Source organism: Sceloporus occidentalis, unplaced genomic scaffold (genome assembly GCF_023333645.1).
Source record: "Sceloporus occidentalis isolate IW3139 unplaced genomic scaffold, rSceOcc1.0.p SCAF_1, whole genome shotgun sequence".
Taxonomy (NCBI): Eukaryota; Metazoa; Chordata; class Lepidosauria; order Squamata; family Phrynosomatidae; genus Sceloporus; species Sceloporus occidentalis.
The window spans coordinates 5,071,684-5,143,772 of NW_028316981.1; the positions used below are offsets into that span (position 1 = coordinate 5,071,684).

The 72,089-nt window shown below is 42.4% G+C and overlaps 3 protein-coding genes across 6 annotated transcripts in view; all 3 read left to right on the forward strand.

The window, feature by feature from the left end:
• Nucleotides 1-2,696: 2,696 nt before the first annotated feature.
• LOC149320456 (major histocompatibility complex class I-related protein 1-like) lies at nucleotides 2,697-26,791 on the forward strand. Its single transcript, XM_089501985.1, has 7 exons — nucleotides 2,697-2,836; nucleotides 17,341-17,616; nucleotides 19,923-20,198; nucleotides 21,060-21,344; nucleotides 22,482-22,574; nucleotides 25,056-25,088; nucleotides 25,585-26,791. The coding sequence occupies exons 1-7, from the start codon at nucleotides 2,737-2,739 to the stop codon at nucleotides 25,602-25,604; spliced, it is 1,083 nt and encodes a 360-aa protein (XP_089358111.1). The 5' UTR covers nucleotides 2,697-2,736; the 3' UTR covers nucleotides 25,605-26,791.
• Nucleotides 25,101-49,365, forward strand: LOC149320457 (uncharacterized). Of its 3 annotated transcripts, XM_089500352.1 has the most exons (4): nucleotides 25,101-25,618; nucleotides 40,680-40,785; nucleotides 42,613-46,698; nucleotides 47,794-49,365. In XM_089500352.1, the coding sequence occupies exons 3-4, from the start codon at nucleotides 42,687-42,689 to the stop codon at nucleotides 48,051-48,053; spliced, it is 4,272 nt and encodes a 1,423-aa protein (XP_089356478.1). In that variant the 5' UTR covers nucleotides 25,101-25,618; nucleotides 40,680-40,785; nucleotides 42,613-42,686; the 3' UTR covers nucleotides 48,054-49,365. The 3 variants fall into 3 exon arrangements, with proteins under 3 accessions (XP_089356478.1, XP_089356474.1, XP_089356484.1); XM_089500348.1 differs by lacking the exon at nucleotides 40,680-40,785; XM_089500358.1 differs by lacking the exons at nucleotides 25,101-25,618; nucleotides 40,680-40,785 and adding an exon at nucleotides 29,753-29,965.
• Nucleotides 49,366-60,104: 10,739 nt separating this feature from the next.
• The window catches only part of LOC149320458 (H-2 class I histocompatibility antigen, Q10 alpha chain-like), a 20,976-nt gene continuing 8,991 nt past the window's right edge, over nucleotides 60,105-72,089 (forward strand). The window contains exons 1-5 of one of the 2 annotated variants that reach the window (XM_089501473.1): nucleotides 60,105-60,317; nucleotides 60,794-61,046; nucleotides 66,564-66,842; nucleotides 68,592-68,867; nucleotides 71,316-71,600. In XM_089501473.1, coding sequence (XP_089357599.1) covers nucleotides 60,258-60,317; nucleotides 60,794-61,046; nucleotides 66,564-66,842; nucleotides 68,592-68,867; nucleotides 71,316-71,600 — 1,153 coding nt within the window. In that variant the 5' untranslated portion in view covers nucleotides 60,105-60,257. The remainder of the gene's footprint in view (nucleotides 60,318-60,793; nucleotides 61,047-66,563; nucleotides 66,843-68,591; nucleotides 68,868-71,315; nucleotides 71,601-72,089) is intronic. The other variant, XM_089501472.1, reaches the window with a different exon arrangement.

Genomic DNA, 72,089 nt, shown 5'->3' on the forward strand with positions numbered 1-72,089 from the left:
TGGAGAAGAAAAAAAAGAGAAAGGAAGTAATTCAACTAACTTTTAAAATGGTTTAATTTTGTTTTGTTTTTAATTTTATGTTTATACATTTCAAAGCTCTACTGTTTTTAATTTTTATTGTTTTAAATCTGCTGTTTGCCATCTTGAGTCCCTGTAATGGGAGAAAGGTGGGATATAATAATAATGTTAAAGTGGTCTCAAACTGGATTATTTCTGCAGTTTATTTTGGTTTTATAATTTTTAAATATTTCATTAAACATAAAAAGACATACAGAATCAAACACATCAACATCAATGTGCACTCATATATAATTAGGCCTTCCATAAAAATATGAAAAAAGAAAGTAAATTACATAAACAATCTGTAGTCAACATATATCTAAAACATATATTTGCTATACTAATATTTACTACATTACTATACATGTATTGATCTTTGGATAGAAAGGAACAGATTAGAGTTATTTTAACGGGTGGGGGGGGGGGGTTAGAAATGAAGGAACCAATCCTTCAAGAGTAATTTAGTTTGCAGTGTGTTTTAGACCTAGGGTTCGAATCCCCACATGGCCATGTAAACCCATTGGGCAGGGACGTAGCCCGGGGGGGGGGGGGTTCTTGGGGTCCGGACCCTCCCTTCCGTTAGAAAAATGAATGGTGCGTGCTGCTGTGCCGCCGCACCCAAGCCCCAATATAATGGTGGCACTTAGTCTGGCCCCCCCCTTCCTAAAATCCTGGCTACGTCCCTGCATTGGGTGACCTTGAGCAGAGTCACACTCTCTCAGCCTCAGAGGAGAGTGATGGCAAACCTCCTCTGAAGCAATTGTGCCATGAAAACCCCATGATAAGTTCACCTTGGGGTCACCATAAGTTGGAAATGAAGGTACACAACTCTGGGTCAGAGGAAGAAAATCCACACACTGTTTCTATGGGACTGGAAGGAAGGGAAAGAAAGAAAGGGGCATCTGTCAAATCCTGACACCCCCCCCTCCCATTGCAGTCGTAATTATTAATTATAATTGTTGGAAGAAACTTATACAATCTCTTTCCCCTCATTATATAGATAGGGTTTCCTTTAGGTCCCTCTTTCTTTAAGACTGTCTCTATCTCAAGATTCTGAACTGTTAATCTTACTATTAGAGAGTGCCTCTAGCCTGACTGCTGCTAGTCACACACACACACACACACACACACATCTTCCTGATTTGTTGAAGCCATTGTTATCGCTTTTAAACTACAAACTGTAGGTCTGGTGTCTTTCTGAGTCAGTCTTCATTCCTTAAGAGAGCAAGTTTAAAAACAGTTATGAGTTAAAATTGATAGTTATGAGACAGACCTTAAAATTTAAATAGCACAACATTCCCAGGCCTTATCGATTTAATTTAATTTAGTTATTTTAATTTGTTGCCTGCTTTATTTTATTGAATGTTAACCTGTACTAAGGTGTATTATATTTAATTATTTTTGCAGGATGTATGCCATAGGGCAGCTTTATTTTATCTATTTTGATTGATTGTATGTACAGTGCTATGTAAATTTACAGTGCTATATAAATAAAGCTTAATGATAATGTGAAGTCGAAGGCTTTCATGGCCAGCATCCATAGTTTTTTGTGGGTTTTTCGGAGGACTATGTGGCCATATTCTGGAAGAGTTTATTCCTGACGTTTCACCAGCATCTGTGGCTGGCATCTTCAGAGCCAGAAAAACCCACAAAATACTTAATAATAATAATAATAATAATAATAATAATAATAATTTTAGATTATAAAAATATTCAGGGCTGTTTTGCTAATGGAAGAAAAAAAGGGATTAAGAAGGAAGAGTAGCTATTAGAGCAAAGGTTGTAGTATTTTGGAAGAGTAGGAAGAAGAATGAGGAAGTATGTAGTATATTGTGAAGGTGAGAGTAAGTGATGGAGATTGGAAGAAGGGCTGGATGGAACTGGAATATTATTATTATTATTATTATTATTATTATTATTTTCTTATATCCAGCCTTTCTCCCAATATAGGGATTCAAGGTGGTGATAATAGAAAGATTATAGAAAGATCAAAATGAGAAAACAGATAGAAGGTTTTTAGATGGGATGGAGAAGATGGTTTTAGGCAAAATATAAGAAAGTATAAGGAGGAAAGGTAAGGAAGGAGAGATAGGAAGAGAAATAACAGGTAAGGGCTGTAATGGTTTGAATGGGGAAGAAGATGTGAGGTCATGTTTTTATGTGAGATATTTTTGTATGTATATGTATTAAATAATGTCTACTAATGTGTTTAGTATGTGCTATATAATAATTGTAAGCCGCTCTGAGAGCCTTTGTGGCTGAAGAGCTGGGTATAAATACTCTAAATAAATAAATAAAAATGTGTACCCTTTTTAAAGTTTTGATTTGTGGTTTTGAAATTAATAAAGCTTATTTATAAAATTTTAAAAAAGGCTTAAACCCCTGGGGAATTTAAATTACATCCCACACATCATCATGTGCCATTATTGCTTAACACTGGCTGTTGCCTGAGGAGGAGGCCCAACCTTCCCTCCTCCTGACTGAGGCCTTTTCCCTGAAATGACTGGCTCTGAGGAGGCGGGGCGGCGTCTGCCTAGTAACCAGTGACGCCATGGCAAACCCTGCTCTCCTATTGGCCATCCACTCTCTGGGGAGGATTAATTCCTAGCAGAGCCCAGTGTGGCTTTGAAGCTGAGAGGGAAGGAGGCTGGAGGAGTTTGGGGGCACAGGGGCTCCATGGGAAGGGTCTTGTGCCTCCTTGGGGTGGTCGCCCTCTTGCTCCTCGGGGCTTCTGGAGAGGCCCTTCCCCCTAGTCCCTCTCCTCAGGCTGCAAACGGTGAGTGGTGGTCTATTCCTTTCCCTGCTTTCCTTGCTTTCCCTGCTCTTGGGGTTTGTGGGGTCTTTCTGCTTTATGGGGCTTACTAAGACCCCTTACCTAGGGTCGACCCTGGGGAGGGGATGATGAAGGGGAGGCTCTGTTTGGAGTGTCATAGAACCATAGGATCCTAGAGTTGGAAGAGACGGCAAGGGCCATCCAGTCCAACTCCATTCTGCCATGCAGGAACTCTCCGTCAAAGCAACAGATGGTCATCCAGACTTCCAACTCTACGATTCTATGATTCTAAGACGCCATCACTTTCCGAGGGAGTGTGTTCCTCTGTCGAAGAGCCCTTACTGTCAGGAAGTTCCCCCCAATGTTGAGGTGGAATCTCTTTTCCTGCAGCTTGCATCCATTGTTCTGGGTCCTGGTCTCTTCTGGAGCATCAGAAAACAAGCTTGCTCCCTCCTCAATATGACATCCCTTCAAGTATTTAAACAAGGCTATCATATCACCTCTTAACCTTCTCTTCTCCAGGCCAGTTCAATTCTAGGCTGCATCAATTGAAGTATAGTGTCTAGATCAAAGGAAGGCAGCTGCAAGAACCTGGTTCTCCTACTTGTATGTATCATACTCCTGCAACTGCCTACCTCCCATGCATGGGAACTGACCTCTTCCCAGATGCTTCCCTTGTGCTCCTCATCCAGGACAGTCTATTCTGCTCTGTCCAAAAAACCCTCTTGCTCCCTAAGGTGCTGAAGTGTACATAACTAGGACTCTAGCTTCTGGACCTTCTCTTCCAACAGGGCCACCAACTTGCACTCGGTGCAAGTGTAGCTGCCCACATCCTCCGGCAGGAAGAGAAACATACCACCGCAGTTGCAGTTGACTGCACCAGCTCCCTCACTAGTCATGTTCAGCAGTCTTAAGGAAGCACTGAAGAGAACTCTAGGCCTCCCCCACCAAACACTCACGCAAAACACACGCATTCACCAAGCTCTGTCACCAAGCTCCAGGCACTGAGTGTGTGCCAAGCACTGTTTCGAAATACAAACATTAAGTACACCCCAAAGTGCCCCTCCCTTGTAGAGCAAGCTTCTTTTCACATTCCGGATGGAAGTATTCAGGAAATGATTGAACAACTTGAGTTTGCAAGTCTTGCAGGAGTTTGCAAGACTTGAAGACAGGGTGACTTGGAGATCTCTCTTTCAAAGGATCATCATAAGTTGAAGTCTTTATGTTGAAGAACAGCAACTCGTCCAAGAAGTCCCCCTCAAGGCTAATTGATGCCAGAGCTGCACAGAAGACCCCCTCCCCAAACAAGCCAAGAGAGTCTCTGGGTGCATCTGCACTGTAGAGGAGCTCCAGCCTATGGACTTCATTCTAATCAGTACTTGATGAAGGGAAATCTAACTATTTTGGTGTCCTCGCTATTTTTGTATTGCTAATGGAATTCTAATTTTATCTCATGGACTCTAGATACCCTTTCCCCCCAGTACTAAATGGCCAGCAGGATGAGGTACTGTTTTGCAAAGATATACACTGGTACCCCGGGTTACGAAATTAATTCGTTCCGCTATTCCTTTCGTAAGCCGAAAATTTCGTAACCCGAAACGCTTTTCCCATTGAAAATAACTAATGCGTTCCATGACCTCAGACTGAACCTGCAAGTCAAAACAAAGTCACAATAGAGGCCTATTAAGCTAAGTACCCTACAATACAATGTAATACAAAGTTGCCTGAGGCACTAAAGAGCTTAACAATGACTGGCAGGTCCATTCTAAACTTTCTAATGATCTTAACAATGACTGGCAGGTCCATTCTAAACTTTCTAATGATCTTAACAATGACTGACAGGTCCATTCTAAACTTTCTAAAGGATAAAGAAAAAAAGTTTTTTTCTCTCTTTGATGGTTCTGGCATCTCAGAGTCAGGCAGGAGGAGGAGGATGAGCTCTCAAATCATCACACCCATGACCAAAGCACCCCAAATCTAAAAAAGCAACCCCATGGTCACACTCTCTGGCCCAAACTTGCAAAAGTCCCACCCCACACTCTCAAATCATCACAGCCATGGCCAAAGCACACAAGAACTCAAGCCCATAGGCCAGAAACCCAAAATCTGAAAATGCCACCCCAAAGTCACACTGTCTGGCCCACATCAAAGCAAGGCCAAACTTGCAAAAATCGATGCCCACACTTTGAAAACATCACAGCCATGACCAAACCACCCCAGAACCCAAACTCAAAGGCCAGAAACCCCAAATCTGAACATGCCACCCCATGGTCACACTCTCTGGCCCACATCAAATCAAGGCCAAACTTGCAAAAATCGATGCCCACACTTTGAAAACATCACAGCCATGACCATGCCACCCCAGAACCCAAACTCAAAGGCCAGAAACCCCAAATCTGAACATGCCACCCCATGGTCACACTCTCTGGCCCACATCAAATCAAGGCCAAACTTGCAAAAATCGATGCCCACACTTTGAAAACATCACACCCATGACCATGCCACCCCAGAACCCAAACTCAAAGGCCAGAAACCCCAAATCTGAACATGCCACCCCATGGTCACACTCTCTGGCCCACATCAAATCAAGGCCAAACATGCAAACCTCACATCTCACACTTTGAAAACATCACACCCATGACCATGCCACCCCAGAACCCAAACTCAAAGGCCAGAAACCCCAAATCTGAACATGCCACCCCATGGTCACACTCTCTGGCCCACATCAAATCAAGGCCAAACATGCAAACCTCACATCTCACACTTTGAAAACATCACACCCATGACCATGCCACCCCAGAACCCAAACTCAAAGGCCAGAAACCCCAAATCTGAACATGCCACCCCATGGTCACACTCTCTGGCCCACATCAAATCAAGGCCAAACTTGCAAAAATCGATGCCCACACTTTGAAAACATCACACCCATGACCATGCCACCCCAGAACCCAAACTCAAAGGCCAGAAACCCCAAATCTGAACATGCCACCCCATGGTCACACTCTCTGGCCCACATCAAATCAAGGCCAAACATGCAAACCTCACATCTCACACTTTGAAAACATCACACCCATGACCATGCCACCCCAGAACCCAAACTCAAAGGCCAGAAACCCCAAATCTGAACATGCCACCCCATGGTCACACTCTCTGGCCCACATCAAATCAAGGCCAAACATGCAAACCTCACATCTCACACTTTGAAAACATCACACCCATGACCATGCCACCCCAGAACCCAAACTCAAAGGCCAGAAACCCCAAATCTGAACATGCCACCCCATGGTCACACTCTCTGGCCCACATCAAATCAAGGCCAAACTTGCAAAAATCGATGCCCACACTTTGAAAACATCACACCCATGACCATGCCACCCCAGAACCCAAACTCAAAGGCCAGAAACCCCAAATCTGAACATGCCACCCCATGGTCACACTCTCTGGCCCACATCAAATCAAGGCCAAACATGCAAACCTCACATCTCACACTTTGAAATCATCACACCCATGACCATGCCACCCCAGAACCCAAACTCAAAGGCCAGAAACCCCAAATCTGAACATGCCACCCCATGGTCACACTCTCTGGCCCACATCAAATCAAGGCCAAACATGCAAACCTCACATCTCACACTTTGAAATCATCACACCCATGACCATGCCACCCCAGAACCCAAACTCAAAGGCCAGAAACCCCAAATCTGAACATGCCACCCCATGGTCAGGCCCATTCTAAAGGATAAAGAAAAAAAGTGTTTTTCTTATCTTTGCTGGTCTTGGCATCAGAGTGAGGCAGGAGAAGGAGGAGGAGGAGCTCTCAAATCATCATAGCCATGACCAAAGCAACCCCAAATCTAAAAAAGCAACCCCATGGTCACACTCTCTGGCCCACATCAAATCAAGGCCAAACACATCTCACACTTTGAAATCATCACACCCATGACCATACAGTACAAAAGTGTTTTTCTTATCTTTGCTGGTCTTGGCATCTGGTCCTGGCATCTCGGAGTGAGGCAGGAGGAGGAGGAGGAGGAGAGGGGCAGCCCAAAAAGCCAAATTTAAACCAATTCAAGCAATTTAACCACTTCAGCCAATTCAAGCAATTTAACCACTTCAGCCAATTTATCCAATTCAAGCAATTTAACCACTTCAGCCAATTTAGCCAATTCAAGCAATTTAACCAATTCAGCCAATTTAGCCAATGCCACCAATTTAACAAAGTTAACCATTTTTTTAAAAAGAATTTGGTGTTTTTTTTTAGGGTCACCTTTTTTTTAAGGGTCACCTTTTGCCTTCTTGGATGACGGTTCTCCCGCTCTAGGGAAGAACTGGTCCAAGGATGTCTGCTTTTGCCGGCCCTTAAGCAGGTTCTTAAAATGGCTAAGGCAGACATTATCAAAATGGGCAATGGCATGGCTGGTGAGCACCTGCTCAGGGTGGTGCTTCTCCACAAAGGAAGCCACATTGTGGAATTGCCGCAAAATGTCTTTAATTTCTGCCGTTGGCAGAGATGCCCCCGCAGCCTCCTCCTCCTGGCCCCTGTCGAAATGGAGCACGTCTTCATCCACGGCCGAGTGTTGCATCGCCGCCAAGGCCTTCAGGTCCTCTGTTGTCAGGTCCTCGTTGTGCTCCTCGATGAGTTCCTCCACGTCCTCGTTGTCCACGTCGAGTCCCAGGGACCTTGCGATGGAGACGATCTCGTGCACCTCTTCCTCTTCACCTGGCTCAGCACCCTCGGACTGTGACCCTTCCAAGGAAGAAGCATCAGGCCACAGCTTCCTCCACGCAGCAATCAGGTTGCGCCTGGTGATCGCCTGCCAGGCCAAGTCCACCATCTTTAAGCACACCACGATGTCAAAATGCTGCTTCCAGAACTCACGAAGGGTCAGCTGTGTGCTCTCGGTCACATCGAAGCAACGCTTGAAGAGGTGCTTGGTGTACAGCTTCTTGAAGTTGGCGATCACCTGCTGGTCCATGGGTTGCAAGAGGGAGGTCGTGTTGGGTGGCAGAAACTGGACCTTGATGAAGGAGAACTCCGCGAGGATGTCCTTCTCCAGGCCATGCGGGTGCGCAGGAGCATTGTCCAAGAGGAGGAGGCACTTCAGGGGCAAATCTTCTTCCTCCAGGTACCGCTTCACTGTCGGGGCGAAGACACTGTTGATCCACTCGACGAAAAGGAGGCGTGTCACCCATGCGCGGCCATTGGAGCGCCACATCACTGGCAACCTGTCCTTCTGGATGTTGTGTGCCTTGAACGCCCTGGGATTCTCGGAGTGGTACACCAACAGGGGCTTGACCTTACAGTCCCCGCTGGCATTGGCACACAACGCAAGTGTGAAGCGGTCCTTCATTGGCTTGTGGCCTGGCTGTCTCCTCTCCTCCTGGGTGATGTAGGTGCGGCGAGGCATCTTCTTCCAGAAGAGGCCCGTCTCGTCGCAGTTGAAGACTTGCTGCGGGACGTAGCCTTCCTCCTCCACCATGGCCTTGAACGCGACGACGAATGCTTCAGCGGCCTGGTGGTCTGCGCTGGACGCCTCGCCGTGACAGACGACAGAGTGGATCCCGGTCCTCCTCTTGAACCTGTCGAACCAGCCACGTGATGCTTTGAAGTCCGGGGTGGCTGGCTCCTCCTGCGAAGAAGTTCCTTCGCCTGCCTCCTTGCTGGCCAGGTCTTCGTAGATGGCGGTGGCCTTCTCGCAGATGACCGAGGTGGTCACAGTGTCCCCGACTCGCTCCTTTTCCTTGATCCAGAGGAGAAGCAGGCGCTCCATCTCCTCATGCTTCGGTGTCCTCTGCTTGGCGATGGTCGTCACGCCTTTCGCTGGAGCCACAACAGCTCTGATGGCCTCCTTCTGCTTGAGGACAGTGCCAATCGTCGATGGGTTGCGTCCATACTCCTTGGCAATGTCCACCAAGCGCACACCCCTCTCGTGCTTGGCGATGATGTCCTTCTTGTCCTCCAAGGACAAGGGAGCCCTCTTCTTCTTCTCACCGCTTGGCTTGGGAGCCATACTGTACAGTAGCTCAAGCCTAAAAAGGACAAAAGGCACAGGCACTGAGCAAAAGCCACAATTGGAAACCACCCCCACCCCCATGGTCACACTCTCTGGCCCAAACTTGCAAAAGTCCCACCCCACACTCTCAAATCATCACAGCCATGGCCAAAGCACACAAGAACACAAGCCCATAAGGCCAAAAACCCCAAATAAGAAAATGCCACCCTATGGTGAGAGTCTCTGGCCACATGTGACCATAGCCAAAGTGTTAAAAGTCTCACACCACACTTTGAAAACAGCACAGCCATGAAGAAATCAAAGCAGCAAATGAAGCCCATCATCCCCAATTCAGAGCATGCCACACTAACAGCAAAAAACCCCAAAAAAAGCAACCCAGCAGCTCTAGGCCATCATCCACACATCAGAGCATGTTACCCAAACAGCAAAAAACCCCAAAAAAAGCAACCCAGCAGCTCTAACCCATCATCCACACATCAGAGCATGTTACCCAAACAGCAAAAAACCCCAAAAAAAGCAACCCAGCAGCTCTAGGCCATCATCCACACATCAGAGCATGTTACCCAAACAGCAAAAAACCCCCAAAAAGCAACCCAGCAGCTCTAACCCATCATCCACACATCAGAGCATGTTACCCAAACAGCAAAAAACCCCAAAAAAAGCAACCCAGCAGCTCTAACCCATCATCCACACATCAGAGCATGTTACCCAAACAGCAAAAAACCCCAAAAAAAGCAACCCAGCAGCTCTAACCCATCATCCACACCTCAGAGCATGTTACCCAAACAGCAAAAAACCCCAAAAAAAGCAACCCAGCAGCTCTAACCCATCATCCACACCTCAGAGCATGTTACCCAAACAGCAAAAAACCCCAAAAAAAGCAACCCAGCAGCTCTAACCCATCATCCACACCTCAGAGCATGTTACCCAAACAGCAAAAAACCCCAAAAAAAGCAACCCAGCAGCTCTAACCCATCATCCACACATCAGAGCATGTTACCCAAACAGCAAAAAACCCCAAAAAAAGCAACCCAGCAGCTCTAACCCATCATCCACACCTCAGAGCATGTTACCCAAACAGCAAAAAACCCCAAAAAAAGCAACCCAGCAGCTCTAACCCATCATCCACACATCAGAGCATGTTACCCAAACAGCAAAAAACCCCAAAAAAAGCAACCCAGCAGCTCTAACCCATCATCCACACATCAGAGCATGTTACCCAAACAGCAAAAAACCCCAAAAAAAGCAACCCAGCAGCTCTAGGCCATCATCCACACATCAGAGCATGTTACCCAAACAGCAAAAAACCCCAAAAAAAGCAACCCAGCAGCTCTAACCCATCATCCACACCTCAGAGCATGTTATCCAAACAGCAAAAAACCCCAAAAAAAGCAACCCAGCAGCTCTAACCCATCATCCACACCTCAGAGCATGTTACCCAAACAGCAAAAAACCCCAAAAAAAGCAACCCAGCAGCTCTAACCCATCATCCACACCTCAGAGCATGTTACCCAAACAGCAAAAAAACCCAAAAAAGCAACCCAGCAGCTCTAACCCATCATCCACACCTCAGAGCATGTTACCCAAACAGCAAAAAACCCCAAAAAAAGCAACCCAGCAGCTCTAACCCATCATCCACACCTCAGAGCATGTTACCCAAACAGCAAAAAACCCCAAAAAAAGCAACCCAGCAGCTCTAACCCATCATCCACACCTCAGAGCATGTTACCCAAACAGCAAAAAACCCCAAAAAAAGCAACCCAGCAGCTCTAACCCATCATCCACACCTCAGAGCATGTTACCCAAACAGCAAAAAACCCCAAAAAAAGCAACCCAGCAGCTCTAACCCATCATCCACACATCAGAGCATGTTACCCAAACAGCAAAAAACCCCAAAAAAAGCAACCCAGCAGCTCTAGGCCATCATCCACACCTCAGAGCATGTTACCCAAACAGCAAAAAACCCCAAAAAAAGCAACCCAGCAGCTCTAACCCATCATCCACACCTCAGAGCATGTTACCCAAACAGCAAAAAACCCCAAAAAAAGCAACCCAGCAGCTCTAACCCATCATCCACACATCAGAGCATGTTACCCAAACAGCAAAAAACCCCAAAAAAAGCAACCCAGCAGCTCTAACCCATCATCCACACCTCAGAGCATGTTACCCAAACAGCAAAAAACCCCAAAAAAAGCAACCCAGCAGCTCTAACCCATCATCCACACATCAGAGCATGTTACCCAAACAGCAAAAAACCCCAAAAAAAGCAACCCAGCAGCTCTAGGCCATCATCCACACATCAGAGCATGTTACCCAAACAGCAAAAAACCCCAAAAAAAGCAACCCAGCAGCTCTAACCCATCATCCACACCTCAGAGCATGTTACCCAAACAGCAAAAAACCCCAAAAAAAGCAACCCAGCAGCTCTAACCCATCATCCACACCTCAGAGCATGTTACCCAAACAGCAAAAAACCCCAAAAAAAGCAACCCAGCAGCTCTAACCCATCATCCACACCTCAGAGCATGTTACCCAAACAGCAAAAAACCCCAAAAAAAGCAACCCAGCAGCTCTAACCCATCATCCACACCTCAGAGCATGTTACCCAAACAGCAAAAAACCCCAAAAAAAGCAACCCAGCAGCTCTAACCCATCATCCACACATCAGAGCATGTTACCCAAACAGCAAAAAACCCCAAAAAAAGCAACCCAGCAGCTCTAGGCCATCATCCACACATCAGAGCATGTTACCCAAACAGCAAAAAACCCCAAAAAAAGCAACCCAGCAGCTCTAACCCATCATCCACACATCAGAGCATGTTACCCAAACAGCAAAAAACCCCAAAAAAAGCAACCCAGCAGCTCTAACCCATCATCCACACCTCAGAGCATGTTACCCAAACAGCAAAAAACCCCAAAAAAAGCAACCCAGCAGCTCTAACCCATCATCCACACATCAGAGCATGTTACCCAAACAGCAAAAAACCCCAAAAAAAGCAACCCAGCAGCTCTAGGCCATCATCCACACCTCAGAGCATGTTACCCAAACAGCAAAAAACCCCAAAAAAAGCAACCCAGCAGCTCTAACCCATCATCCACACATCAGAGCATGTTACCCAAACAGCAAAAAACCCCAAAAAAAGCAACCCAGCAGCTCTAGGCCATCATCCACACCTCAGAGCATGTTACCCAAACAGCAAAAAACCCCAAAAAAAGCAACCCAGGAGCTCTAGGCCATCATCCACACATCAGAGCATGTTACCCAAACAGCAAAAAACCCCAAAAAAAGCAACCCAGCAGCTCTAACCCATCATCCACACCTCAGAGCATGTTACCCAAACAGCAAAAAACCCCAAAAAAAGCAACCCAGCAGCTCTAACCCATCATCCACACCTCAGAGCATGTTACCCAAACAGCAAAAAACCCCAAAAAAAGCAACCCAGCAGCTCTAACCCATCATCCACACATCAGAGCATGTTACCCAAACAGCAAAAAACCCCAAAAAAAGCAACCCAGCAGCTCTAGGCCATCATCCACACCTCAGAGCATGTTACCCAAACAGCAAAAAACCCCAAAAAAAGCAACCCAGCAGCTCTAACCCATCATCCACACCTCAGAGCATGTTACCCAAACAGCAAAAAACCCCAAAAAAAGCAACCCAGCAGCTCTAACCCATCATCCACACATCAGAGCATGTTACCCAAACAGCAAAAAACCCCAAAAAAAGCAACCCAGCAGCTCTAACCCATCATCCACACCTCAGAGCATGTTACCCAAACAGCAAAAAACCCCAAAAAAAGCAACCCAGCAGCTCTAACCCATCATCCACACATCAGAGCATGTTACCCAAACAGCAAAAAACCCCAAAAAAAGCAACCCAGCAGCTCTAGGCCATCATCCACACATCAGAGCATGTTACCCAAACAGCAAAAAACCCCAAAAAAAGCAACCCAGCAGCTCTAACCCATCATCCACACCTCAGAGCATGTTACCCAAACAGCAAAAAACCCCAAAAAAAGCAACCCAGCAGCTCTAACCCATCATCCACACCTCAGAGCATGTTACCCAAACAGCAAAAAACCCCAAAAAAAGCAACCCAGCAGCTCTAACCCATCATCCACACCTCAGAGCATGTTACCCAAACAGCAAAAAACCCCAAAAAAAGCAACCCAGCAGCTCTAACCCATCATCCACACCTCAGAGCATGTTACCCAAACAGCAAAAAACCCCAAAAAAAGCAACCCAGCAGCTCTAACCCATCATCCACACATCAGAGCATGTTACCCAAACAGCAAAAAACCCCAAAAAAAGCAACCCAGCAGCTCTAGGCCATCATCCACACATCAGAGCATGTTACCCAAACAGCAAAAAACCCCAAAAAAAGCAACCCAGCAGCTCTAACCCATCATCCACACATCAGAGCATGTTACCCAAACAGCAAAAAACCCCAAAAAAAGCAACCCAGCAGCTCTAACCCATCATCCACACCTCAGAGCATGTTACCCAAACAGCAAAAAACCCCAAAAAAAGCAACCCAGCAGCTCTAACCCATCATCCACACATCAGAGCATGTTACCCAAACAGCAAAAAACCCCAAAAAAAGCAACCCAGCAGCTCTAGGCCATCATCCACACCTCAGAGCATGTTACCCAAACAGCAAAAAACCCCAAAAAAAGCAACCCAGCAGCTCTAACCCATCATCCACACATCAGAGCATGTTACCCAAACAGCAAAAAAAACCCAAAAATGCAACCCAGCAGCTCTAGCCCATCATCCACAAATCTGAACATGCCAGTAGCAAAACCCACAATCCACACTTTGAAAACACCAAAAAAATAAAAATAAAAAAAATAAAAATTAAAAAAAAATTAAAAAAATATAAAAAAAATAAACAGCACCCCAGCACCCCAGAGCAAAAGCATGGTCACACTGTCTCAGCCCACCCCACCCCACAAGAAGAAGGTAAAAATCCATCAACCTACCGGTAGAGAAATTGCTGATGGCCGGTCTTGATCCGAAGATATGGCAAAGCCAGAAAAAGTCCAAAAGTCCCAAGGCAGAAAGCTAGGAAAAGTCTGAACCGCAACCAAGACTAGAGCTCCAAAGAGACTCTTTGTCACCAGTCCGCAGGGCCAGACAAAGGGGGCAGATCAATGGAAGCCGGCTTTTATTTCTCAAGGCAAGCCACCCCCCCCCAATTTCGTTAGCCAATGCAATTGATTGGCTTGATTTCGCAAGCCAATCACTGCTGCTAACGAAATTCAAAAATCGCGCCAAAGCTAACCCCTAACCCAGCCCCCTGGGTTAGCCGTTAGCCCTTTAAATCCCTGGAAAGCCTATCGCTGCACTTTGCATCATTTGAATTTCGCGCCGAAAAGAATTGCGTAACCCGAAGAATCTTTCGTAACCCGGGACAGTTTTTTCCAAGCCGCGTTTTTCGTATCCCGAAAATTTCGTAACCCGGTCCTTTCGTATCCCGGGGTACCAGTGTACAGTACTTCCTCGGAAGATGAAACACCTCCTGAGAAAATGCAAGCCTGTGACTAACATAATCATTTAAAAATGATAAAGAAGCCAGTGGAGCTTCAAAAGCTTGCAACATTTTGGCTGCCCCAATAAAGGTATCACACTTTTGTGTTTGTGTAGGCATTTGTAGCTCCTCAAGTGCAATTCTGTGGTCAATGTCTGGCAGATGTCGGCCACAAGTTCCACTGGAAGACCTAGATGATCTTCCTAGAAAGGCGTTCTCTTGGGTAAAAACGTATGGTTTTTGTTATTTGAGGTTTTCCCACATCTGCAGGGGTCCTGTGCCCCTAACCCCAGCTAACGTGGAGGGACAAGTGTAATATTTTATTTATTTACAGTATTTACTATATTTATACCCCGCTCTTCAGTCAGAAAGGCTCTCTTAATAATAAACAAACAAACACTGGATCCACTCCACTTTGTCAAAAGACACAGCACTGAAGGGGGCTATAGGTAAACAGTCAGAACCACATTAATTTAGGATGAAGGTTTCACCCATTTCTTTTATTGGGAACCATACTTCTGATTTTTGGAGGGTGAAGGGCGGGGGGAGATGGTAAGCCAATCACGACAGTTAAAGAGTGAAACCTTCTCTCTCTCTACATGTGAAAGGCATCTAGGAGTCCTAGTAGACCACAAGTTGAACATGAGTCAACAGTGTGATGCAGCAGCTAAAAAGGCCAATGCAATTTTAGGCTGCGTCAACAGAACTATAGTGTCTAGATCAAGGGAAGTAATAGTGCCACTCTATTTTGCTTTGGTCAGGCCCCACCTGAAATATTGTATCCAGTTCTGGGCACCACAATTCAAAAAGGCTATTGAGAAACTGGAACATGTCCAAATGCTCCTCATGGGGCTTTATGGTTTCCAGACCCTTCACCGTTTTAGTTGCCCTCCTCTGGACGGGCTCCAGGTCCTCAACATCCTGTTTGAATTGGGGTTCCCAGAACTGGATACAGTATTCCAGGTGAAGCCTGACCAATGCAGAATACAGTGGCACTATTACTTCCTTTGATCTAGACTCTATAGTTCTGTTGATGCAGCCTAGAATCTCATTGGCCTTTTTAGCGGCTGCATCACACTGTTGATTCATGTTCAATTTGTGGTCTACTAGGACTCCTAGATCCCTTTCACATGTAGTCTTGTTCATCCAGGTGTCCCACATCCTATATCTGTGCATTATGGGATTATGTAGTTCTGGATAGAAAGCTGAAAAAACTGGATGGAAGAAAGCTCCCCTAAATAAATTTTTGAAGCTGTTGGCAAAAGTGTTTCTGCCCACTGGTGTAAGGTGCAACCCATCCCTTGCCAGAAGGCCCTCTCCTGAAACTGCAGGCCATGACCCAAGAATCTAAATCGTCCTTATTGGCATCATCTGCGGAGCCAGATGTTCACTATAACTATTTTCCTTTCTCTTCCTGGACCTCCCAGACCTTGCAAGAGTGTGTGTCGGAGAGTGAGTGAGAGTGAGTGTCCATGTGAGAGTGTTGGGGGGGCAGAGTGCCTTTTAGAAGCTGGTTCCATAGGACCCCCAAATCTTCTTCCATTTCCAGTGCCTCCAACATCTGCCTCAAGGCCTCTTTTGTTTGTTTCTGTTCTCCTTGGGCTCTGTCCAGCCCACAATTCGGACAGCCACCCACCTGCCTTACTAGATCAGAGGAGCAGCTTGTCACATGCCTCTGCCTGCAAAAGGGAGCCTGTGACTGGCAGGCCAGGAGGGTGAAGTGGGTAGCAAGGAGCCGAGGCACACACACTGCTCCATTGGCTTTCAGGAAGTGGTGCACTTGCACCACTCCTCTTCTGCTGGCCAGTCTGACATGCCATTTCTTCAGGATCAGAGCCACCAAGGCCACTTCACTCCAAGAGGACCCAGCCAGAACCAGGTGACAATGGTGGCCCTGAGCAAGAGGCACCACCACTCGGGGCTATTACATACCCTAGTTCTCCTTTGGCTGCTATGCATCTAAGGCACACTGGACTTACACTGGTAGAGGCTGCAGCATTATCCAGAGAACCAGGGAGATGACAAAATGAGTGGGGGAAGAAGAAGAGACAATTTGGGATGGGTTCCCCAGAGCCCATTATCCAGCGAGCTTCTCTGCTCTCCTCCTCCACCTCTCCTCTCTCAGGCAGAGCCTCCAAGCGCATTCCTTGCTTTTCAGGAAGGGAAAAGTTTTGAAAGCAGAGGAGGAGGAGGGGGGGAGGAGATGATCAGGGACTCCACTGTCTCATGACACCCCAGGGTTCCACCCCACAGTTTGAGAATGTCTCACAGCATTTAAAATTGTACTGCTTGCCATGTTTCTTAAATTTTTAAAAAAATAAATAAATACAAAAGCCTTAGGAGATTATTAAATGGAGGGAAAAGCTGGGAATAAAAGGGAAACTCCCAGCAAAGTCATGTAATTGCACTGAAAAATTTCAGGTGAGGGCTGAGTGTCCCCACACTCAAAGCCCTAATGCTACCTGCAGGCTGCCACCTTGGCACGTGCCCATTTACATGGAGCACACCATGATGATGCACCTCTGTTGCTGTGTCCAAACAACGCCACACCAAAAAGGCATCATCACTCCCCGCAGCGGTGGCTATGACACCCCTTCGAGGGTTTTTCTGGCTCCTTTTTGTGCTCTGTGGCAGCCGGATCAGTGCTGTGGCATTTGGTTGCTGCGGCATCGATCCTTCCTGCCAATCTGTAGAACCCTAAGTCCTGATGTGTTGTTAGGAGGAAGGGTCAATGTAATTCATGGTGACAAAGAATATGTCAGGGGGTTCCCTGATAAAGAAAAGGTTAAGAAACACTGATCTATTTCTTTCTCTTTTTCTCATCCATTTGGTGGTGTATTTTTTAAATAAAATCTTGTTCTTAATTAATACCCATGTGGTCCAGATCTCACCCACTGCCCAAAATGTGTCAAGCTGGATATTAGAATAATGCTTGCTTTCTCTCCTTTTTCTCTCCCTTTCAGGTGGCTCCTCACATGTCCTACGCTATTATGCCACATCTGTGTTAGAGCCTGGCCAGCAGGTGCCTCATTTTGCCTCGGTGGGATATGTCAATGACCAGCAGATTGTTTACTATGATATCGAAACAAAGAGACGTCGTCCTAAAAATGATTGGATCACAAAGTCAGTCGAGCATGATCCTCAATACTGGGAGTGGACCACACAGAGAGTTCAGAATGCTGAGCAGTGGTTCCGAGCAGTTCTGGTGAATGTGCCCAAGTATTTCAATCAGACTGGAGGTAAGTGGAAAGTGACAGGGCACAGATTTCCCCCCATAATGATAATTCTTTATCTCAAAAATAGGAAATGGAAAGCTGAGATAAAAAGGAAGTGAGGGGGATGCAACCCTATCAGAAAGTTTTCCTTATCACTACCATCCTGCCAGTCAGTTTAACTGTTAACTGGGAGATGACTGGGGCAGTGCTGAGATGGTTCCTCTTCACCTCCCCCTTCAAGGAAATATCTAGAGCAAGGTCTTCCAGAGAGCTGGGATAATAAAATAAGGGAGTCCCTCTCCACAGGAAGAATCAGCAAAGGATGGGAACACTGTCTTGCAAAGGAAACAGTGACTTCATCCAGACAAGCAATTTGGGGGCAAGGAGTGGCAAACACATTTTTAAATGTGAACATTTTCGGCATCTGAAGAAAGAACAAAAAAGAGCTTTCCCCAAAATCTGCTTGAAGCATGTGAGGGGAGCACTTACATGTGTCAGTCAATAAGCAAGGGTGGGGGGGTGGGGGGTTCGCACACTAGAAAAAAATTCAAACACTGTAAGGTTTTTTCATAGAATCATCATAGAATCATTGAGTTGGAAGAAACCACAAGGGCCATCCAGTCCAACCCCCTGCCATGAAGGAGCTCTCAATCAAAGCATACCATGGCCATCCAGCCTTTGTTTAAAGACCTCCAAAGAAGGATACTCCAGCACTCTTGGAGCAAGTGTATTCCACTGTCAAACATCCTACTGTCAGGAAGTTCCTGCTAATGTATAGGTGGAATCTCTTTTCCTGTAGCTTGCATCCATTGTTCCATGTCTTATTCTCTGGAGCAGCAGAAAACAAGCTTGCCATTTCTACCACTTCAAAATCTCCAAAGTCGAGAAGACTCTCCAAATGGGACCCTCAAATTCTACAGCATCCATAGAGACTTCTTCAGTTTTGGCTTTAGTCTGTAAGGTCTATTACCATATATGGCTCTCTCCCTTTTTAATATCAAGAAATATTAAGGCGGGTTACAGACCGCCTAAAAGTGGCCAGTCTGCCGCCGCCGCCATTAGCTGCAGCGGGAAGCCCCAGCAGCCAGACCGCAAGGCTTCCGGCTGCAGCTAAAAAGGAGTGCCGAAACAGCGCTCCTTTTTGGCCCCCGGAAGTGCAGGCGCGAGGCGCGCACTCTCAGCGTCACTTCCACCGTGCCACGCCTGGACGTACAGCATCCATGACGTAAACATGGCAGCACCCATGTGGATGGGCACTGCCATTTAGGACACGCTCTGCGCATCTTAGGGAGAAGGGCGGTTAGGAAGGGGCAACCCTTCCTAACCCTAGCACGTGTGGAGCGTGTCCTAAATGGCTGTGTGTAACCTGCCTAAGTTCACCTCTCTGTGACTCTACATGTGGAAACCATAAAAGATCACATAAGCCGACTTAGCAGTTGTTAAAGACGCGTGACTCACCCACACTTACTAAGGGAGGCAAGGAAAAGCCAATCAAGGAGCAATACACTAGTTTCAATGTAGCATTGTTCCTGTCTGAAATTTCATCAAGAGATATTTGCTCTTGTTTCTCACTCCTGTATATTACCTAAAGCAGGAGTCTATTCATTTACACCAATTCCCACCTTGGAAGTCACTACCAAAAAGGGTTACCTCATGCAATGTGTACTACCGGACAATAAAATACCTGCATTCTCCACCACATTCTAACCAGGAGGTCTAGAGAATTTTATTTTAGCTAAATTACATGGCTGGGTTACAAACAGCCAGGGATACTGTCTCAATTGTTTACAGAGGTGAGGAGACAAAGGACCACAGAGGCAGAATTTTGCTATGAATTGTATTTTATTAGAGGGAAACAGACACCCAAATGCACACACTCTGTCACATGCACACAAGAACTAGGTATTAAAGGTGTTAGACTAGAATATGAAAAGGCTATGCTAAAGGTGGTATTTACCAGCAGCGAGATTGCTCCTTGGATTCAGATGGTAGCTGTGATGTGAGACTCGGCTGTTCCTGAGCATTTGTGATGCTGCGCGCCATGTGGTGTAGCATGCAGTATCATGACGTCCTGGGGGCGGAACTGGGGAATGTGTCATGGAAACGCTACGCCCTGACTCCAGCCCCCAGCCGGCCAAAGTGCTAGTCTGTACAGGGACAATGTCTCAGGATATGAATGTTAATGCTGGATTAATGCTGAGTCTGGGGTTTAAAAAAAATCCTTATTTATTGGGCATAAGTGGGGTGGAATTTCCTGATGAAATAATGCCTCCCCTCTGGAGTCCTTTGCTATCTCCCTCATCTCCCTATCTTGCCTGGTTCTCTTTCAGGGCTTCACACCTGGCAGGAGATGGTTTGCTGTGAGCTGAGGAAAGATGGGAGCAAAGGAGGGTATTGGCAGTATGCCTATGATGGGGAGGACTACATCAGCCTGGACAAGGAGACCCTCACCTGGACAGCAGCCAGTCTGCCAGCCCAGAACACCAAGAGAAAGTGGGATCCTAACACAGCATTCAACCAGTTCACAAAGAACTATTTGGAGGAGGAGTGCATTGAGTGGCTGCGGAGATACCTGGAGTACGGGAAGAAGGCACTGCTGAGGACAGGTGAGAAGACAGGCCAATGGGGTTTGAATGTAGGTGAAACTCTGTTTTCGCGAGGGGATCTGGAATGGATCCCCCGTGAAAAAGGAGGGCCAACTACTTTTTACTTCTGGACAGCTGTACTTGCTCTTTTCTTTCTCCCTCAGCACTCCATGACTTAAATCTTCTCACATCCACGTCCACTGGGCTAACCCCATGCTTCAGACAGCACTCTGGTTATTCGGGTTCACTTTCCACATGCCCCAAGACTTGCTCTTCGGTATGGAATAAAGGAAGCAGAAGGGCCAGGTGGTTCAGAAATGGAGGCTTCAAAGTTTCTTTGCAAGAAGCAGTGTCCACGCTTTCCTTGTACACATAGTTGTCTGCAATAATTTATATCCATGGGTACAGTATGTCTCGGATTTTCTTTTCTGAAAACTCAGGCTTTTTAAATTGTGTCTGAGCATGTGCAGAGTGCTATCTCCTTTCACATGGAAACAGCTTTTCACAAAGCATTATAAGAACATAGTGCCCCAGGGCATGGGCAGGTGGCCTAATTGTCTAAAATGGATCCAGTGGAAAATAACAAAACCATGGACTCCATAATTTTTCTGTTGGACTTGCATCCTGTTGAAATTTAAGATGTTCCTTCAGGTAACTCTTCTGTTGTCTCCACCCCAGGTAGATCTTTAATGGATTCAAATTATGTGCATTGAAGGAAAAGACATCAGTCTTGAGTTCTTACAGAGTCCTCTGAATGTGAATGCAGAATCACTGGTACTGGATACGAAAGTCACCTGAGAGATCTTGCTTTTCTAAACTGGAGCATATGCCTTACTTACCATTTGGTAAGGTCCTCTTCTAATTCTGATGTCTTTTTTGCAGATCCCCCAAAAGTGAAGGTAACACGCAAGGCAGATTATGACAATATGGAAACCCTGATCTGTCGGGTTGATGGCTTCTACCCAAAGGATATTGATATTGCCTGGACAAAGGATGGAGAGGTCTGGATGGAAGATACCTTCAGTGGACTTGTGTCTCCCAACTCAGATGGGACATATTACACCTGGCTGAGCATCAAAATTGATCCCAAGGACAGGGAACACTACAAATGCCGTGTGGAGCATGATGGACTTCCAGAACATGTGGACTTGGCCTGGGAGGAGCCTGGTGAGTTTTCTGAGGCCAGGACCTTGGGAGGGGCAAAAGGCAGATCTAAACCAAAGACACCATCAGTAGCTTGCCCATGTTAACCCACTGGGTAACCTTGTCCAAGTCACACTCTCAGGCTTAGAGGATGGTAATGGCAAAATCCCCTCTGAAGAAGCTTGCCAAGAAATCCTCTTATAGGTCTGCCTTAAGTCAAAAATGACTTGGAGATACAACAACAACAAATTACCCTTTCTAGCAAGTACCTTCTGCATTGTAGGTCATAAATTCACAGCCTACATCTTACATAAAGGGTGTCTGGTATCTCTCTGCTTCCAGTCTGAGTGGCTGTAAATATGTATTTGTAAATGTCTAAATTATATGAAGCAAATGTGCCAGCAAAACACAATAAGGCCTGTTACAGACTGCCAAAATAAAGCTGCTTCAGGTCTGTTTGGAGGTATGCTGTTTAAATGATGCATGCATCCTAAGAATCTGGAAGCTGCACCAAAGCTGCATTCCAGTGCTTAGGAATGGAGTGTGGCTTTGGTGCAACCTCCGGACTCTTAGGACCCATGCATCATTTAAATAGCATACCTCCAAAGAGACCTGAAGCAGCTTTATTTTGGCAGTCTGTAACAGGCCTAAGTACATCTTATTATTTCATTATGTATGTATTTGTTTAGAGTATTTATACCCTGAACTGCTTACAAAATATTGATTCACAGTTCCCTGCCATCAGGCTTAAAATCTAAATGAGACACAATACACAAGAAGAAGAAATGGCAATGCAAGAAGAGCAGCATATGTTGGCTGCTCTTCTCTCTCTCCAAGGCCAGAGCAATAGCAGTTGGGATATGAAGGGAAGGCTTCCCACCAGCCACTGGGGCCCAGTCATGATGGACCTGTCTGGCTGCTTTCTATTATGTATTTTACCTGTGAACAGAGATTGATATTTCCAATTCCAGCTATGCAAACCTTGATCATGGGGGATGGGTTCTTCCTTGAATGTACACAAACATACACATACTTACTTTAGATTATATTTTTAAACTCCATGGACTCCCCAGTTCTTTGGCAACCTGCTACCTCCTCCATAGAGAATTTGGTTTGGGGCCTTTGATTTAATTGTTTTGTTCTTTTCTATTTCACCTTCAGCTTCCAGTTTGGGGGCCATCATCGTGTATGTTGTGGTTGCTGTGTTCCTGATTGCTGGGATTGCTGGGATTATCTGGATTACTAAGTATATCAGTGAGTAAATTCTGAATAGATTTACATGTGGGGAGGTTTACCATTGCCATCCTCTGAGGCTGAGAGAACGTGACTTGCCAACCAGTGGCTTTCATGGCTAAGCGGTGATTTGAACCCTGTTCCTCGGAATCATAGTCCAACTCTCAAACCACTACACCATACTGGCTCTTGATGGATTAACTGAGATTAGTTGAGGCATGTGACCTATGTATCTAAGTGTTAGACTGTCTTGGAAGTTGCAGAAGAGCCACCGGCATGGAACCTTAGCAGTCCAGTTCCTTCCAAGGACAGCTAACAACTTAGGAAACATGACCCCGCAAATAAAGTGCAGAATGAGCAATGCTAAGAGATGGAGCTGTCCTGTTATTTGTTTGATAAATGGATTTGGCTCTGATTCCAAAGGCATTACAGATGCAGTTGGGAATGGAGAAGGAGAATCCTGTTCTCAGAATCTGGAGGTGGAGAGTAGGTCATCCCAAGTGATGTCCTTCCTTTGACAGTCCCACCATCTCTTAAAATTGCTGTTTTTTAATTGGTTGCATTCAAGTCCAAGGAGCCATAAGCTTTGCTGCCTAGACATAAAGCAAGCAGCTGCACTGATAATCACTGAAAGCTGTCATGTTGAAACTACGCAGTGAAACAATGTAATTGCCAGCCTGATATCACAAAGGCCAATTTATAGTTCAACTCTTAAATTGATTCTTCCACAGCTCTCATGAAAGTGGTTGGCCATCGATATGAAAATCTCACTATTTACTTAATCATATTATTTTTATATTATTTATATTACTGTATTTTTTTCTCTCCTTGATGATAAGGTAGTGGAATTAATGGTGAGATAGAGGCATTGGACCCATTTTCTGTGCTTCCATACAATAAGTGCTGCCTTTAAGAGTTGAATAAGTACATCTTGCAGGTTTAAATATCTTTTTTCACAAATGGAATTTGTTCATCTGATGGATGCTCTTATGGCCCATCACTGATTTGCTTTGGTTTGTGGTGGTAGGCAAAAGCATTACCAAAGCCTGTTCGAAAGGATAGATAGGAGAATCACGTGTGACCAGCTTTTTTTGGGGGGGGGGGGGTTGTCGGGTGATGCTACTCAGTCTTCCTGAGGTACTGTTTTTATCAATATAGCATAGGATGTTGGTCTTTTGCCAACTGTAGGGGGAAAAGGCCCTGGGTACAGCTCTGGGCATTTATTAATCTAATCAACTTTCCTTACAATCTTGGAGAAAACTATATTATTATTATTATTATTATTATTATTATTATTCTCAGATCCAAAACACACTGCAGAAATAATCCAGTTCAAGACTGCTTTAACTGTCCTAGCTCAGTGCTAGGGAATTCTGGAAACTAGTTTTGTGAGTCATTTAGCCATCTCTGTCACAGAGCTCTGATGTCACAATAAATTACAATTCCCAGGATTCCCTAGCACTGAGTCAGGACAATTAAAGCGGTTTCAAACAGGATTATTTCTGCAGTGTGTTTTGGACCTTTATTATGGTGGTGATTGGTGTTATAGCTCCAATATCTGTTTAATTCAGGCTTTTCACACAGACAAATGAAGTATACTAGTTAACCTCTGGATCCTTCTCAGCCTGTCCTTCCTTTCCCAGAAAGATTCTGTCTAATTTTTAAAAAATATATATTTTTAGTTAGTATTATACACTTGGACCTCTGAGAGTGTTCCATAAGAGTTATTTGAATGCTTGAGTTTAGACACAAAGTGTCTGTGATGGCAACAATTGTTATTATTTATTTATTTATTTGTCTCCCATTCTTTTCCCAGAATTGGGACCCACAGCAGCTCACAGTATTAAAAGAACAGCACAATTAAAAACATAGAAAAGTAAGAGATTAAAATAGAATTAAATTATTTCTATTTTAATCAAGTTAATCATGGGTGGTGGTGTCCAGTGTGGAGGTTAGATGGATAGGGTCTCACACAAGAACCACATGGAGGTTTGATGCCATAGCGGGAGGTAACAGTACAAGGTTCTCACATTGGGTGGCAGTGGTGCGACAGGGAGATGATGAGCCTCACAATTGCTCCCATTCTCTCATTTTCACACACACTCACATAGGTAAAGGGACATTGTGCAGACTTAAGTAAGCCGCAGCCTGTCAGAAGACAGTGAACAAAAGATAGAGATTCCAGTGAAAATTTCTGTTACAGAAAGAAACCAGCTACTTGTTCACTTGGTCGGATTCAGCTTGATCTTACAGCATAAAGCTCAGAGAGAGAGAGAGAGAGAGGTGATTTTGAGCATTCTTTGTGCTGGATATTGAAACTGCAAGGCACCACATTTTTATATGTATATTTTTGTGGCTAAAGCAGTTAGGGTAATGTGATAACTTTGTGTGCATGTGTATGTGCACATGCACACATCTGTCCTGAAAAAAGGGGGAAAATTTAAACACCTCAACCACTACCCGCCAAAAGAATTGAATCCTTGTCTTTTCTCTCCTTTTTAGTGAGTAACCAAAGATCCAACAGCTCTGGCAGAGGTAAGTATTAAGTGATCCCCAGCCCAAAGGTTGGAATGGATTAAAAGAGAAAAAGACAAGAGAGACAGGTTACGCTTCCAAGTCAGTGGTTCTCTTTGATCCCTTCCTAATACTTTATCTCCCAACCTTGTGCAGAGTTCTAGGTAAGAGAAAGGGAAACACTTTCTGTCCTGTCTGGATTCTTCTTCCCCTTATTTTTTAGGACAAGAGCCCAGTACTGGAGACTAGAAAGCACAGATCAGTTCCCACCTGGCCAATCCAACCCAAAGAGGGTTTTGGAAAGAAATTTGAGCCATGGAAACCAGTAGAGATGCCATGGAGCCAGCCAGTATAAACACTGCTAACTTTAAAGCTTGCCTACATCCCAGAAAGGCCCATGGAGCCTCCTCAGTACCATCTCGAGACAACTGACAACTTCCCCTCCTTATAATGCAACTTTCAGTTATATGTACCATTTAAGGAGAGACTAACACGGTTTTCCTTCTCTCTATTTCAGGGAGCACTGCGCCCATTTAGCAACCCAAAAGCAGGTAAATGGTTAATGGGGAGTGTGTGAGAGAAGGTCAAGCCTTGAGATAAAGGATCCAATGGCCAGTTCTTACTTTGGGGCATTTTTTTCTCCCAACTTTATGCTGGAAATCTCAGTAATTGAAGTTCAGGGGGAGGAGAAGAGTGCTGTGGCAGATAGAGGGAAGATGAACATTCGTGATACTTGGGAGGATATCCAGTAAAATCCTCAAGAAAAAAGGAGACAGGCTTCCAGATGGTAGAAGATGATCTTAATTAGTTGTAACCCTTGAAAAAGGACAACTGAATATGGGTTGAGACACTTTGTATTAACTGACAAGGACAATCTTACAGCATCTTGAGATGTGTCTGCCTTTTCTCTGTGGTATTCAAAATACTTGACGCTCTGTCTTCCTGGCCCTGTACCATTTGAACCAATGGGCTGCTCTGCTGCTCCTCCTCCTCACTGCTATCCCTGCTGGACAAGGTTGTGCCACTTCCATCTTGGGCACTTGGGCACTAGGAAGAGGAAATGGTCGCAGTGAGAGAGTCAGTGATTTTCCAGAGAAAGAGGGTGCTCTGGCTGCAGGAGATGGGAAGCCCTTTCTTTCACTGCTTGCTCACTTCATTTTGCTAGGAAAGAAACAACCCTCCATCCTAAGCACCTGGACATTTTTGTGCATATTAGATTATTAGCCAGCCAATAAATTATTCCAACTTCTAGTCCTGGAATCTCTGACAGACATAGGCAGTTTATCTTAATCTCTTTGTCCAGGTTGAGTATCCCTTATCTGGAATCCAAAATCCTTCAGAATCCAAAATTGTCCACCTGGGAGGCTGAGATGATGACACTTTTGCTTTCTGATGGTTCTGTGTAAACAAATTTTGTTTCACACAGATATATATAATCTCCAAGACATACATAATGTGATCAATACACATTGATCTCATTATGTATGTCTTGGAGATTATATATATATATATATGTGTGTGTGTGTGTGTGTGTGTGTGTGTTACTCGGCCACGAATAAGACTTCCCATCAAACTCTGCCCATGATTGTTCAGATTTTAGTATGTAGTTTTTAATCTTAAACTGTTTAATCTTGTTTTAAGGGGGGGCGTTATGTATATATGGATGTATTTTAACTTGTTGTACGCTGCTTTGATTGCCTGGCAAAAAGTGGGATAGAAATTAAAAAAAATTATTGTATTATTTGTTATTATACATTATGCAAATACTCCAAAATCTGAAAATATACAAAATTCTTCTGGTCCCAAGCATTTCAGATAAGGGAGACTCAATCTATACATGTTACATAGTGGTGATTTGGGGGTTACTCCTTGTCCTACTCCAGAAAAAGATACTTAATGTTACTCCTACTCCTGTAAAAACCTCTTACTCCTTTACTGCTACTCCCAGCCCTGGAAATATATATAACTTTGCAATGAAAATATATAGAGAAAAAAAGAAGAATGGGAGACTTTGTGGAAAGGGTGCCCAACAATGGCTCCTTTTCATCTTCGAAAAAAGTGACCAGTGGGGTCCTACAGGGCTCTGTCCTGGGCCCAGTGCTATTCAACATCTTTATCAATGACTTGGATGACAGAATTGGGGGCATACTTATCAAATTTGCAGATGACAACAAACTAGGAGGAGTAGCTAATACTTCAGAGGACAGGATCAAAATTCAAAATGACCTTAATAGATTAGAAAGCTGGGTCAAATCTAACAAAATGATATTCAACGCAGAGAAATGTAAGGTACTGCACTTGGGGCAGAAAAATGAAATGCATAGATTCATTTGGAAGAATGAAGGGGATGGAGGACACCTGACTGAACGAGACTACGTGTGAAAGGGACCTGGGAGTCCAAGTAGACCATAAGTTGAACATGAGTTAACAGTGGTAGAATTCAAAGACATAGTTGTGTTAGTCTGTAGAATCAATATGTAGAGGGATCTTGTAGCACCTTTGAAAATAACTGGAAGAAAGAAATTGGCAGCATGAGCTTTTGTAGACATCAGTCTACTTGAATCTGAGGAAGTAGACTGAAGTCTATGAAAACTCATGCTGCAAATTTCTTTCTTTCAATTAATCCCAAAGCTTTCAGTTAGTCTCAAAGGTGTTACAAGATCTCTCTACATAATGAGACAACAGTGATGTGGCAGCTAAAAAGGCCATTAAGATTTTAGGCTGCATCAATAGAAGTACAGTGTCCAGATCAAGGGAAGTAATAGTGCCACTTTATTCTGCTCCGGTCAAACCCCACCTGGAATCTTGTGTCCAGTTCTGGGCACCACAATTCAAAAAGGACATTGAGAAACTGGAGCATGTCCAGAGGAGGACAACTAAAATGAAGCCCTATGAAGAGAGACTTAGGGGACTAAGGATGCTTAGCCTGGAGAGGAGAAGAGGTGATATGATAGCCCTATTTAAATTTTATTTCATTTCATTTTTCCACCCTATGTGCAGTACCTTACATTTCAATACAGAGAAATGTAAAATACTGCACTTAGGCCAGAAAAATGAAATGCACAGATATAGGATGGGGGATATCTTGTTGAATGAAACTACATGTGAAAGGAATCTGGGAGTCCAAGTAGGACAAGTTGAATGTGAGTCAACAGTGCGATGCGGCAGCTAATAAGGCCAATGTGATTTTAGGCTGCATCAATAGAAGTATAGTGTCTAGTTCAAGAGAAGTAATAGTGCCATTGTATTCTGCTTTGGTCAGGCCCCACCTGGAATACTGTGTCCAGTTCTGGGCACCACAATTCAAAAAGGACATTGAGAAACTGGAGCATGTCCAAAGGAGGGCAACTAAAATGGTGAAGGGTCTGGAAACCATGCCCTATGAGGAACGACTCAGGGAGCTGGGGATGTTTAGCCTGGAGAAGAGAAGGTTAAGAGGTGATATGATAGCCCTGTTTAAATATTTGAAGGGATATCACATTAGGAGGGAGCAAGCTTGTTTTCTGCTGCTCCAGAGAACAGGACATGGAGCAATGGATGCAATCTGCAGGAAAAGAGGTTCCACCTCAACATTAAGAGGAACCTCCTGACAGTAACCCCACTTCAGTTTCTTTGAAAGAAACGAGGGGGACCAAAATGATGAAAGATTTAGAACCGATGCCTTAGGAGGGTTGGCTTAGGGAGTTGGGCATATTTAGCCTGTAGAACAGATGGTTAAGGAGTAATATGATAACCCTGTTTAAGTACTTGAGGGGGTGTCACATTGAGGATGGAGCAAACTTGTTTTCTGCTGCTCCAGAGACTAGAACAGGGGTAGGCAACCTGCGGCCCATGGGCCGGATGCGGCCCAGCGAGGCCTTTGGACTGGCCCCAGCCCGGTCCTGCCGCCGATTGCCGCCGGGGCCTTTGGCGTCTTGTGCGCAGGGGCAAGGAGGGCAATTGTCTAAAGAAGCCTCAGAAAAATGCATTTATATTAACATTTTTTAAAAAATCAGCAAATTTTTTCACGTGTCCTCCATTTTTGATTTAAAAAGTGCCCTCCATTTGAAAATTTTATCCTACATTTGTCCTGGTTTATGTATTTATTTAATTTTTAAACAATTATTTAATTATTTATTTTTTGGTTTCAGCCCCCCAGTTGTCTGAGGGACAGCAACCCGGCCCCCGGCTCAAAAGGGTTGCCTACCCCTGGACTAGAACATGGGTCAATGGATGCAAACTATGAGAATAGAGATTCTACCTCAACATTAGGAGGAACTTCCTGACAGTAAGGGCTGTTCGACAGTGGAACACACTTCCTTGGAGTATAGTGGAGTCTCCTTCCTTGGAGGTCTTTTAAACAGAGGCTGGATGGCCATCTGGTGGGTATGTTTTGATTGTGAGTTCCTGCATGGTAGAAGATGGTTGGACTGGATGGCCCTTGCAGTCTCTTTCAGTTCTATGATTCTATGATGTTTATCACACTATGCTCTTAAAGAGCTACTATTCCAGTGTGACTCCTCTAGCTGCCTCCTGTTGCATGCTGGGATTGGCAGTTTTAAGGAGGGGTATTTAGAATTCTCAGGCAGAGAAGTTCAGCTCCTTAAAACTGCCAATCCCAGCATGCAACAGGAGGCTGCTAGAGGAGTCACACTGGAATAGTACCTCTTTAAGAGCATAGTGTGATAAACATCTATGATTCCCCACTGACCTTTGGAAAGGGCACTCCCTTCTGAAGGGATTATTCCCGTTAATGAAGGGCGGAGGTTGTTCTTTTAAATGGGGGAGAAAACGAAAGCAGGACTTTGCCAAAGGAGCAGCTGTCCAACAGAGAGGGAGAAGGAGGTCTGGGCAGCCTGGAGGCCTCATGTGGTGAAACCACCTGAGAAGCCGCAGCAGCAGCCTACACTTAGCTGCAGGTGAGTCCAGGGCCCCAAAATGCCTGCCAAAAAGAAGAGGACCTTGGGGGAGCCACACTCTCTCAGCTTCAGAGGAAAGCAAAGGGAAGCCCCCCCCCCCCCGGGTGCTAGTCTTGCCAAGAGAACCTCATGACAGGGCTGCCTTCAGTTGGAAAGGTCTTAAAATCATAGTTGGAATATACCCCCTCCAAGTGCCATCCAGTCCAGCCCCCTTCTGCCATGCAGGAATACACACAATTCTAGAGTTAGAAGGGACCCGTGGGGGCCATCCAGTTCAACCATAGAATCACAGAGTTGGGAGAGACTTCAAGGGCCATCCAGTCCAACCTCCTGCCATGCAGGAATTCTCAGTCAAAGCATCCCCGATAGATGGCCATCCAGCCTCTGCTTAAAGGCCTCCAAAGAAAGAGACTCCACCACTCTCCATTGAGGGAGTGTGCTCCACTGTGGAACAGCCCTTATTGTCAGGAATTCCTCCTAATGCTGAGATCGAATCTCTTTTCCTGTAGTATACATCGGGGGCATTCCCACTTAACTTTTAAATCGCTATATAATACACCGATTGTATTAAAACCGACGTAAAATACCACGCTATTTACCCCGCTTTCCGAATCGGGTTATTTTTCGTTCCCATTCATCCCTATAAACCGGTTTTAATGTTACCGATCGTTCCCATTTAAGAAATAGATCGATGTATTTAGAAGCCGAATTTGCATATAAACCGGTTTTGTGGCTGTCAATCAATCTTTGTCATTGATGACGTAGTATTAACCCGGGTTAACATAACCCGATGTATGTTCGATCTTCGTTCCCATTTATCCAACCGTTATCTATTATTATTTTTTTGGCGCTTTTTTTTTTGAATGGACCAATAAGGCAGCGCTTAAGTTGTGAAACGTCATGAGCGCTTCTGCCTTTAAAAGTCTGCCCCCCCCCCCCCCACGCAGTTCACTCTCCCTCTTGTGCTAGTGCTTCCTAGCCATGGACCCTCGAGGCGACCTACAACATATTTTTACCGTGATTAGCAGCGATGCCTTGGGTCTCAGGAGAGAAGGAGAAGTTTGCAAGGGAGGTTTCTGTTTCACTCCTTGCTTCCCCAAACCGAAGGCAGTGATGGAATTATAAATGAGAATATTACATCCAGGGAATATTAAATCCAGGGAAATATAAATGAGAATATTATATCCAGGGAAATATAGATGGGAATATTACATCCAGGAAATATTAAATCCAGATGGAATTATAAATGAGAATATTACATCCAGGGAATATTAAATCCAGATGGAAATATAACTGGGAATATTATATCCAGGTAAAATATAAATGGGAATATTATATCCAGGAAATATTAAATCCAGATGGAATTATAAATGAGAATATTACATCCAGGGAATATTAAATCCAGATGGAATTATAAATGAGAATATTACATCCAGGGAATATTAAATCCAGATGCAAATATAAGTGGGAATATTATATCCAGGTAAAATATAAATGGGAATATTATATCCAGGGAATATTAAATCCAGATGGAAATATAAATGAGAATATTACATCCAGGGAATATTAAATCCAGGGAAATATAAATGAGAATATTATATCCAGGGAATATTAAATCCAGATGGAAATATAACTGGGAATATTACATCCATGGAAAATATAGATGGGAATATTATATCCAGGGAATATTAAATCCAGATGTAATTATAAATCAGAATATTGCATCCAGGGAATATTAAATCCAGATGGAAATATAAATGAGAATATTACATCCAGGGAATATTAAATCCAGATGGAAATATAACTGGGAATATTATATCCAGGTAAAATATAAATGGGAATATTATATCCAGGAAATATTAAATCCAGATGGGAATATAAATGAGAATATTACATCCAGGGAAATATAGATGGGAATAGTATATCCAGGAAATATTAAATCCAGATGTAATTATAAATCAGAATATTACATCCAGGGAATATTAAATCCAGATGGAATTATAAATGAGAATATTACATCCATGGAAAATATAGATGGGAATAGTATATCCAGGGAATATTAAATCCAGATGGAAATATAAATGAGAATATTACATCCAGGGAATATTAAATCCAGATGGAAATATAACTGGGAATATTACATCCATGGAAAATATAGATGGGAATATTATATCCAGGGAATATTAAATCCAGATGGAATTATAAATGAGAATATTACATCCAGGGAATATTAAATCCAGATGGAAATATAAATGAGAATATTACATCCAGGGAATATTAAATCCAGATGGAAATATAACTGGGAATATTATATCCAGGTAAAATATAAATGGGAATATTATATCCAGGAAATATTAAATCCAGATGGGAATATAAATGAGAATATTACATCCAGGGAAATATAGATGGGAATAGTATATCCAGGAAATATTAAATCCAGATGGAATTATAAATGAGAATATTACATCCAGGGAATATTAAATCCAGATGGAATTATAAATGAGAATATTACATCCAGGGAATATTAAATCCAGATGGAATTATAAATGAGAATATTACATCCAGGGAATATTAAATCCAGATGGAATTATAAATGAGAATATTACATCCAGGGAATATTAAATCCAGATGGAAATATAAATGAGAATATTACATCCAGGGAATATTAAATCCAGATGGAAATATAACTGGGAATATTACATCCATGGAAAATATAGATGGGAATATTATATCCAGGGAATATTAAATCCAGATGGAATTATAAATGAGAATATTACATCCAGGGAATATTAAATCCAGATGGAAATATAAATGAGAATATTACATCCAGGGAATATTAAATCCAGATGGAAATATAAATGAGAATATTACATCCAGGGAATATTAAATCCAGATGGAAATGTAACTGGGAATATTACATCCATGGAAAATATAGATGGGAATATTATATCCAGGGAATATTAAATCCAGATGGAATTATAAATGAGAATATTACATCCAGGGAATATTAAATCCAGATGGAAATATAAATGAGAATATTACATCCAGGGAATATTAAATCCAGATGTAATTATAAATGAGAATATTGCATCCAGGGAATATTAAATCCAGGGAAATATAAATGAGAATATTATATCCAGGGAAATATAGATGGGAATAATATATCCAGGAAATATTAAATCCAGATGGAATTATAAATGAGAATATTACATCCAGGGAATATTAAATCCAGATGGAAATATAAGTGGGAATATTATATCCAGGGAATATTAAATCCAGATGGAAATATAAATGAGAATATTACATCCAGGGAATATTAAATCCAGGGAAATATAAATGAGAATATTATATCCAGGGAATATTAAATCCAGATGTAATTATAAATGAGAATATTGCATCCAGGGAATATTAAATCCAGATGGAAATATAAATGAGAATATTACATCCAGGGAATATTAAATCCAGGGAAATATAAATGAGAATATTATATCCAGGGAATATTAAATCCAGATGTAATTATAAATGAGAATATTGCATCCAGGGAATATTAAATCCAGATGGAAATATAAATGAGAATATTACATCCAGGGAATATTAAATCCAGGGAAATATAAATGAGAATATTATATCCAGGGAATATTAAATCCAGATGTAATTATAAATGAGAATATTGCATCCAGGGAATATTAAATCCAGATGGAAATATAAATGAGAATATTACATCCAGGGAATATTAAATCCAGATGGAAATATAACTGGGAATATTATATCCAGGTAAAATATAAATGGGAATATTATATCCAGGAAATATTAAATCCAGATGGAAATATAAATGAGAATATTACATCCAGGGAAATATAGATGGGAATAGTATATCCAGGAAATATTAAATCCAGATGGAATTATAAATGAGAATATTACATCCAGGGAATATTAAATCCAGATGGAATTATAAATGAGAATATTACATCCATGGAAAATATAGATGGGAATAGTATATCCAGGGAATATTAAATCCAGATGGAAATATAAATGAGAATATTACATCCAGGGAATATTAAATCCAGATGGAAATATAACTGGGAATATTACATCCATGGAAAATATAGATGGGAATATTATATCCAGGGAATATTAAATCCAGATGGAATTATAAATGAGAATATTACATCCAGGGAATATTAAATCCAGATGGAAATATAAATGAGAATATTACATCCAGGGAATATTAAATCCAGATGGAAATATAACTGGGAATATTATATCCAGGTAAAATATAAATGGGAATATTATATCCAGGAAATATTAAATCCAGATGGGAATATAAATGAGAATATTACATCCAGGGAAATATAGATGGGAATAGTATATCCAGGAAATATTAAATCCAGATGGAATTATAAATGAGAATATTACATCCAGGGAATATTAAATCCAGATGGAATTATAAATGAGAATATTACATCCAGGGAATATTAAATCCAGATGGAATTATAAATGAGAATATTACATCCAGGGAATATTAAATCCAGATGGAATTATAAATGAGAATATTACATCCAGGGAATATTAAATCCAGATGGAAATATAAATGAGAATATTACATCCAGGGAATATTAAATCCAGATGGAAATATAACTGGGAATATTACATCCATGGAAAATATAGATGGGAATATTATATCCAGGGAATATTAAATCCAGATGGAATTATAAATGAGAATATTACATCCAGGGAATATTAAATCCAGATGGAAATATAACTGGGAATATTATATCCAGGTAAAATATAAATGGGAATATTATATCCAGGAAATATTAAATCCAGATGGGAATATAAATGAGAATATTACATCCAGGGAAATATAGATGGGAATAGTATATCCAGGAAATATTAAATCCAGATGGAATTATAAATGAGAATATTACATCCAGGGAATATTAAATCCAGATGGAATTATAAATGAGAATATTACATCCAGGGAATATTAAATCCAGATGGAATTATAAATGAGAATATTACATCCAGGGAATATTAAATCCAGATGGAAATATAAATGAGAATATTACATCCAGGGAATATTAAATCCAGATGGAAATATAACTGGGAATATTACATCCATGGAAAATATAGATGGGAATATTATATCCAGGGAATATTAAATCCAGATGGAATTATAAATGAGAATATTACATCCAGGGAATATTAAATCCAGATGGAAATATTAATGAGAATATTACATCCAGGGAATATTAAATCCAGATGCAAATATAAGTGGGAATATTATATCCAGGTAAAATATAAATGGGAATATTATATCCAGGGAATATTAAATCCAGATGGAAATATAAATGAGAATATTACATCCAGGGAATATTAAATCCAGGGAAATATAAATGAGAATATTATATCCAGGGAATATTAAATCCAGATGGAAATATAACTGGGAATATTACATCCATGGAAAATATAGATGGGAATATTATATCCAGGGAATATTAAATCCAGATGTAATTATAAATCAGAATATTGCATCCAGGGAATATTAAATCCAGATGGAAATATAAATGAGAATATTACATCCAGGGAATATTAAATCCAGATGGAAATATAACTGGGAATATTATATCCAGGTAAAATATAAATGGGAATATTATATCCAGGAAATATTAAATCCAGATGGGAATATAAATGAGAATATTACATCCAGGGAAATATAGATGGGAATAGTATATCCAGGAAATATTAAATCCAGATGTAATTATAAATCAGAATATTACATCCAGGGAATATTAAATCCAGATGGAAATATAAATGAGAATATTACATCCAGGGAATATTAAATCCAGATGGAAATATAAATGAGAATATTACATCCAGGGAATATTAAATCCAGATGGAAATGTAACTGGGAATATTACATCCATGGAAAATATAGATGGGAATATTATATCCAGGGAATATTAAATCCAGATGGAATTATAAATGAGAATATTACATCCAGGGAATATTAAATCCAGATGGAAATATAAATGAGAATATTACATCCAGGGAATATTAAATCCAGATGGAAATATAAATGAGAATATTACATCCAGGGAATATTAAATCCAGATGTAATTATAAATGAGAATATTGCATCCAGGGAATATTAAATCCAGGGAAATATAAATGAGAATATTATATCCAGGGAAATATAGATGGGAATAATATATCCAGGAAATATTAAATCCAGATGGAATTATAAATGAGAATATTACATCCAGGGAATATTAAATCCAGATGGAAATATAAGTGGGAATATTATATCCAGGGAATATTAAATCCAGGGAAATATAAATGAGAATATTATATCCAGGGAATATTAAATCCAGATGTAATTATAAATGAGAATATTGCATCCAGGGAATATTAAATCCAGATGGAAATATAAATGAGAATATTACATCCAGGGAATATTAAATCCAGGGAAATATAAATGAGAATATTATATCCAGGGAATATTAAATCCAGATGTAATTATAAATGAGAATATTGCATCCAGGGAATATTAAATCCAGATGGAAATATAAATGAGAATATTACATCCAGGGAAATATAGATGGGAATAGTATATCCAGGAAATATTAAATCCAGATGGAATTATAAATGAGAATATTACATCCAGGGAATATTAAATCCAGATGGAATTATAAATGAGAATATTACATCCAGGGAATATTAAATCCAGGGAAATATAAATGAGAATATTATATCCAGGGAATATTAAATCCAGATGTAATTATAAATGAGAATATTGCATCCAGGGAATATTAAATCAAGGGAAATATAAATGAGAATATTATATCCAGGGAAATATAGATGGGAATAGTATATCCAGGAAATATTAAATCCAGATGGAATTATAAATGAGAATATTACATCCAGGGAATATTAAATCCAGATGGAATTATAAATGAGAATATTATATCCAGGGAATATTAAATCCAGATGTAATTATAAATGAGAATATTGCATCCAGGGAATATTAAATCCAGGGAAATATAAATGAGAATATTATATCCAGGGAAATATAGATGGGAATAGTATATCCAGGAAATATTAAATCCAGATGGAATTATAAATGAGAATATTACATCCAGGGAATATTAAATCCAGATGGAATTATAAATGAGAATATTACATCCAGGGAATATTAAATCCAGATGGAATTATAAATGAGAATATTACATCCAGGGAATTGCTTCGAGAGATGCAAAACACCATCTGGAAGCAGCTTCGTACACTAGGATTTAGCAGACAGGAGTTAGACAGAAAGCCCAATGCACAAGAACAGAAATGCCCCCCCTTTTCCCTGGGTGCACAAACCCTGTAGACAAAGAAACTTTAGCATTTCTTCAAGTTAGCGTCTGTACTTAGTGGTACTTAGAAGGAAACTATGTCTTGTTTCTCTTTCACTGGCTGATCAGCCCCGAATTCCTTTGTAGCACAGCAAGTCCTGAGGCTGGGCAAGGCAGATCTTAACCCTTGGAATGCCAGCTGAGTGGAGCTAACATAGTTAGGGGATTACAGGTCCCATCATCCCTTTGTGATAGTTTGCTGGCTGCAGGCTTTCAACAGCCCAACCTGTACGAAGGCAGCGATGGGATTTATATTCCCATCACTTCTCAGGAGGGAAGAAGGGAAGGAGAAGTTTGCAAGGGAGGTTTCTGTTTCACTCCTTGTTCCCCAAACTGAAGGCAGTGATGGGATTTATATTCCCATCACTTCTCAGGAGGGAAGAAGGGAAGGAAAAGTTTGCAAGGGAGGTTTCTGTTTCACTCCTTGCTTCCCCAAACCGAAGGCAGCGATGGGATTTATATTCCCATCACTTCTCAGGAGGGAAGGAGGGAAGGAGAAATTTGCAAGGGAGGTTTCTGTTTCACTCCTTGCTTCCCCAAACCGAAGCGATGGGATTTATATTCCCATCACTTCTCAGGAGGGAAGGAGGGAAGGAGAAGTTTGCAAGGGAGGTTTCTGTTTCACTCCTTGCTTCCCCAAACCGAAGGCAGCGATGGGATTTATATTCCCATCACTTCTCAGGAGGGAAGGAGGGAAGGAGAAGTTTGCAAGGGAGGTTTCTGTTTCACTCCTTGCTTCCCCAAACCGAAGGCAAGGATGGGATTTATATTCCCATCACTTCTCAGGAGGAAAGGAGGGAAGGAGAAGTTTGCAAGGGAGGTTTCTGTTTCACTCCTTGCTTCCCCAAACCAAAGGCAACGATGGGATTTATATTCCCATCACTTCTCAGGAGGAAAGGAGGGAAGGAGAAGTTTGCAAGGGAGGTTTCTGTTTCATTCCTTGTTCCCCAAACTGAAGGCAGTGATGGGATTTATATTCCCATCACTTCTCAGGAGAGAAGAAGGGAAGGAGAAGTTTGCAAGGGAGGTTTCTGTTTCACTCCTTGCTTCCCCAAACCGAAGGCAGCGATGGGATTTATATTCCCATCACTTCTCAGGAGGGAAGAAGGGAAGGAGAAGTTTGCAAGGGAGGTTTCTGTTTCACTCCTTGTTCCCCAAACCGAAGGCAGCGATGGGATTTATATTCCCATTTATATTTCCCTCTGGATTTAATATTCCCAGAAGTTTGCAAGGGTTTTCCAAGGATTTGTGTAAAGCTGGTATTTCTATGTGCATGCTATTAAGAAAATGGTTTTTATTAAGAAAGAAATGTTGCTTTTCATATTGTTTAGAAATAATAACTTTTTATTATTCATAGCATAATTCCATTTCTGCCCGTAAATTGTTAACTCCACAAAATAGAATTAGGTCAAATATTTGGCAGATGTACATAAGCACTACACTAGTTTACAAAATGCGATACTATTGTAAGACTACATTTCGCATACATTGTTAAGGGTTACAAATTGCTAATATTTAACACATATCTGTTACTAACCCTATCTTTACTGCTGAATATTATGGAGAAAAGGGAACAGGTTTCCGAATAATTATTTGTGACCTTACTTTGGACGCTGGTACCATAATGCTACTAGTACCTGGGTCATTCCCATCAATGTGCACCACACATTCCCATCAATGTGCACCACACATTCTTTATCACCAGGCTCAATCGAATCCTGCTTGTGTCTCACTACCCTGATTTCTTTAGTTTGCAATTTTGAACAAGCCTCCTTATAGGTTGACGAGAGATCTTTCAAAACAGAAATAAGCTCCATAAAATTTGAATTAGTTTTATCCAAAAACGTTTTATTCCACTGCATCTCTTTCCTCAGTCAATCATCATTGTTGGCACATTTTCTCGCAACTAGTCTTTTCATGCTTTCAAAAGGCTTCAAAGATGCAATTTTGCGGGCAGCGTTGGTTGCTGTAATAAGCAGAAAAAATTTTCTTTAGACAGTGAATTCCTGCATGGAAACACACACTATCAGAACTTTTCCCCAGTCTTGGCTTATCTGATGTATGGGTTCTTTCAGGCTTGCAAAATGTCACTAGAGAGGGAATTCCTGCATGGAAGATCATGCATGCCTCTAACAAAACCATGTTCCTGCATTCTAAGGTCACTCACTAAAAGCGAGTCCCCTGGGGTGGCTAGACTGCTGACCATGAGAGGCTTGCCATCCTTCCTATTGTCCTGCAGGAAGTAGTGCATGGCAGATTCCAAGGGAGCAGCTGGACTGCCACCTTGCAAAATGTCACTAGAGAGGGAATTCCTGCATGGAAGATCATACATGCCTCTAACAAAACCATGTTTGTTACTGAGCTGGGCATCCACAGTGGAAAGGCAAAGTCAATGACAGATATTTGAAAGTTGCCAAGAACACTGTCATTAGAGAGGGAGTTTATATTTCCATCTGGATTTAATATTCCCTGGATGTAATATTCCCATTTATATTTTCCATGGATATAATATTTCCTGGATGTAATATTCCCATTTATATTTCCATCTGGATTTAATATTTCCTGGATGTAATATTCCCATCTATATTTTCCCTGGATATAATATTCCCATTTATATTTCCCTGGATATAATATTCCCATTTATATTTCCCTGGATTTAATATTCCCATCTATATTTTCCCTGGATATAATATTCCCATCTATATTTCCATGGATTTAATATTCCCATCTATATTTTCCATGGATGTAATATTCCCAGTTATATTTCCATCTGGATTTAATATTCCCTGGATGCAATATTCTCATTTATAATTCCATCTGGATTTAATATTCCCTGGATGTAATATTCTCATTTATAATTCCATCTGGATTTAATATTCCCTGGATGTAATATTCTCATTTATAATTCCATCTGGATTTAATATTTCCTGGATATAATATTCTCATTTATATGTCCCTGGATTTAATATTCCCATGTATATTTCCACACACACTCCCAAACACACATATGCCCACCCTCAGAAGAAAAGGCTAGATAGATGTGTGTGTGTGTGTGTGTGTGTGTGTGTGTGTGTATACACACACACACACATATATACACACACATTGGCCTTTCTTCGGAGGGGGGGTGGACATGTTCACAGAATTCCATAGCACTGAACAGGGGCCATTACAGTAGTCCTGTATTATTTGTGCAGTGTGTTTTGGGCACTGATGCTGTAACTGCAAAGACATGACAAAATTTAGTAAACCTGAGCAAAATTCAAGACATTACCAAACAAAACCTTACAACACAATTATTTCCTTACCTTCAGAACACAATCTCCGCAGACAGGGGCGATGAGGAAAATGGCGACGGCCACGATGGATGGGGACAAGGCAAGGAGCCAGCCCCCCTCGCACTTGACTCCTCCCATACTGGTAACCGAATCATGGATTATCGTTTCCATTTAAAATACATCGATTCCTATCCCGGAGTAATGGAAAATAGAAGGGTTGACCTGGGGATGTTCCCACTAGGTGAAACTCCGCGTTCTGAATCGAATCCAAGGAGTGGCGTTCCTATTAGGATCCGATTTAAACCTAGAACGGTTCTAGAGCAACCCGCAATCGTCCCCACTACAAATCGAATTGTAGAGCGGGATAAAATTTTGAATCGAGTTTTCCTCATTTAACACGTGTTAAAAAAAACACTAGGGTCCGACCTACGTTTTTCCATTGATTTGAGTTAGGAACCGGAGCATTTAAATAGGAACGACAGCCTTTGAAATCGCATTAGATGAATGGGAGGAGCGGAGTGCGATGGGGCTGTCCTTGGGGGAGTTGCCTTTCTGTCCCCATCCTTCTGGCTGTCGCCATTTTTGCTTCCCTCACCCCTTTGTCCGCTGTGGTCTTTCAATAAGAGATAAGGATTATTTTTATTTTTTATTTAATGGTTTACAGGCGCTTAATCTCTTCAGCGCTTTAAACACCTGAAGTCCCGGCTGCTCAAGGCTTCCCCCGGTGGATTGCAACCTCCCCTCTGTGTGGGGAGAGCCCATTTCTAAAGGAGGAGAGGCAGGAAGGGAAGGCTCCTTGTGAGGAGGCATCTGATCTCGCCCAGGCAGGGAAGGGCTCTGATCAATTGGGGGGGGGGGGACAGAGCCTTTCTCTCTCCCTTTCTCAAATGGAATCTGCCTTCTCCTCCAACCCTGGAAAGAGAATGTTTGGGAAGAGTGCTCCCTCCCTGGTTTTCCAGCAGCCTCCTTCATTGATCTCTGTGCTCTCTGAAGGGATTCTCCCATAGTTCCTCTGGAAAGAGGTTGGGTTCCTCTAATTCGCTTTGCCAGAAGCCTCTCCCATTGATCTCTGGGCTCTCTGAAGGGATTCTCCCTGGCTATCTTGGGAGACAAGATGCTGCCCTCCAAAACCTATCCCATAGTTCCTCTGGAAAGAGCTTCGCTTTGCCAGAAGCCTCTCCCATTGATCTCTGGGCTCTCTGAAGGGATTCTCCCTGGCTGTCTTGGGAGACAGGATGCTGCCCTCCAAAACCTATCCCATAGTTCCTCTGGAAAGAGCTTCGCTTTGCCAGAAGCCTCTCCCATTGATCTCTGGGCTCTCTGAAGGGATTCTCCCTGGCTGTCAATGAAATGGAAACGATGCCAAAAGATAAATCGCTTCCAAATATTCTGGATTAACGTTACGACATTCTGACGTACTATTGATTGACAGCTCCAAATAAGGTATGGAGGAGAAGAACCGATTTATTTAAACACCGAATTCATGCCAAGTAGGAACGCTTGCAGGTAAAAACTTCGATTTAAAAAACCAGATGGGAACGAAGAATAAAAGCGATTCGGAACGTGGGATAAGACCAGGGTTATTTTGAATCGGATCTATTAAAAACGTTGTATTTTAATTCGTTTCAAATCTTAAGTGAGAACACCCTCCCCTTGTATTTTTTTAACGCGGGTTATACGCCTTTAACGCGGTTTATAAAAAGAACGAAAAAAAGAATCGATTTCAAATGGGAACGCATGCGGGGTGATCTAGAACCGTTCTAGGTTTAAATCAGGTTCAAATGGGCACGCCTCTCTCTGAATTCGATTCGTAACCCGCGTTAAACCCCAGTGGAAACGGCCCCATCCATTGTTCTGTGTTCTCTGTCTCTGGAGCAGTAGAAAACAAGCTTGCTCCCTCCTCAATAGGACATCCCTTAAAATATTTAAACAGGTCTATCATATCACCTTTTAACCTTCTATTCTCCAGGCTAAAACATGAAGGCACGCAGCAGTAATAACGACAACAACTGAAGGAAAGAGCAGGAAAAGGAGGGGCAAGGCATGGAGGAAGGCAAGGGAAGGCTGGACGTCCATCAGGAGGAGGAAGACAGTGAGCAGCCCTTGCCAGATTGCCTGGAAAATAAACTGGACGTTTTGCAGGAAATGTTGGATCCCCTGAATGACACTGTAGAGGAGGAGCTGCGTTTCTTCCCCGGAGAGCTGTATAACCTGCAGAAGGATCTGGAGGAAGCCCCACAGGGCCAGGTAGAAGCACTTCAGGAGAAAGTGTGGGACTTGTGGGATGCTTTTTGGGCTAAGCTGCAGGAGAAGGTGGCTGCCCTGGAGCAGGAGGTGAGTGGCCTGCAGGATGTTCCACTCTCGCACAAAAAAGTGGGCACCCTCCAGAAGAAGGTGAATGATCTGACACACGCCTTGCATGCCTTTGCAGAAAAGAGGGCAGATTTGCTATTGGATAACATGTTTGCGTTAAAATGTTCCCAGTGGGAGCACATGCAAGAAGCCCTGTGTACTGATTCCCTGGAAAAAGGGGATACCCAGCAAAAGGTGGATGTCCTGAAGGATGCTGTGTGGGAGTTCCTGTTCATTGGTCCACCACAGAAGGAACTAGATACCTTGAAAGAGAAGATGGATGTGTTAAAGAAGGAAGTGGCAACCTGGTGTCCCACCCCAAGGGAGGTAAAAGCCCTGCTAAAGGATGTGGATAATGTGCTGGAGCAGGTGGAGGCCTTGCAGAACAAAGTGGATGAAAAGCAAGGAAGTATGGAGACCCTGCAGGAGAAGCTGGCTTCCCTCAAGGATGCCCCCCAGAAAATGGGGGGCGGTCTGAGGAAGAAGCTGGATGCCCTGCATCATGTCCTCCAGAACACCCTGCCAAAGGAACTGGGCATCTTGCCAAAAAAACTGAATGCATTACAAGAGAAGGTGAAAGTGGTGCAGACTACCTTGAGGAACCTCCTGAGAGATACCCCACAGCAGGGGAAGCTGGATGGCTTGAAAGAGAAGGTGAGTGATCTGTGGGACATCTCACTGGAGAAGGTGAGTGCCTTGCAGGGGAAGGTGGATGCCCTGCAAGAGAAGGTGGGTGCCATTCTGGGAGTTTCCCTGAAGGAGACACATGCACTGGAGGGGAAGACAGCTCATCTGTGCCACTCTCTGCGGAAGGGCTCATTGAAAGATGCCTTGCAGGAGAAGGAAAAAGCTATGCAGGAGAAGGTGGATGCCCTGTGGAAGGAGCCGAAGGAAAGAGTGGGTGATGTTTGGGAAGAGCTGGATGCCTTGCAGGATGTTCTCCAGGGTATCCCTATGAGAATGCTTACTGCCATGCAAGAGAGGTTGGATGCTTTGCAGGATACCCTATTGCATGAGCAGAAGAAGAATCTGGATGACCTGGAAGAAAAACTGAATTTGTGGAGGGAGGCCTCAGGTGAAGAGTTGTGTACCTTGCAGGAAGAGCTGTGTGCCCTAGAGAACGAGCTGAGTGATGCCCCACAGGAGAAGTCAAGAGCTCTGTGTGAGAAGGTGTGTGACTTGTGGGATGTTTTATGGGCTGTTCTGGGTGAGAAGGTAGCTGCCTTGGAACAGGAAATGAGAGCACTGCAGGATGTCCCACAGGAAAAGGTAGGCACCCTTCAGGAGAAGGTGGGCGCCCTGGAGAGTGCCTTGCATGACTATGCAGAGAAGAAAGCCGATTCCCTGTGGGATAAAATGTTTGATGTACAAGCTTCTCAGTGGGTGTGTATGCGGGATGCCCTGTGCACTGATTCCCTGGAGGAAGGGGATACCAAGCGAATAATGGATGCCTTGAAGGATGGCATGGAGGATTTTCTATTGATTGACGTGTCACAGAGGGAGCTGGGTGCCTTGAAAGAGAAGATGGATGCCCTAAAGGAGGATGTGAAAGTCCAGTGTTATTCCCCAAGGAAGGTGAAAGCGCTGCTAAAGAATGTGGATATCCTGCTCAAGCATGTGAAGGCCTTGCAGAAGAAAGTAGTTGCCGAGCAAGGAAAAATTGAGACCTTGAAAGAGAAGCTAGCTGCCCTAAGGAATGTTCCCCAGAAAATAATGGGTGATCTGAAGAAGAAGCTAGATGCCTTGCAGCATGTTTTCCAAGACATCCCACAGGAGGAGCTGAGTGTTCTGCCCAAAGAACTAAATGCCTTAGGAGAGAAGGTCAAAGTTATGCAGACTGCCTTAAGGGACCTCCTAAGAGATGCCCCAGGGCAGGAGAAGCTGTATGTCTTGAAAGAGAAGGTGTGTATGCTTCAAGACATCTCATTGGATGATATGGATGCTCTTCAAGGGAAGGTGGGTGCCCTACGAGAGAAGGTGGGTGCCATTCTGGGGGTTTCCCTGAAGGAGACGTATGCCCTGAAGGCAAAGATGGCTCTTCTGTGTCACTCTCTGTGGAAGGGCTTGTTGAAGGATGCCTTGTGGGAGAAGAAGGAAGCCATGCAGGAAAAGGTGGATGCCCTGTGGAATGAGCCAGAGGAAAAAGTGGGTGATCTTTGGGAAGAGCTGAATGCTATGCAGGATGTCCTCCAGGGTATCCCCTTCAGAATGCTTACTGCCATGCAAGAGAGGTTGGATGCTTTGCAGGATGCTCTATTGTATGGGCAGAAGAAGAATCTGGATGCCCTGAAAAAGAAACTAGATTTGTGGAGGGAGGCTCCAGATGAAGAGTTGTGTACCTTTCAGGAAGAGCTGTGTGCCCTAGAGAAGGAGCTGAGTGATGCCCCACAGGAGAAGACAAGAGCTCTGTGTGAGAAGGTGTGTGACTTGTGGGATGTTTTATGGGCTGCTCTGGGTGAGAAGGTAGCTGCCTTGGAAAAGGAAGTGGGTGCCCTGCAGGATGTCCCACAGGAAAAGGTAGGCACCCTTCAGGAGAAGGTGGGTGCCCTGGAGAGTGCCTTGCATGACTATGCAAAGAAGAAAGCTGATTCCCTGTGCTATAAAATGTCTGATTTACGATATGCCCAGCAGAAATTTATACAGGATGCCCTGTGCAGTGATTCACTGGAGGCAGAGGTCCTGGAGGATGCTGTGTGGGATTTTTTGTGCAATACCCTGGTGCAGGAGTGGCTGGCTGGCTTGAACAAAAAAACAGATGCCCTGCAAGGGGAGGTTGTTATCTTCTGCCGTGCCCCACTAGAAGTGGATGTTCTACGGGATTCCTTGGAAAAGCATTTGGATGACCTCATAAAGCATGTGGATGTCTTGCAGAAGAGTTTTGAAGTGCTGCTAAAGAGCATTGATTCCCTGCAAGAGAAGGTGGATGCCCTGAAGAGTTCGATACATGAGGAGGTGGGTGCACTGTGGGAGAAGGTGGATGCCCTCCAACATGCCCTAAAAGATAACTCAGTGAGAGAATTAGGTGTCTTTCAGGTGGAGCAGAGTGCCTCACTGGATAGGTTGAACACTGTTCTGAATGTCTTGCAGAGTGTCTTAAAGGATACTACTCTGGAGAATAAGCTGAATGCATTACAAGAGAAGCTAAGAGTACTGCAGGATGTTCCTTTGAACAGAATGGAAACCCTACAGGAGAAAGTACGTGCTGTGTGGGATGTCCCTCAGAAGATGGTAGATTTGCAGAACAAGGTGGATAGCCTATGCTTTATCTTGTGGGATGGCACTTTGAAGAATGTTCTGCAGAAGGTGGAAGCCCTGCAGGAATTGGTGGATATACTGAGAGATGACCCACTTGAGCAGCTGTATGATCTTTGTGAGGAGCTGGCTGCCTTGGAGGATGTCCTGCAGGGTGTTCCCCTGAAGATGTTGAGTGCCCTGCAGGAGAAACTGCTTGCCCTGCAAGAGAAGTTGAACACCATGAGGCATGTTCCACCAAAAAACCTGGATATCTTGCAAGAGGAGCTGTTTGTACCAGTGCATGATGAACTAAATGATGCCCAAGAAGAACTAGATAATCTACAAAAAAAACTAGATGACCCACTGCTGAAGGTGATGGGTCCCCTCCAAGCTGTGCAGCTAGACAGAAACAAGATTGTGGAAACTGATAGAACACAATTCTCTGAAACATGGCAAGACCCTGGCACAGGTATGGCCTGCTAGAAACTTTTCTATATTTGATGGCTGTTGTTTCAAATGCTTGAATTTCCATCACCAGTTTGTCTGCTGTCTGTTCCTTTAAGGGGCCTACTTTGGAAACCCACAAACATAGGAAGTAATGGTGCCCTACTGATAGGAGGCTTGCATGACAGGAAAGAGGGTGGAGGTCACATGAAATCCTAGGGTGAGGTATACCCTATTCAGATACTAGCCTCACTCCCTGAGCATCAAGGGAGAGCTTTCAGACACCAAACAAAAAGGTAGCCTCTTTCTCACTGGTGTTGCAGTAGCAGTGATAAGCGAGCTTCCCAGACATTCAGAAATTATCATGCTGTGTGTGTGTGTGAGAGAGAGAGAGAGAGAGAGAGAGAGATGGTCTTTTCAGATAAATTACCCTGACGGTACTACTTAGAATCATAGAGTTGGAAGAGACCACAAGGGTCATCCAGTCCAACCCACTGCCATGCAGGAATTCACAATCAAAGCACCCCTAACAGATGGCTATCCAGCCTCTGTTTAAAGACCTCCAAAGAAGGAGACCACCACATTCCAAGGGAGTGTGTTCCACTGTTGAACAGCTCTCACTGTCAGTAAGTTACTACTAATGTTGAGATGGAATCTTTTTTCCTATCTGCTTAATTATACAGCCCCCTGATTTGGCTGAAGTAGTTTGGGCATCCTGACTTCCTGGGAGAGTTTGGGCTTGAGCTCTTCCAGAACCCATTTGTTTGTTTTCTTCGCTGTCAACCACATCTCAAATGCGTTTGAGTTTATTTTCTTTTTGTCATTTCTTCGCTGCCCAGCTTTCGAATCTGTATATGATGAAGAGGAATATAATGGCTTGGGCTGTCTTTATGTTAGTGTTCAGCTTTATAGCTTTGCACTTTAGGATTTTGCCTAGTTTTCTTAAGGCTTATCCATAACCCTTTGCACTTTCCTTTTTAAGTTCCCTTAATAATTGTTCCATGAATAGTAAACCATTACACTTAACATTTAATCTGATGAATAGTGGGTATAAGAACTCATATGTCACTGGGGGTTTGCCTTATGGCAATCTGACATTCTATGTTTGCTTCAAACACAGGCCATGCCACCCTGGCCGCAACTCAGAAGAGATACCTTTCAAGTTCTGCAACAGCAGCAAGTATGAGCATGGATCACCCGATTTCAACACTTGCCATTCCAGACAGCCTCGGCAGATGCAAAGGACAAGACACACACCAACTAGAAGAGGCAACATCTGCAGACAGTTTGGAGAATTCTGTTGCTAGCTGTCAACAAAAGGCAGCAGAAATAGGGGACTCAGCACCTCCTCATAAAAAACAGAAAATAGACACTCTTTAAAATCACCCAAATGGCCAGTCTTGCTTAGGAGGTGTTTTGATGTTGATCAAAAGTATAAAAATCATTTTACTGTAATTGTGAAACAACATAATCAGTATAAGGACATAGTGAGCATGTTGAGGACGAGGCTACAACTGTCCCTAAACCAGTCCAATGCCATAAAAGATATGGAAGAGACAAAGGCCATAGCTTCTGCCTTGAAAAATGAACTGTTGTTCTTGAAGCAGTTCAGCTGTTTCCAGTTTATGCTCAAAAGGAAGGGGGACATGTCTGTTGATACTAATCTAACTCCAATTCTTAGTCCAACTAGTTTATACTCTTTGGGCTTAGTTGAATTAGATAGATAGATAGATAGATAGATAGATAGATAGATAGATAGATAGCACTTCAGTGACAAGAGTTGATGAGACCATCTTGACAAAAACAGAAACCCAGTTTGGGGGAATATTATTAGAAAAAAGCTCAGTAATACTTTCATAGTAGGAAAAGAGGAAGATCATGTTACAGATGGATAGACTCTATCAAGAAAGCCACAGCCCTGAATTTGGAAGACCTCAGCATTAATAGGTTTGCTATACATCTAAGTCAACCTGAAGATAGTTAACAACAAAAACCAATTTGTCAGCACAGATTTGATGAGGCAGCAAGAACAGCCCTTGCCCAGGTGAAGGTGTGCCTGAGACATTATTATTATTAATTATTATTATTATTATTATTATTTGGTGAGTCTGTTAGTGATGGAAGTAAGGCAGATTCATAAATTAATAGTCCCCATGTACTATATGACAGCAACCGATTCCTGTGAGGAAATTGCCACCAGTAGTGGCTTTAGGCAAGGAACAAAGCAAGTGAAATATTCATTTGGCTGTTTCTATTATTGTGGATGAATTTGGGCAGTTAGGAGTATGTTAGCATCCTTGGATTCTATCAGAAATAAATATATATTGAAAATAAATAGATATTGGAAAGGTTGGGGATAATGGGTTAGGAGAAATAAGAGTTGTGGGCTGAGAATATTTAGTTTAGCTATAGACTTCGGGGTGGGGGGGGGGCAGATACCAATACTTTGTTATTAGTTGCAAGAGGGCTGGAGGCCAGTACAGTGGTCTGTGGGGTTAGAAACTGTTAGTTAAGTATAAAAAAGGGGGAGCAAGGGGGAATTTGTAGATGGAAAAGGAGGGGGTGGAGTTGCTGGGGATTTTATGTACAGTATTGTAATTGCCGGAGATGGGCAGTCTCTGCTTAGAAGCTGAATGAGTCACAAGTGCTGTTTTGGAAATCTTCAATAAAGTGCTGTTTGTTTTGCATCAAACCTGACTGGTTAATTGATCCAAGAGCTGACAGAGTATGAGCCTTACAAAACTAAACCCTTCGCTTTCCCTTTCCCAAGAGAAAATGAAGGATCAAAACATATCCCTCTGAAATTACATACAAACCACCTTGCAGCTCTGTCCCCAAAGTACCTCATAAGAGCAGACCCCCCCCCCCCGCCTTCATCTCTAACTTATAACAGCTTTAAAAGGGTGAGTGGGAAAATCCAGTCTTTTCTCATTAAAGGAAGCTGCTTGACAGAATTTAATGACAAGCCACAAATGAAGCTAAAGAGGACATCTTGCAAAGACTGCATGAAAGAAAAGCAATGAAAAGCAATCTGCTGTCAAAGCAAAGGAATACTTGTCTCAAATTGCCTCTCAATAAGGGCTATTATCATGCTTTTAGGCATGTGTTTATGCACCCCAATGATTGGCTGTCCTGACCTTCAGGCTGCCTGTCTTTTCTGGGAAATCAGGTGAGGATAAAGAAACAGTCACCATTTTAGTCACCCTCCTTTGGACACGCTCCAGTTTCTCAATGTCCTTTTTGAATTGTGGCGCCCAGAACTGGACACAAGTTAGTGATGATGTGATAGCCTTGTTTAAATCTCTCAAGGCTGCTGGCAACATGTGGGCTGTATGCTGTGCACTAAAAATATACAAGTCTTAAGTTGGTGTGTCATTCTGCCAAGTCAAGTCCAAGTCAAGTCATTAAAGCAACGTGAATCCAACTTAAATCCAAGTCAACTGACTCAAGTCTACATCACTGCTAGGGGCCTTCTGGGCTGAATTCCCCCTTGCCAACTACTAGGCAGCCGCATGATGATATGACAGTGACAGAAAATTCCTCCGAGACAACAGGAATGGCACCATATCTAACACATGTTGGGGTTGAGTCTCCCTTATCCAAAATGCCTGCGACCAGAAACATTTTGGATTTTTTTCAGAGTTTGGAATATTTGCATATACATAATGTATTATCCCGGAGATGGGACCCAGGTCTGAACACAAAATTCATTTATGTTTCATATACACTTTATACATATAGCCTGAAGGTAATTTTATACAATGTTTTGTACATGAAACACAATTGAAACAAGGCTTCTGCCTTGCAAACAAATGAGCAAGACCGTTGCAGCCACCACCCTGAAGTATCATATTGGTGTTCAAAAAGGTTTAGACTTTGAATCATTTTGGGTTTTTTAATACGGGAAACTCAGCCTGTCCTGTGGAGGAGGAGGTATGGCAAACCCCTTTTGATTTATTTATTTTTACCATGAAAAATCCTATGATGACATTCAACCAAAATGGGGGAGAATGGCATTGATGAGTCTTTACTTTCTCTGCTTCACAACTCAAACAGACTTTGGACTCATAAACTTGCCGCATGCAGAATTACTGTTAAAGATTATTGCTAAGTTACTTCCTTGCAGATGTATGGATCCTAGTACAAAAGACTAAACCTTGGTGGAAATTTTCTACCATCATAAACTTTGACAGTAAAACAGGCTGCTTTAGAAAGTAGATCTTGGCAGTTTTAACCAGAGACGGGATGACTAGATTACTATTAACTTAAGGTACCTTTTACTCCTGTGACTCCGTGAAGAGGAAGTGAACAGACTCAGTCAGAAGCAGGAAGCCATTGGACTGCAGCCACCATCTCTGCCAAGGTTGGTTCGCTGCAAAGCACAGATCCAGAAGGTGGATCTATACCACAACAAGCAACAGCAAAGCAAAAACTTCACATCAACTTAAATTCACAAGCACCATCAATAATAAACCTGACAGCAGGAGGCAGGATGCCAGAGGAAGGAATACGGTTCCATGTGCTTGTTTTTGTAGCAGAGATTCCTCATTTCAAGGTAAGAAATCCTGTTCACCCTAATATGGCCATTGCATCTAGTGTGAAACAGGTATGCCTTATAGATTTCTTGTGGTGCTGAAAGGAATACCCTCTGGTCTGTAATCCTTTCTGTTCATTCAAGCCAGAGGCTGGACTACAACCTACAGAATCCCCAGAAGCAGAACCAATGCTGGATGTGAGATTCTGAGAGTTGTTGTCTAAGAATAAACGTCATTGTTTATATTATATAATGGCAAATCATCTCTGTAGAGCTGTGTATGCCTTCCACTCTGAGAACCCAAAATTTGCTGTTAGAAATACGGTCTATATATCTGGAGCAGGGGTAGGCAACCTGCGGCCCGGCAAGGCCTTGGGACCGGCCCCAGCCCGGTCCTGCCGCCAATTGCCACCGGGGCCTTTGGCGTCTCACGCGAGGGGCATGGTGGAGCAATTGTCTATAGAAGCCTCAGAAACATGCATTTATCTTAACATTTTTTAAAAAATCAGCAATTTTTTTCGCGTGTCCTCCATTTTTTATTTTAAAAGTGCCCTCCATTTGAAATTTTTTTTATTTTTTTTAAATTTTATTGATTAAAAAACAACATATATTGAATTTCCACATTTCCAAATGTTTCTATTACATCTTATTTTCTGTTGTCCCAGCCAATTGCAATCACATATACCCCATGTAAACCATCCTTGCTTACATTTCTCCTATTAATATACCACACCTTAATTCATCATTCTATTCATTCATGTTATCATCCTTCCAGCTTTCTTATTTACTCACATATAAAAATCATCCTCCTATTATTGCTTTCTATTTAAATGCCAATATTTCTTCAAAAAGTCTTCTACAATCTTCCAATCATCCACCTCTTCTTTTTTGTTTTTTAGTATCAATGTCAACTCATCCATATTTTTTAAATCCAATACTTTTTGTAACCATTCTTCTATGTCCGGTATTATCTTATTCTTCCAATTTTTTGCTAGCAGTATTCTAGCAGCTGTTATGAGGTATAACATTATTCTCCAGTATTTTTTTTCATTCCCCCCCCCCCCCCCCAAAATACCGTCATATTCAATAAATATATTTCCGGTCGCATAGTGTACTGTATGTCTAACATTATTTGTATCATATTATGTATCCTTTTCCAGAAGTACTTAATTCGGGAGCAACTCCACCACATATGATAGTAGGATCCCCTTTCATTTTCACATTTCCAACATTTGTCTTTACTCAATTTGTACATCTTGGCAATTTTCACCGGTGTAAAATACCATCGATTATATACTTTCAGATAATTTTCTTTTAAGTCTTGTGCTACTGTAAATTTGGCAGTTCTTTCCCAGGAGTTCTCCCAATTTTCCAACGGAATTACTCTCCCTATCTCTTGAGCCCATTTTATCATATTATCAGTGACAATTTCATTTTCTAATTCATATGCCATAAGAATCTTATATAGCTTTGCAATTTTACCTTTATCCTTTCCCCATAGAATTTTATCCATATTATTTTCTTTTGTTTCAAATCCATCATTCATTACGTCTTGTTTAAATTTAGATTTAATTTGTAAATATCCAAACCATTGTACGTTTTTTCCTTCCGTTTCCAACTCATCTTTAGTTTTTATGTCTGTCTCCCCATTCTGTTTTATCTTTAATAAATCCCTATATCTTAACCAGTCATTCTTCGTTTCCCATCTCCCGAAGAATGCCTCCTGAGTTGATATCCACAAAGGGATTTTTGAATAGTATCGTTTCCTAATTATGTTCCATATTCTAAATAAAGGTTTGCGAATCGCGTGGTGTAAAAAATCTATATTAATCTGGTGCCTCTGATACCATAGGTACGCATGCCAGCCATAACGCATATTGCATGCTTCCACATTCAACAGTGTAGTTTTATCCACTTTTATCCAATCCTGGATCCACATTAACCCACAAGCCCAAAAATAAATTTTTAAGTCCGGCAGGGCACATCCACCTTTTTCGCTTCCCTTCTTTAAAATTTGATGCTTAATTCTGGCTTTTTTCCCTCTCCATAAGAATTTTTTAATATCTTTGTCCCAATCTATAAATACTTTATCTTTAACTATAACAGGTATATTCTGATATAAAAACAGGATTTTTGGCAATACATTCATTTTCAAAGTTGCCACTCTGCCCAATAGTGACAAATCCAAATTGTTCCACATCAAGAGATCTTTCTTAATCTGTATCCAAGCTTTTTTATAATTATTTTCAAACAATTCTATATTTTTATTGGTTAACCAAATACCCAAATATTTTACCTTCTTCACCACTTTAATTCCTGCTTTGTTAGCCAATTCCATCTCCTTTTCCTTTTTCATATTTTTAGTGATCATCTGCGTCTTTTCTTTATTTATTTTAATACCAGAGTATTTTCCAAATTCTTTCAATTCTATTAACAAGCTGTCTATACTTTCTAATGGATCTTCCAAAATTATAACCATGTCGTCCGCATAAGCACGGAGTTTGTATTCACAACCTTTAATCTTAGTTCCCCTTATTTCCCTATTGTCCTTGATTGCATTATTTAGAACTTCAAGAGTTGCTATAAAAAGTAGAGGAGAAAGCGGACATCCTTGCTTCGTTCCTTTTTCTACCGGAATATAATCCGTTTTTCGTCCATTTATTATTAATTGTATTCTCTGTTTTGTATACAAATGAGATATACTTGTCAAAAAACGGGACTCCATTCCCATACTTTGTAGTACTTTTAACATAAACTCCCATCGTATACTGTCGAAGGCCTTTTCGGCATCAACAAATACTAACGCCATTTCTTTATCCTTATTGATAGTATAATACTCTATTATATTTATTATCATTCTTGTATTATATCTCAACTGTCTTTCCGGTAAGAAACCATTTTGATCATTATTGATAACCTTACATAATATCTTTTTCAACCTATTAGCTAGTAAACCCGTAAATATTTTATAATCAATATTCAGTAAGGCTATTGGCCGATAATTTGACATATTTGTAATATCCTTTCCTTCCTTTGGAATAAGCGAGACGTTAGCCATATGCCACGTGTCTGGAGTCCCTTCTTCTACAATATTATTAAATACTATAATTAATGCATTTACCACTTCTTCTTCAAAAATTTTATAAAATACTGGTGTAAAGCCATCTGGTCCAGGAGATTTATCCTCCTTTAGCGATCTTATTACTTGTATAACTTCCTCCTTTCGTATGGGCCTTTCCAGGTCTTCTATTTGTTCTTTCGTAAGTTTGTTTGTTTTCTTCTTTTCCAAATAATTCTTTATTTTCCCAACCATGTCACTATCATTTATATTTTCTGTAAATAATTCTTTGTAATACTCCTGAAATGCTTTCATAATTTCTTCTTGTTTAGTTATAATTTTTTCACCTACTTTGATCTTATTTATCCTTTTGTTGTCCCTTTCCTTTTTTAATTTATATGCGAGCCATCTTCCAGTTTTATTTGCACCTTCGAAATACTTTTGTCTTGTAAATTTTAACTTGTTGGCTAATTCTTCTATATTTTTCTGTTGTATTTTATGTTTTACCAAAATATATTGTTTTTTAATTCTATTGGTAGCTTTATTTTGTCTTATTGCTTCTTCTAATTTTTTTAATTCTTGTCTATCTTTTTCCTCTATTTTTTGTTTTAGTCTTCTTATTTCTGCCCCTCTTTTAATTAACAATCCTCGTGCCATTGCTTTAAATGTATCCCATACTGTTTTTGCTTGTACATCTTCTGTAAAATTTTCTTTAAAAAAATATTTTATTTCTTTCCTCATAATTTCTTTAAATTTGTCATCTTTGATTATTCCATCATTTAATTTCCAATGCCATTGTTTCCTTTCAACAGGAAGTCTTAAAGTCAATTCTATTTGATTATGATCAGATAGCACCCTAGGTGCAATATCCATTTTTTCTGTTTTTATGAGCATATTCCCAGTAACTAAAAATAAGTCTATCCTGGAAAGGGAGGTATTTGATTCTGAACAAAAAGTAAATCCTTTTTTGTTCTCATAAAGAAATGACCAAACATCTGTCAAATTATATTCCTCTATTATCTCAAAACAAGCCTTAGGTAATTTTCCCTGATTATTTTTAATTTTCCTTTTGGATTGCCTATCTCTCTGTGGTTTCAAAACTCCATTGAAGTCACCAGCCAGTATTATATTATTTCCAGTACATTTTGTCAAATCTTTATTTAAGTTTTTGAAGAATGCGTTCTTATTTTCTAGAGGAGCATATACATTGATTATTTCTATTGTTTCATTTCCAACTGTAATTTTGATGGCAACATATCTACCTTCTTTATCTTTGAAAATCTCTGTAGCCTCGTATTTTCTACTAACAAATACTGCAACTCCTCGTCTCCTTTTTTTCTTATCTGAGGAGTAAAAGAGACTTCCTAATTTCGGGTTTCTTAAATATTTTATTTCATTGTCCCTCACTTTTGTCTCTTGAATACATATTATGTCCAATTGGCTTTTTTCCAAATAATGAAATATCTCCCTTCTTTTCTGATTTTTATTCAAACCTTTTACGTTAAGGGATCCAATTTTAATTTTAATTCCATTTGTCCCCATCATCTAGTCCTATCTCTTTTCCCCAATCACTCTTCTACCAAGTTTACTTCACCTTCTTCCAACTCTTCTCCTATTGAACTTTGTCTTTCTAAATCAGTATCAATTATATCTTCCTCTTCTCCTAATTCTGATGGCTCTAAATCCTCATTACCTTTATTCCTTTCTTCCTGGTATTTTTTTTCCTTTTTTCTCTTTTCGTCTCTTTCTTTTAAGGGATCCTCCTCTTTCTCTTTTCTCATCTGTCCTCTTAATCTCTTAAAGAATTCCTTTGCTTTATCTATGGTGTTTATTTTATATCTTCTCTGTTTGTATGTCAATGTGATGCCTTCTACCTTTTCCCATCTGTATCTTATATCTTTTCTTTGTAGCAATTGTGTGAGGAATCTGTATTCTTGCCTTTTTTTTAATACATAGGCGGGTAAATCTCGAAATACCTCAATTTCTTTCCCCTCGATCACTAACTTTCCCTCGTAACTTGATTGACATAACCTCTCTCGAATTCTTATATTTGTGAAACAGATTGCCACGTCCCTCGGCAAGTTTCTTTCCCTTGCAAATGTAGAATTTATTCTAAATATTTTTTCAATTTGCATATCTAAAAATTCATCTGACATTTCCATGATTTTTGCTAATTCTGGTATCAGTCTTTCAAATAATTGCTCATTCTCTCTTTCTGGTAGTCCTCTAATCTTAGCACTCCTTTCCCTGTATCTTACGTCCTGCAATAGTATATCTCTCTTGTCCTGCTCTCTGTCTTTTTTTATTTTCTCTGTCTTTTTATCTAAATCTTTAGTTTTCCCTGTTAATTCCTCTACCTCCTCTCTTATTTCCGTTACTTCTCTTGTAATCTTGTCTATTTTTTTCGCTAATCCCTCAATTTCTTTATGCATATCTGACCTAATTTCTTCCCTGGTCTCCTTAAGTTCCTGTCTACTTTGTGCTTTGAATTCTCTCAGTTCTTTTAATATTGTCATTGTGATATCAGTTTGTTTCGTCGGTAATTCCATTGACCCCCTTCTTGAATTTGAATTTGAAAAAATTTTTGTTTGGCCAAAAGTTTGCAATTGAGTTTGTGTTTTAGATCTGGTGGCTGTTGCCATATCTTAACTAACTGCCAATTTACTAGGCCAGTTTATCATCAAATCTTTTTTTTTTCTTATTTATATCTTTTTCCTTCCTTGCTGCAATAATATCATTCAATCAACAGTCACTCTATGTTTGTCCCAATTTACATTAAGAAGAATGTTTTACAGTCCGGGCCATTTATCATGCAATTGAATTAGAACTTCTTTCCTTATTTCTTCCTATCTTGTAGATGCTGAAAATAAAATAGAAAAAAAAAAAGGCAAACTGGAGCCAAAGGCTTTCTGCAGTGATAATGGCTACTCTGCGACCCTCTCTACTTCCACCACCAATTTCCCCATGAAAATCAGCGTCTGGAAGATAGCACAGGCCCCCCGCGAGCCCCCCAAAATAACCCCCCTTCGTGGGGTGGAAACCCAGAATCCTAATAAGGACCTGACTTATCACTAACAGAAGGGCTAGTGAGATTAAATCTCACATCACCTCTCGTCTGCCTTCCCAATGCGTGACGTCGGGGTGGTTGATGTACAAAAGGCGCTTACTCTCCCCCCAAAAAAGTGTGGGGGATCACTGGAGTCGGGAGCGTTGGGGGCTTTCTAGCCCCAGTTGTTCCGGCCACACCTCCTCCCTCGCGCCGCCGCCCACGAGCGCAGCCGCCGCCGGAGTCGGGAGCGTTGGGGGCTTTCTAGCCCCAGTTGTTCCGGCCACACCTCCTCCTCCGCGCCGCCGCCCACGAGCGCCGCCGCCGCCGGAGTCGGGAGCGTTGGGGGCTTTCTAGCCCCAGTTGTTCCGGCCACACCTCCTCCCCCGCGCCGCCGCCCACGAGCGCCGCCGCCGCCGGAGTCGGGAGCGTTGGGGGCTTTCTAGCCCCAGTTGTTCCGGCCACACCTCCTCCCCCGCGCCGCCGCCCACGAGCGCCGCCGCCGCTGGAGTCGGGAGCGTTGGGGGCTTTCTAGCCCCAGTTGTTCCGGCCACACCTCCTCCTCCGCGCCGCCGCCCACGAGCGCCGCCGCCGCCGGAGTCGGGAGCGTTGGGGGCTTTCTAGCCCCAGTTGTTCCGGCCACACCTCCTCCTCCGCGCCGCCGCCCACGAGCGCCGCCGCCGCCGGAGTCGGGAGCGTTGGGGGCTTTCTAGCCCCAGTTGTTCCGGCCACACCTCCTCCCTCGCGCCGCCGCCCACGAGCGCAGCCGCCGCCGGAGTCGGGAGCGTTGGGGGCTTTCTAGCCCCAGTTGTTCCGGCCACACCTCCTCCCTCGCGCCGCCGCCCACGAGCGCAGCCACCGCCGGAGTCGGGAGCGTTGGGGGCTTTCTAGCCCCAGTTGTTCCGGCCACACCTCCTCCTCCGCGCCGCCGCCCACGAGTGCCGCCGCCGCCGGAGTCGGGAGCGTTGGGGGCTTTCTAGCCCCAGTTGTTCCGGCCACACCTCCTCCCCCGCGCTGCCGCCCACGAGCGCCGCCGCCGCCGGAGTCGGGAGCGTTGGGGGCTTTCTAGCCCCAGTTGTTCCGGCCACACCTCCTCCTCCGCGCCGCCGCGCACGAGCGCCGACGCCCTCCATTTGAAAATTTTGTCCTACATTTGTCTCGGGCAGGACATGTTTCTAGGATGAAGGACCATTGCCTCCCCAAAATAGTATTCTACGGTGAACTCGCCATGGGTCAGCGTAAAAGGGGCGCCCCAAAGAAGAGATACAAAGACTCCCTGAAACAACATCTCAGGCTTGGCCAGATAGATCACCAACAATGGTCCTCCCTGGCCTCGCATCAGGAGGCATGGAGACGCACTATCCACGATGCTGCAGCCTTCTTTGAAAGCTCACGCTGAACGAGCCTCGAAGAGAAACGACAACGCAGAAAGAACTGCAACCTGGAAATATCACCCAAGGAGACCTTCTGCTGTGCTTTCTGCAACTGGACCTGTTTATCCCGAATTGGCCTTTTTAGTCACCAACGTACAAAGCGTGGGATGAGTCCTTCCTGAATCTTTGTTCGCTAAGCAAAGCCAGAGAGAGAGTTTTCATTGGCCAGGTCAGGCCTAGCCCAGGCCCTGAAATTTCTGAGCCAAAACCTACAAATGTCCTCTAGTGATGTTACAGGTGGCAGGCCCTGACGCTGAAATTAAGCAGATATTAAATGTCACCCATAGCAGCACAACATTCAAATAGAATCATAGAATCATAGAGTTGGAAGAGACCACAAGGGCCATCCATTCCAACCTCCTGCCATGCAGGAAATCACAACCAAAGCATCCCCGACAGATGGCCATCCAGCCTCTGCTTAAAGACCTCCAAAGAAGGAGACTCCGCTACACTCCAAGGAAGGAGTTTGTTCCACTGTCAAACAGCCCTTACTGTCAGGAAGTTCCTCCTAATGTTGAGGTGGAATCTCTTTTCCTGGAGCTTGGATCCATTGTTCCGTGTTCTAGTCTCTGGAGCAGCAGAAAACAAGCATCATAGAAACATAGAAAGCATCAAGACGAACAAATGAAAATACAGATGTAAACATCTTTCTGTTCAGTGTGTGCTCTCACCCTGAGATTCCTTCCTCGCCTCTGAGAACTAGAGAAGAGGGTCCTGACCTTATAATTCAGGACCAAGACTTATAATTTATAACCCTGAAGCTGTTTTGATAACATGCTCTTTCTCATATCAGGTGGCATCCTAAATAGAGGGTGACACCACTGCTCCTCAAAAACCTTACTATTGGCAGAAACACCTATCTCTTGGCAGAGTTGGCATTCATCTGCTTCCCTTTGAAATGCTTCAAGAGATGGTGGGAGTGGGGTGAAGCTCAGTCAGATGGCAAAGGAGAGGACCCAGAATTATTTAAATTACAATTTGAAATTTTAAAAAAAATTAAAAAATGAAATTTGAAAATAATTCTTTTTAAAATGTATTTTAAAACATCACGCTTTAACCAAATCTTCACTATGTATATGTCAATACATTTAAGTGGTGTGTATGATATTGCAATTTGAAGGTAAAACTTTAATTTTGCTAGTTGTTTATGTGTCACAGCTGTTAGCGTTACATCCAGTGGTGTGTGGGGATTACAATTTGTGAGTAACATTAGTGCACAAAAGCATGACTAAGGATGGGAGGGGGGTGACACCATGAGTTACACATCAGGTGACACCAACCCTAGTGACACTCCTGCCAGGGCGGGTTTCCATGGCTGAGGGGGGATTTGAACCCCGGTCTAGAGTCATTGCCCAGCACTGACCCTGGATGGCAAAACAGAGAGACAAAAACCCTGGTTGCTCTTGCAGTCCCCATCCAGAATCCACTTCAGAGGCACATTTGATTTGAAAGAAGAGAAGATTAATGATCAATGTTCTGGTTGTAGGACGAAGCGAAGGCTCTGGAGGAAGAGATGGACGCTCCTCTGTGTGGGAAACCTGATGAAGAAGAGGAGGAGACACCACAGTGGGTGGTAAGTATTCATTGCTATCACTCATTTCATAGAATCATAGAGTTGGAAGAGATTGCAAGGGCCTCCCAGTCCACCCCCTTTCTGCCATGCAGGAAATCCCAATCGAAGAGGCACAGTCCCCGATTCCCCTTGGCCCTTTTGTGCCTGGAGTGTTTGCTCTTTGTGTAGTTAAAATATAAGTGTGTAGGATTGGGGGGGGGGGGCATGGGGATATGGTAGCCTTGCTGCTGTCAGAGAATCCTAGAACCCTAGAGTTGGAATCCAGCCCAGCCCCATTCAGCCATGCAGGAACTCTCACTCGAAGCATCCCCTGTGGCAGAAGAAGGCCCTCCATCCTCTGCTGAAAGGCCTCCAAAGAGGGAGACTCCACTAGACTCCAAGGGAGTTTGTTCCACTGTCGAACAGCCCTTTGGGAGTTTCCTGTAGATGTAGAAGAGCTCTTAGTTAAGCTTTCGTTTCTCTCTCTGTTTGTTGAGGCTGCAGGGGCTGCGTCTGCCTGGCGACAAGTGACGTCATTGAAGCCTGGCTTGCTGAAGTGTCTGCTGCTCGCCTTTTCCTCTGCCCGGCGGAGGAGTCTTGCGGAGAGCCCGGGGGCCCCTCCAGCATCCGAGCCCAGCAGCGGGGGCCAGGGGGGCGCCATGGGGCCCCTCCTGCGCCTGGGGCTGGCGGCCATGCTGCTGCTGGGGGGGGGCTCCGGGGCACTAGCATCTCCCCAGCTCAGCTCCCACGGTGAGCGCTTTCGCTTTCCTCCCCTTCCCCTGCTTCCCCTGGCTGAGGAGGCTTCATCCAGACCCTGCTGGCCTCAGGCAGCAGAAAGCCTTGGGTCGGCAGCAGGGAGAGGGAAGGAGGGCCTTTTGGGGTTGGTGGCTAGGCAGATAATAATGCTTAATAATAATTATTATTAAATAATAATAACTGGAAGAAAGAAGCTGGCAGCAGGAGCCCTCCTAGGCTGAACTCTTCTTCCTCATATACATATTATTATTATTATTATTATTATTATTATTATTGTTGTTGTTGTTCAAGGGTAATAATAGTCTGTTAAATCAACATGTAGAGAGACCTTAGAATCATAATAGAATCCTAGAGTTGGAGGAGACCACAAGGGCCCTGATCCAGTCCCACCCCATTCTGCCATGCAGGAAATCCATATCAAAGCATCCCTCACAGATGGCCATCTAGCCTCTGCTTAAAGACCTCCAAGGAACCTTGTAGCCCCCTTGAGACTAGTAGGCTAAACTTTACTTCTTCACGTGCATATTATTATTATTACCATTTTTATTATTACTGTTACTATTATTGTTATTACACTAGCATGTGTTTGCAGGACAAAATCACAGAATCCCAGAGTTGGAAGAGTCCACAAGAGCCATCCAGTCCAACCCCATTCTGCCATGCAGGAACTCACAATCAAGGCATCCCAGACAGATGGTCATCCAGCCTCTGCTTAAAGACCTCCAAGGAAGGAGACTCCACTCCACTCCGAGGGAGTTTGTTCCACTGTCGAACAGCCCTTACTCTCAGGAAGTTCCTCCTAATGTTGAGCTGGAATCTCTTTTCCTGCAGCTTGCATCCATTGCTCCGGGTCCTGTTCTCTGGAGCAGCAGAAAACAAGCTTGCTCCCTCCTCAATATGGCATCCCTTCAAATATTTAAACAGGGCTATCATATCACCTCTTAACCTCCTCTTCTCCAGGCTAAACATCCCCAGCTCCCTGAGTCATTCCTCATAGGGCACAGTTTCCAGACCTTTCACCATTTTAGTCACCCTCCTCTGGAAACGCTCTAGCTTCTCAACGTCCTTTTTGAATTGTGCCCATAATGAGACACAGTTCACCTTGGCTTCTTACAAGGATATTTCTGACCTGATCTGCTCTAGGCCCCCTTTGTTTGTCCTTTTGGCTGTCCATGGGATCCTCAGCATTTTTCTCCAGCACCACGTCTCAAAGGAATTGATGTTCCTCCTATCTCCTTTCTTGACTGTCCAGCTCTCACATCCATACTTGGTAATAGGGAATACAATGGCTTGGACAGTCCTCACTTTAGTTCAGCTATATGTCTTTATACTTTAGGATCTTGTCTAGTTCCTTCATCGCTGCACTTCCCATTCCTTTTCTTCTGTTTTCTTGACTGCACTCTCTGTTCTGATCAATGTATGATCCATGGTATCAGAAATCTTTATCTGTTTCACTTTCCTCATTGTGTAGGTTGAATTTATGTAAATCCTCTGTAATTATTGTTTTTTTCTTTCTGTTTGACATTAGTCCTGCCTTTGTACTTTCTTTGATTTTCTTTAGTGACTGTCCAAAGTCTGTGATGTTTTCAGCCAGTATTATTGTGTCATCTGCGTATCTTAGATAGTTGATGTTTCTTCCTCCTATATTCGCTCCTCCTTCCTCCGTATTTAAACCTGCTCTACATATTTTCTGCCTTCCCCCCAAAAAAGGAGAAGCACACTTTCCAATAAAAGAAACAGGTAAAGCTTTTCTCCATTAATGTGATTCTGGTTCACTGCCTATAGCCACCTTCATTCAGGGCTGTTCCTTTTGATAAATGGCAAGGGAGGGGTACAAATCCAATATTTATTTGCTTATTTTCTTTATTTTACTTGTATGCCACCTGTCTCATAAATTGAACCCAAGGCAAAACATGCATTAAAACAACAATAAAATGGTACAGTTTTAAAACACAATTGTATCTCTTGTTTGCCTTCATGTTGTTTCCAATTTATGGCAAACCAGGTTCGAATCCCAACTGGGCCATAAAAACCCACTGGATGACCTCAGGGAAGTCATTCTCTCTCAGCCTCAGAGGATGGCAATGGCAAACCCCCTCTGAAGCAACATTCCAAGAAAAATGCAGAATAGGCTCTCAATAATAATAATAATAATGGTCAATGCAATTTTAGGCTGCATCAGTAAAAGTATTGTATCTAGATCAAGGGAAGTAATAGTGCCACTCTATTCTGCTTTAGTCAGGCCCCACCTGGAATATTGTGTCCAGTTCTGGGCGCCACAATTCAAGAAGGATGTTGAGAAACTGGAGCGAGTTCAAAGGAGGGTGACTAAAATGGTGAAGGGTCTGGAAACCATGTCCTATGAGGAACGACTCAGGGAGCTGGGGATGTTTAGCCTGGAGAAGAGAAAGTTAAGAGGTGATATGGTTTTAATGTGTAATGTTTTAGTGGTTTTAACTATGTATTGTATATTGTTTATTGTATTTTGTGTTGCTCTGTGTATTGATCTTTTTTTGTACACCGCTATGATCTAATTGGAATAGTGGTTTATAAATAAAATGTATTATTATTATTATTATTATTATTATTATTATTATTATTAGATAGCCCTGTTTAAATACTTGAAGGGATGCCATACTGAGGAGGGAGCTGACTTGTTTTCACTTGCTCCAGAGACTAGGACCCGGAGCAATGGATGCAAGAAAAGAGATTCCACCTCAACATTAGGAAGAACAGTAAGGGCTGTCCGACAGTGGGACAAACTCCCTCGGAGTGTAGTGGAGTCTCCTTCCTTGGAGGTCTTTAAACAGAGGCTAGATGGCCATCTGTCAGGGATGATTTGATTTGGATTTTCTGCATGGCAGAATGGGGTTGGACTGGATCGCCCTTGTTGTCTCTTCCAACTCTATGATTCTATGATTCTAATAATACGATTTACTTATATTCTGCATTTTCCTTGCAGAATCAAGGCAGATTACAAGTAAAGGCAACAAGGGAAATACAAAAATACACCCCCACTCCCAGTTACAGCACAGTAATAATACCAATAAAGTAATAATACCAAAAAAAAATCAAAATTACATAGAAAAATACATAACATAGCATAGTAATAACTGAAACATAACATAGCATAATAATCTAAGCAACACTCCCCAATTCTTCCCTGGCAACAAAACAATCAATTATCAAATGTCAATTACATAGCTGAAATAATGATGCTCTGGGCCAGTATAGCCAGGTGTTCCTGGGGCAAGTGGAGCCGGCATTAAAGTCCTCTGCCGCTCTCCTCTGCATCCTCGTCTGAGATTAATATTATTGTGCTATGCTATGTTATGTGTTGATTATTACTGTGCTATGTTATGTATTTTTTTATACTGTATTTTTAAGTCATCGTCTTAAGATTGCCGTAAGTTGGAAATGACTATCGTGGGGTTTTTTTGGCAAGATTTGTTCAGAGGAGGTTTGCCATTGTCTTCCTCTGAAGCTGAGAGAGTGTGACTTCTTGCCCAAGGTCTCCCAGTGGGTTTCATTCATGGCTAAGCTGGGAAATCAGACCCTGATCTCCAGAGTTGTAGTCCAACAATCAAACTACTATCCACACTGGCTCTTTAAAGTACAGGTAAAACAACACATTAATATAACAAGTAAAAAAATGTAAAATCCTTAAAAATACTAAGTTAAAAATAAAAAATCATTAAAAGCCTACCAACGCAACATCTCAATAAGAAGCCACTTTGGGCCCAATTACATATTACAAGCCTATTTGGAAAGTTATGCCAGTGAAAGGAGATCAGAGAGGACACCAGCCTAGCCCCGTCTGGAAGGGATTTCCAAAGGGTGGGAGCAGCCACCAAGAAGGCCAAATCAATCAATAAATCTCATGCTGATTCGGGTGGGACATTCGTATTCATGAATATTTACTATGGAAAAAAGACTCACACTCTAAGGTTGTAAAATTCAGAGATACTGTTAATCTAGAATGTCAGTATGCAAAGGGATCTTGTAGCATTTTTTACAACAACTGAGCAAAAGACTTTGTAGCATAAACTTTTGTAGAAGAAGCAGACCAAGTCTATGAAAGCTAATGCTTTTGCTCAGTTAGTCTGAAAGGTACTCTGAAGATGGAAAAATAAATGTTAACTGTCTCTGTATCACACTCTAGAACTGGGCAAGCTGAGAATTTCTAATCTCTGAATCCCTGTTTTCAACCCTAAACTACATTTTAAACTTAATTCTCAGAAGGGTGGGTTAAAATCAATGTTTTGTTTTTAAATTAAAACCTGATTTTTTAAAATTTAAATCAGATTTTTAAAATTAAATGCTTTTTGAGGAAAATCCATCTAAAGAAAGTTTTCTGTTTAAGATACATTTATGGTCCAGAGGCTATTCATAATGAAATTGGGATTAGTTTTTGATTAAATAGCATGAGATGTATATTCATGCCATGTTTAATTTTTTAAAGTTTAAAGTTCTCAAAACAGTGTATTTGTGTTTGCAGAGGCCACAATCCTATATTTCTTTTTGCAAATCTATGTACAAAGAATCAAGCCCTTACATCTTAAGTGCTAAATTTCAAAACATTCAATGAATAGAGAGACTGAGAGTGGAATAGATCTACAGAAGAAACTACAGGGGACAGTATTTTAAGCTTTTCATGTGTGGACTGGGCTGATTATAAAAGCTTTTTTAATAAAAAGATATTTGCTTATTCATATTAGTTAACAAACATGAATGTTTAAACAAATATAAGAATACCTAAGCTATAATGTTATTGTTTTAGTTAAACCATTGAAATTATCATTCAGTCAATGATTATTTTTCTTCTTCCAATAAAGTACAGCAAAAAAGCTGTCCAAATATGAATGATTAACCTGTTAAACTGGAGATAATTCACTTCACAATAATTTCATAATTATCTATCTGTGTGTTTCTAATAGTAAAACCAAATCAGTATTTTTTGATATAACTGTAAAACTAATTTGAAAATTTGTTATTCTAAAAATGAAACCTTCATATGGTTGTAAATATTAAGATTATACCAGCAAGAACAAGTCTTTGGTAACTCAGAGTTGTGCAATATATATCAAGTTTATAGCAAGGAAGAGTGCCCTTTTTGGGGTGGGGGAGTCATATAATTAAATCGAGTCTTCCTGAGTAGTGAGTACTACCTAACTGAGTAGTGATTTAAATCAATTCCACCCTGATTTTAAGCATGTATTTGCTTAATCCATACAGAAAGTCAGTACGGTATAGAGCTTTGAGTGTTGACTACGGCTGTGGAGACTACAGTTCATTTCCCAGCTGGGCCATAAAGCCAACTGAGTTTGGGTAAGTCACACTCTCTCCTCTTCAGGGAAGGCAGTGGCAAACCTACTCTGAACAAATTGTGCCAAGAAAACCCATGACAGGTTCACCTTAGGGGGTTACCATAAGTTGGAACTAACTTGAAGACACCCATCAACAACAACTAATTAAATCCATTCCTATGATTTCTCTCTTCTTCCTTTCCAGTCTTCCCCTCCTCGCACTCGCTGAGGTATTACTACACAGCAGTGTCAAAGCCTAGTGAGTCGCTTCCTCAGTTCATCATTTTGGGGTATGTAGATGATCAGCTAATCTCTCGGTATGACAGCTACACCAAAAAGAAGCAGCCTGGAGTCCCCTGGATGAAGAAGGTGGAGGAACGTTATCCCTCCTACTGGGAGGAGGGAACCAGGGTGTCAGAGAACACCGAGATGTTCTTCAGGGAGAGCCTGGTGACCGCAAGAAATCGTTTTAATCAGAGTGGAGGTAGGTAGCATGCAAAGGCATTGAGTGGCAATCTGCCATCCCCTTCCCAGTACAGGAAGCACCCACCTATCTGATGGGTTAAGGATTGCTGCACTGTCAGAAACCAGAATTGGTAAAAAAACAGAACCCATGTAGGAAACATGAAAAGGTTAAAGGTGGTTTGATTGGGACTGTCCATGTGCCCCCACGTGCCCCTGTGCACACTGCAAGTCTCTCAGTCGTCTTGGTGCCTTTTTAGTGTGCACACATGGCCAATTCCAAGCAAGCCTCCATAGGCAAGAAGAGCTGATGGAAGAGTGGATCCTGTGTCAGGAGGGAGGAGAAAAGGAGTCCCTCTTCTGCCTCTTCCTCCATCACCTCCCACTGGGTCAATTTGACCGACAGATAGAAAGCTGTGGGAATTAAGTGGGACAACTGTTCTCCACTCCCACATATACCCCAGCTTAATGAGCAGTGAGGAGGATTGGGGACAGGAATCAGAATCGTTTCTTTTCTCCACATCTCGACAAGAGGAGGAATCCTGCCTTTCCTCCCAATTCCATGCTTCTGTAAAATCAGGATGGAAGATGTCAGCCATCTCAGCTACTTTACTGATGAGAATGGGATGAGCTGGACATGCTTGAGAACTGTACTGTAGAACTAAAACACTCCCCAAAGTGTAGTTTTCTTAACCCTTTTTAATGCTCAGAAGGTGAACTGAATGTTAGGGCCTAGAATAGCGATAATCTGAGCAAGGCACACCAACCAGCTTCAGCATTTCCACATATTTAGCTGCCACTAAACTTCTACAGCAAGGGTGAACAAAGTGCAGCCCATGGATCACATGTGACCCTCTAAAACCCCCATGGCTCAAAAAAAAAAAAGCAAAATATTTTGAACCAAGAAGTGATTGCCTCTTCCTGCCCCATGCTCCCTAGGATACATTTGGGAATAAAATATATATATTATTTTGTGGTGGGAAATAAATCTGTTCTGGATTTTAGCCTGAATTTCCAAGGCTCTCTCCAGGGTGCTGAACCTATTTGATGAGGATAGGTTTCAGCACTTTGCAAGAGCACCTTATAAAAGCACCTTTAAACTTTGGAACTGACCTACTGTACCACTCAAAGAGGGGAAACCAGCTCCAAAGCATCCTACTGACTAGATAAGTGTGGGAGGATGTAGTTTCTGTCACATGCTTTCAATCTATTTAAATTGTGTGTAGTGTTTTAATTTTTTTAAAAAAAACTGGTTTAAACTACTTTTATTGTATGCTACCCTGAGGTCCCATCATATAAGGTAGGGTATAAATATTTAAATAAATAAAATGTATTTAATGGTTAATAAGCTAAAACATTGGTTTGTTTTTCATGCTTTGTACATTCTTCGATTGGTATTGTCTCTTATTTTTTCCTCTTCAGGTTAAAACTCCTGTTTGGGCCTCTGTTTATGGGGCTTAAGATGTGATGGTGGGGGTGACTGGGAACATAGTGGGTACCTCTGATCTACTATGAAACCTCTCCCAATCCCCAGGTGGACTGGATGTTCTTCTTTTCTAGGACACGTCCTACATTTCAGCCTTCTGTCAGGAGGAATTCTAAAATGTCCTCCATTTTGAGCATGGCAAAGAAGCATGAATTTACATTTATATTAGCACTTTTAGCTTTAGTTTGGTGATGCGCTACATTTTTCTTGAACGTCCTACATTTTCTGGTGTCTTGGCCTCCTTTGCGGTTAGCATATCTGCTTCCCCATGTGTTTCTTTTTCAGGATTTCACTGCCTGCAGGAGATGTACGGTTGTGAGCTGAGGAAAGACGGGAGAAAAGGAGGGTTTTGGAAGTACGCCTATGAAGGGAAGGACTACATCAGCCTGGACAAGGAGACCCTCACCTGGACAGCAGCCGAGTTGCCAGCCCAGATCACCAAGAGGAAGTGGGATGCTGAACCTACCATTGCCTGGTACTGGAAGGCCTACCTGGAGCAAGAATGCATTGAATGGCTGCAGAAATACCTAGAGTATGGAAAAGAGATGCTGCAAAGGACAGGTGAAGATGGTGAAGGGGGAGTAGTGAATAACATGATAGGAACCAGATGTTGCTCCACGTTTTCCTTACAGGATGCTTGATCTCGTTTAATATTAGGAAGCTTCTTAACATAGAGCTTCCCTTCAACTTCTAGCATGAAGTGACACAACCTGCCTTTTTTCTCGTTCTTGGGCAGATCTTGCCAGAAAATGAAATAGAAACACACTACCCAAGTATAAAAAGGAGGAAGAAAGGCTGCAGGAAGGAATATGGCAGCACCTTTAAAATGAAATGGTTTTTATTTTAGCATGCACTTTTCTGGATAGTAACCCACTTCTTCATATGCAATACAGAGTGGTATTAAAGTCTCAGGTTATAAAGCATACACAGTTTATACAGTTGTAGGAGTGTTTTAATGTCACTCTGTGCTGCATCTGAAGAAGTGGGTTTATATCCATGAAAGCACATGCTAAAATAAAAACCAGTTAGTCTTAAAGGTATTCCACGTTGATTCATTTCTTCCCCTCCTGTGATCACAGTGTCCAAGCTTTGCTTGGAAGGGACAGGTCAGACAAAGGTGATGAGAGGGATTCTGAAGCTGACAATGAGAGCCCTTCCCCACAGAGCCCAACCCCACCCAACCCCAACCAGACCTTGGAAAAGTTACTTTCCAGAACAACTGCTCTCTCAATACACAGCCTCAACCCCCACTCCCAGCATTGGTAGTGGCCATCTGACTGTAGAATTGAATCTAAGTGTTGTGGTCAAAAATGTGTTTTTTACTTCTGCACAGCAGTAACTGCACTTTTGTTTCTCTCTCAACATACCATGACTTAAGTCTTCTTGCAACCATCCCTAGCCTAACTCTGTTCTTTAGACAGCACTCTGGTTACTCTGGTTGACTTATCACATACCCCAAGACATTATCTTCTGTAGGGAATAGAGAATAAAGGCAACAGAAGGGCTAGGATGATGCAGAAATGGGGGCTTCAAAGTTTCTTTTGGAATCATAGAACGATACAGTTGGAAGACCCCACAAGGGCCATCCAATCCAACCCCATTCTGCCATGCAGGAACTCACAATCAAAGCATCCCCAACAGATGGTCATCCAGCCTCTGTTTAAGGACCTCTAAGAAAGGAGACTCCACCACTCTCTGAGAAAGTGTCTTCCACTGTCAAACAGCTCTTACTGCCAAGATGTTCATCCTAATGTTGAGGTGGAATCTCTTTTCCCATAGCTTGCATCCATTGTTCCTTGTTCTAATCTCTGGAGCAGCAGAAAACAAGCTTGCTCCCTCCTCAATGTGACACCCCTTCAAATATTTAAACAGGGCTATCATATCACTCAACTGTCCCTTCTCCAAGCTAAACATACTCAGCTCCCTAAGTCTTTCCTCGTAAGGCATGGTTTCTAGTCCCTTCACCATTTTGGTGGCCCTCCTTTGGACATGCTCCAACTTGTCAACATTCTTTTTTAATTGTGGTGCCCAGAACTGGAAACAGTATTCCAGGTGAAGCCTGACCAAAGTAGATGAGTGGCACTATTACTTTCCTTGATCTAGATCTAGGAAGCAATCTCCAAGCTTCCCAAATATACAAAGTTGTCCATAAAACTGTGCAACCTTGGGGATACCTAGGATTTTGTTTTCTGACAGCTGAGGCTTTCTAGACTGTGTCTGAGCATGTGCAGAGTGCTATTTCCTTTCAGATGGAAATAGCTTTTCAAACCTCTGTACAGTGTACCCATGCCAACTGTGGACTTGCCAACCACAGGTTTGAGCTTCCACAGACAGCAAGCCCTGGCTATTTAAATGTGAGCAAACCATTGAAAACAATGCATTTGAACATCCACATTTTTTGCTATCTGCGGGGGGGGGGGGGGCTGAATACGGTGGCCCTGGGCATGTGCGAGCAGCCTTATTGTCCAAAACTGATCCAGTGGGAAATAGCAAAATCATAGACCCTATAATTTTTCTTCTGGCTTTGCATCCTCTTGGAATTTAAGCTGTTCCTGCCGGTAACCCTTCCATTGTCTCTACTCCTGGTAGATCTTTAATGCATATTAAATATATGTTTTGAAGGAAAAGAGTGATGATAGTTCAGGAAAGCAAACTCCTTGATGGGGGTATCCAAGATCAGTCTTCAGTTATGCTCAATTGTGGCTTTTGGTTTGTAAGAATTTAAGCCGCTTCAAAAGTGAACACTTGAGACATTTGCCCCTGAGATTCCCTGAGAAACCTCAGAAACATGAGTTACTATAGCATAGTTGAGATTTATCAAAACATCTCAGGGAGTTGGAGAATCCCCTTCCTTGCAAGGTTTTTTCAAAAATATCTTAGTAGGTCATCTAGACATGAATTCTGAATCTGTAGAGCTGGACACGAGTCACATGAGGGATCTTGCTTGGAGTATATGCCCTGTCCAGACATTTGGGAAGTTCTTTCCTAATTCTGATGTTGTTTTTGCAGATCCACCAAAAGTGAAGTTAACACGCAAAGCAGATTATGACAATATGGAAACCTTGATCTGTCGGGTTGATGGCTTCTACCCAAAGGACATTGACATTGTCTGGACAAAGGATGGGGAGGTCTGGATGGAAGATACCTTCCATGGGCTTGTGTCCCCCAACTCAGATGGGACATATTACACCTGGCTGAGCATCAAAGTTGACCCCAAGAACAGGGACCGTTACAAATGCCATGTGGAACATGATGGACTTCCAGAATACGTGGACCTGGCCTGGGAGGAGCCTTGTGAGTGATTGATGTTGGTGTTTTTTCAAGACTCAGCACATGCAAATGAATATCCCCCAGGGTCAGGGGCTTTCCCAGCAGACAATGAATCACTGATTAAATAAACACAGATCCTCCTTGCATATCCTTCCACCCTGAGGCCTTGCCATTCAACAACAGACCAATACACATATAAATCAGATGAACATATAAATCACTTCCTCTCAACCAAGGGTCACACAGTATATGTACCCCATTCACTTCTATGCCAGCATTCTCTGAAGATGCCAGCCACAGATATCTGCAAAATGTCAAATGCATTGTTGCAGATTTTATAATCCAAGTCCAAGGATATCGTTTTCAACATCAATATTACCCTTTCTTGAAAGTACCTTGTGCCTTGTTGGCCATAAATTCACATTCTATACTAAGTCTGGCTGTCATCTTTCTCCCTCTAATTCAGAGTGGCCATGATGATATGTTTGTAAATGTTACATTATTTGATGCAAA

What these genes read in the sequence shown, in the direction of transcription:
- LOC149320456 (XM_089501985.1), top strand. Translation starts at nt 2,737, where the DNA reads ATGGGAAGGGTCTTGTGCCTCCTTGGGGTGGTCGCCCTCTTGCTCCTC. An exon ending in GAAGGCACTGCTGAGGACAG is followed by an intron (nt 20,199 to 21,059) that starts GTGAGAAGACAG and finishes TCTTTTTTGCAG; the next exon opens with ATCCCCCAAAAGTGAAGGTA. An exon ending in CTTGGCCTGGGAGGAGCCTG is followed by an intron (nt 21,345 to 22,481) that starts GTGAGTTTTCTG and finishes TTTCACCTTCAG; the next exon opens with CTTCCAGTTTGGGGGCCATC.
- LOC149320457 (XM_089500352.1), top strand. Translation starts at nt 42,687, where the DNA reads ATGGAGGAAGGCAAGGGAAGGCTGGACGTCCATCAGGAGGAGGAAGAC. An exon ending in ATGGCAAGACCCTGGCACAG is followed by an intron (nt 46,699 to 47,793) that starts GTATGGCCTGCT and finishes CTTCAAACACAG; the next exon opens with GCCATGCCACCCTGGCCGCA.